The sequence below is a fragment of the Eriocheir sinensis genome, chromosome 2 (genome assembly GCF_024679095.1).
Source record: "Eriocheir sinensis breed Jianghai 21 chromosome 2, ASM2467909v1, whole genome shotgun sequence".
Classification (NCBI taxonomy): domain Eukaryota; kingdom Metazoa; phylum Arthropoda; class Malacostraca; order Decapoda; family Varunidae; genus Eriocheir; species Eriocheir sinensis.
In genome coordinates this window covers 22,755,572-22,827,660 of record NC_066510.1, presented here as the reverse complement: position 1 = coordinate 22,827,660, position 72,089 = coordinate 22,755,572, and the positions used below count along the sequence as shown (strand labels likewise).

The 72,089-nt window shown below is 44.4% G+C and overlaps 1 protein-coding gene and 1 long non-coding RNA gene across 6 annotated transcripts; one reads left to right on the top strand and one right to left on the bottom strand.

Annotated features, from left to right (window-relative positions):
* Positions 1–19,390: 19,390 nt before the first annotated feature.
* Positions 19,391–64,806, top strand: LOC127001464 (spermatogenesis-associated protein 1-like). 2 transcript variants are annotated; one of them, XM_050865999.1, is made up of 8 exons: positions 19,391–19,990; positions 35,846–36,070; positions 37,222–37,498; positions 52,395–52,745; positions 58,373–58,494; positions 62,429–62,602; positions 63,289–63,387; positions 63,898–64,806. In XM_050865999.1, the coding sequence occupies exons 1-8, from the start codon at positions 19,928–19,930 to the stop codon at positions 64,039–64,041; spliced, it is 1,455 nt and encodes a 484-aa protein (XP_050721956.1). In that variant the 5' UTR covers positions 19,391–19,927; the 3' UTR covers positions 64,042–64,806. The 2 variants fall into 2 exon arrangements, with proteins under 2 accessions (XP_050721956.1, XP_050721949.1); XM_050865992.1 differs by lacking the exons at positions 19,391–19,990; positions 35,846–36,070; positions 37,222–37,498 and adding exons at positions 44,019–45,482; positions 46,126–46,298.
* LOC127001473 (uncharacterized) lies at positions 52,739–56,828 on the bottom strand. 4 transcript variants are annotated; one of them, XR_007755302.1, is made up of 4 exons: positions 55,325–56,828; positions 55,185–55,254; positions 54,905–55,114; positions 52,739–54,628 (listed from the first exon to the last, which is right to left on the bottom strand). It is a non-coding gene; the product is annotated as an uncharacterized LOC127001473 (long non-coding RNA). The 4 variants fall into 4 exon arrangements; XR_007755298.1 differs by adding an exon at positions 54,697–54,766 and having other exon boundaries at positions 54,975–56,828; XR_007755301.1 differs by having other exon boundaries at positions 55,185–56,828.
* Positions 64,807–72,089: the final 7,283 nt, after the last annotated feature.

Sequence of the window (72,089 nt, the reverse complement as noted above, 5' to 3'; positions counted from 1 at the left end):
TATGTACAAGATCAAAAACACTGACATTGACATTGACCCACATACATACTTACACAACGCAAACAGATCACACATCCATAAATACCAAACATATCACACTAACACTGACGCATACAAGCACTCATACTTTTCACGCAGCATACGTCACTGGAACAGCCTCCTCATCAGATTTTCTCATTCAAAAAACAAATACACACTCACTTGTCACCCTCCCCGTCCCCAAAAGCCAACACAAATAACCTGTACAGGTGCATGGAGAGAGAGAGATTTTATAGATTTACATAGAAAATCAGACCACAGACCCCATGGTCAGACTAGGTGGTCTGTCCTTAAACCTAAGTGATTTTACATTAATCAGACGGCTCCAAAACGTTGCTTTTCTACTCTAGTTAATATTAAGTTCAAAAGTGACGGTCGAGCTTGTTTTTAAAGGAGTCAATCGTGTTACACTGGACCACTGATGGTGGGAGCTTATTCCATTCTCCTTTTCAACGTTGGTGAAGAAAAATTTGGTGCAGTCTGAATTTACTTGTCTACATTTGAGTTTTGTGCCATTGTTCCTCGTCCGCAAAGTGTCATCGATCATAAACAATTTTGTTCTGCCTACATTCGTGAAACCATTAAGTATTTTAAAACATTCGATCAGTTTTCCTCAGGCGACATTTCTCAGAGAGAACATGTTAAGGGTGGAAAGCCTTTCTTCGTAAGATTTGCGCAAGGAAGGATCATTTTGTTGCTCGACGATGAACACCTTCTAGTTTAGCAATGTCCTTTGCATGGTGGGGAGACCAAACTGTACCGCATATTCCAAGTGGGGTCTGACTAAACTATTGTAGAGCGGAAGTATTACATCTTTATTCTTGAATAAAAGTTTCTTTTAATGAAGCCCAACATTCTGTTCGCTTTATTTGCTGCATCGATGCATTGATGTGAGAATTTGAGGTTTGACGCGATTTTAATCCCCAGGTCCTTAACGCATTGAACGCTTGTGAGTTTAACGCCGCGTATTTCGTAATCGAACTTCTTATTTTTGTTCCAACTTGAAGGACCTGGCACTTGTCTACGTTAAAGGCATCTCCATTTATCCGACCAAGCTGAAATTTTGTGCAAATCCTCTTAGAGGCTTTGCCTGTCTTCGTCAGTGAGAACCGAGTTACCAATTTTGTGTCGTCTGCAAATTTACTAATGCGATTATTGAGTCCAACATCCACGTCGTTGATGTAAATAATGAAAACACTGGGCCAGAACCGAGCCCTGAGGACGCCACTAGTGACCGGCACCCACTCTGAGTTAAATCCGTCAATCACAACTCTTTGTTGTCTGTTGCTCAACCAATTCGCGATCCATTGGTTTACTTGACCGTCAATGCCTATTTGCTTTAATTTATAAAGTAATTCATGATGTGGGACTTTATCAAACGCTTTCTGGAAATCAAGATAGACTACGTAGAGAGAAACTGGCTGTTGTGGCTTAAGTCATCCTCAAGCTTTACTTAGCACTAGTTAGACCTCATCTCGATTATGCAGTTCATTTCTGGTCTCCCTACTATAGAATGGATATAAAGATGATATAATCTGTACAGAGGACGATGATAAAGATGATTTAGGGGGTGAGAAACTTGCCCTATGAAGACAGACTGAAGCATTTAAATCTACACTCTAGAAAGGCGAAGGTTGCGAGGAGACTTGATCGAAGTCTATAAATGGATGAAGGGTTTTAATAAAGGGGATGTCAACAAGATTTTGATAGTTAAAGAACCAGGAAGGACACGTGGCAATGGTTTTAAGTTAGACAAATTCAGATTCAACAAAGACATAGGCAAGAACTGGTTCACCAATAGAGTGGTAGACGAATGGAACAGGCTTGGGAGCCATGTTGTGGATGCCAATACCGTAGATACATTAAAGAAGAGGTTAAATAAAGCCATGGATGGTGAGGTAAGGTGGGGTTGATTGTACAGGAGCTGCCTTGTATAGGCCAACCGGCCTCCTGCAGACTCCTTACGTTCTTATGTTCGATGTTCTTAATTCGGAAACAAGCGGCTCAGACAGACAAATCGATCACATCCTGTCATTCCAGGGCAATCTTGAAGGCTTCGTCTTCACATTCTCTAGGTAAATCAGTCATTCCTTTACTTTCCTTCCGCCTTGCTACGTGCAGGACTGCTGCGGCCAACCAACCTCTTCCCGCTGTTGACATGTCCACAACTTCCGACATGACGAGGACCGATCAAAAAAAAAAAAAAAAAAAAAAATCCGTGGTCTCAATAAAAAGACAGATGCGAAAGATGGTTATAATAGACCTACTATGCGTTTCAGGGGACTTGACCCACCCTCTCCTGTCTTCCCCTTCCTCCCTCTCTCCTCCGTCTCCCCTGCCCTCCCCCTTGCCACCCCCCATCTCTCTCTCTCTCTCTCTCTCTCTCTCTCTCTCTCTCTCTCTCTCTCTCTCTCTCTCTCTCTGGGGGGTGGCAAGGGGGAGGGCAGGGGAGAAGGAGGAGAGAGGGAGGAAGGGAAGACAGGAGAGGGTGGGTATACACGTCACAGCAACGTCACGCTTCCCCTGTTCGAATGTCTAGATGGCCATGCCAGGCTTCGCCAATAAAGTCAGGAGTAAGCGCCTTAATCATTCACATTTTGCAATTCACTATATTGCCAACAATTAGGGCAGGGTGTCAAAAATGCTGTGCCAAAATACCACACTGCTGAAATTGTTTCTTTAGAGGATATTTGCGAAAAACGCTGGGTCGAGGCTCCTGAAACGCATGGTAGAATGATTGAGTAAGATATGCCGTTTCATGCTTTTACATTTATTATTATCAAGTGATGCAACTTCAAATGACAATTAATTGATACTAAAGGTGACATATAGGTAAATATTTTATGCGATATCTACTCGTTATTTATGAGGAAATATCAACGAAAATTAAATGCTTTTTATCAGAATTTTTGTGGCCTCTCTCTCTCTCTCTCTCTCTCTCTCTCTCTCTCTCTCTCTCTCTCTCTCTCTCTCTCTCTCTCTCTCTCTCTCTCTCTCTCTCTCTCTCTCTCTCTCTCTCTCTCTCTCTCTCTCTCTCTCTCTCTCTCTCTCTCTCTCTCTCTCTCTCTCTCTCTCTCTCCTCTCTCTCTCTCTCTCTCTCTCTCTCTCTCTCTCTCTCTCTCTCTCTCTCTCTCTCTCTCTCTCTCTCTCCCTCTCTCTATATAATTACTATCAACCCCTTGTCACCTTTGCTTCATGGAGACTTTTTATTCTTTTAACATGTTCTCCCCCGGATCCCCCTTCCTTCCTCTTACTTCCTCATCTCTCTCTCTCTCTCTCTCTCTCTCTCTCTCTCTCTCTCTCTCTCTCTCTCTCTCTCTCTCTCTCTCTCTCTCTCTCTCTCTCTCTCTCTCTCTCTCTCTCTCTCTCTCTCTCTCTCTCTCTCTCTCTCTCTCTCTCTCTCTCTCTCTCTCTCTCTCTCTCTCTCTCTCTCTCTCTCTCTCTCTCTTTTTTTTTCACCTGCGTTGTCTGGGAGGTAGCTTGGCTTTAGTCAGGCGGAAAATTAACACACAAAGGTAGTGGAGGAGAGGCAGGTGAGGCCCCGCGGGGTGGAGTCTGCCCGGCGAGAGAATTCGGCCCCGTCCTAACTCGGCACCTCGGGGGTAACTGGGCGGCTGGACTGGTTACTCTTCCCTGCGTTCTCCTAACTCCTGATTTTTCGTGTCTGATTTTGGCTTCTTTAATCTAGTTTTCCTTTCATCTTTGTAGAATCAACAGAACGAGACGTCAAACAATGTGTGGAACTTTTTCTTATAAGATTTATATTTTGTCATCTCCTGTCCTTAATTTTAACTTTTTTATTTATTTTAAAAATGTTCTGCAGCTTTGCTTCAGACATGGAAGGTTTGTGGCAAAACGCTGACACATGTGAGGAGTGTCTGTTTCATTACTTTCCCCCCCAAAAGCTGAATGTTTGTATGCGGTAGAGAGAGAGAGAGAGAGAGAGTTATTACATTCTCAGTGGGTTATTATTAATTCAAAACTTTACATATGATTTTTCAAACGCTAACGGACAGATTCATTACTATTCAACTTTGCCCCTAATCAATGTCTTCTTTTATCGAAATGTACTGCTCCTAAGTTGTGGAAACAAGTTTTACTTTAAAGTACACACACACACACACACACACACACACACACACACACACACGTTTATTTATTTACTTTTTATTAATTTGTAGAGCATATCATAATAACGTCGACGTGGAGTTGTTTAATAATTAAGAATTTTGAATTAAGAATATAAAATTAATAATGTATCAGAATAAGAATTAAAAAAAAGAATAAGGAAGTCTTATTTGAGGGATTTGTTTCTCATCTGCAAAACCTGCAATCTCAAAAAATTCAGAATGTAGGCCCATACTCATTTTGTCAACTCCATCTTGATAGTTTACCAGCAACATCCTTGATCTCAGAATTTCTTCGCTCAGGATCTACTTAAATAAATCACTCATACGTGGACAGGATAACCATCTACCTCTAAGTCAACAGTTTATCTGCATGTCGCCATGTAAATGGAAGGGTTTACCTCTCAATGATTCCGACAAAAAACATGAGATGGGCGGCGATGGTTTCCGGATTACGAAAGCCGGTGAGAGAGAGAAAGGACCACTTTGACATGGAACAGTATTTGGGAGACACTCAAGTGATTGCTGAAGGGAAGTTCCGGTGGATTTAAGATAACAAGGCAACGACATCCTCAGGGAAATTATTATGCGCTGCAACATATGGGTCCCGCGCCGGCCGTTCCGCCCCCTGTGTCGCCCCGTGTCACCGTAACTACCGACTGCCAAGAGGACAACTTGATGTGGAAGTGCTCCCGGCGTCGCGTAAGAGGAAGTCTCCCATAAAGGAAACTCCATGAGGTTATTTAGAATTTATACGACAAAATATTCCCCTAATGAGGCCCTAAACAGCCACCCGCTTCCGTATATCTACGACAATAACTGGAACGACGAGCGAGTGCCTGACGGAAAGGGATCAAAGGGCTCTGGTCGGACGCTGTCAACACTAACTAGGGAGGAGACGCCATAAACCCGCCGCCGTGCACACTCATCTTCCTCGCCGAACTGATTCCCAGCGTAGCCAAGAGGGGGAAAGACGCCGGACGGTCATCACGGCGTAATTGTTGATTCACAGTCGTCCTCGTGACGGGCGCTTCCGTCCATGGGCGCGGAAACGAGTTGGCCCCGTGGCGTGACGTGGGCGTGGAAGGGTCTTCCGCGTCTTCACGTTTACCTGCGGTGTTTACCATTGTGGCCAGGAAGTCGCCGCGAAGGGAAGGGCGGTGGTTCTGAGCGTCTGTGGCGCCAAATAATATGTATCACACACACCACCGTTCTTACCGTCCCAATAAGTCAGTTAGGAGAAATTGTTGCTCAGCTGCGAGGAAGGGAGATTTAAAAGCGTCAGTCTCTCATCTTCGTCAGGAAACGTTTTGGAAATTTCATAATACACGGGAGACTATCCAGTTCTTCTTTTTGGATGATAGCCTTGCAGATTTTTTCCTTTGGTGTGTGAATGTTTGTTCGTTTCCCACCTCCTTGTCAGCCAACTCACTTTTTTTATTATGAATTACATAGGTTGTAGTATCGTAGTTTCTGATACATTTGAGTATATTTATTATGAGAAACTGATATATCGTTATTTACAGACTATGTAAAAAATATTTCCAATACATGGAGGTGGGATGAAGCAGAACTATGTCGTTTCTACGTATTGAGTTTCTTGTATTACAACTTCAATAATCCTCCCTTTCTGACGCCTTGTATTGTAGCTGATTGAAGTTTTAATTATCCGATCCATGCAGGTTTTCTGTCGTTCACGATAGCTACTCAAAAATATGGGTAGTTTGTTGCATTCATACTGACAAAGTTTCGTATCTTCCTGTTGTTCTGTTTTAATCTTTAGTCCACTAATAATACTTCCAAACATTCCACGGCTGAGGCTAAACGCAAGATAAACCGGAGCTAACCTTGGCCTGTTTTGTGGTGTCGTAAACAGCGTTGTTAAGAATTTAATTACTATTTAGGTGAGACGCGGAGAAATAAATCTATTTGGGGAAGACTGCTTGACTTCGGGACTGGTTCTCTTTCATGCATGGTCAGTTTGGATGTAAATTTAAGGCCGTACATTTATGCCGGGCACGTTTATTATTGGCGAATTCCTGATGATATACTCAGAGTGGCCGGCTCCGGGGGGAAGGGGTGGGGGTTATGACCGACACTACATGGATAAGATGGAAGGTGTGTCAAGGTGTCCTCCCCTCACCCCCCTCACCCCCGCCTGACCCTCACTAGTGCCGAAATCGCCTTTGTCTCGCGGACGGGATAACGCAATGATGAAGGATTCCAAACCTTGCAGGTAATATTTTGCGGTCCGTTCGATAAATTTGACATGCGATACATTACAAATATATATAAGGAAAGGAAGAAAATTAAACTCAAATTCATGAGTAAAAGTGTGTGTGTGTGTGTGTGTGTGTGTGTGTGTGTGTGTGTGTGTGTGTGTGTGTGTGTGTGTGTGTGTGTGTGTCAGTCCCCGTATCCTGCGATGCTTATATATTGTTAATTGAGAAGTGAATTAGTTATTTTAGACAGTAACATTCAAACTAATCGAGAATGTGGAAGGACGGCAGGCTCAGAAAGTACGGTACAGGGTCATCACCATTGACTTTTATCACTGAACTGTCATATCCCTGTGCTTGTTTAAGAAAATTCGATATATTATGATACTTAGTTTTCACCAAACCTGAAACCCTTGCAATATTCCGTATTTTCAACAAATTTTCTTTCAAAACTTCGAAACTTTTTTTTCCTCTCAAGAACTGGAACAACAAAAGATCGTAAGATAAATACACATCAGACGCAAACTCCAACTTCTGAACTCGCCCAGATAATGTTTGGGAAGCAGCAAATCACGCCGTAATAGTATTCCCTTCAAATGCTGCCTTGGAACCTCGTTTTCTCTAAAGTGGATAATCTTGCTCCATCTGAGGTACTTGGGGCGGGGAAGGAGACGAAATAAGATCACGCGTGCATGTTCTCGTCAGCTTGTTATTACGCCTCGGTTCAGCTTGGCTAATACAAGGGACGGACATGTTTATATGGAAAATTTGCATGCGTCTGCACATTCATTTACCGCCACGCCCTGATTATCCCACACCATCGCGGGAATATTTCAGTCAAGTTATCACAAAACCGAGAGTTACCATCCTGAGAGGCCGCCGCGCAGATCAGATTTGTACGCCCACAGGAAACACCGGACTGGCCAGAACGAATCAGAATGGTGTAAACTTTAAAAATAAGGGTTAGAATAAATAGGTTGTACTACACGGTGCTTCTCCAGCAGATCGTCTACCCTGATTTGGACTCACCCTCCGGAACAAACCAACACGAACGAGCAGAGATATTCGGCGCACGATGTAATCTGTTAAACCTTCTGTCAAAGCGCACGCCAAGCAAAAAATAATAAAAGAATACATGGAGTTAATCAGAAATCAATTTAGCTAAAGCCGAACAGTCAGATAGCTCGATGGTTCACCTGTACAGCAACACCCCAACACAACACACAGGCGGGGTACATAAGAACATAAGAACATAAGAACGTATGAGTCTGCAAGAGGCCGGTAGGCCTGTACGAGGCAGCTCCTTTGAACCTAAGCTCCCGTGTATCTAACCCCACCTAATATCGCTGTCCATGAATTTATCTAATCTATTTTTGAATGTGACAATTGTATTGGCACTCACCACGTGACTGCTAAGCCTATTCCACTCATCCACCACTCTGTTAGTAAACCAATTTTTGCCTATGTCCCTGTTGAGTCTGAATTTATCCAGTTTAAACCCATTACTTCGTGTCCTACCCGGTACCTCATGCTCCTCCGTCTTGCTGGATCGCCAACCCTCGGAGTAACTTCTCAGATTACTAGTAAATCATCAGCTTCCGCCTGGCTTCTGTGGTGTTCCGAGACCGCAGACAGCCAACCAATATAACAGACACATGCGTCCAACTTAACTGCCGGGAGGTGGAGTGAGGGACGCGGTAACTTTGGCTGTTGCGTGTAGTAAAGCACCTCGTGTACTTATGTACCTCACTTTTTATTCTTTCTTTTTAGCAGTCAAGAATATTCGCGGATAAACAGGTAGGGGGGAGAGAGAGAGAGAGAGAGAGAGAGTGTGAGTGAAGAAAGAAGATGTGGGAGCGAACTTATAAAAACCGTTAAAAAGCATCCATGAAAGCAAAGGTGACAAGGGGTTCATAATGATTATAAAGGGGATGATAAATAAGACAGATCACGCACAAAGGCTAATGAGAGAGAGAGAGAGAGAGAGAGCCTCAGCAGCTCACACACCAACAACAATATAAACTGTTTGTGAACCAGTGGCTGAACAATTTGTGAACAGGCTAGGCTTTCAGATAGGGGAGACCAACTCTGTTCCCTTTAGGCTAGAAACTAGTGCCGCCATAAAATGTAATGTTATAGGTACTAGGCCCTGATGTAACCAAGTGTCTGTGTAAATAAAATAAAAATAAAGAAGAGAGAGAGAGAGAGAGAGAGAGAGAGAGAGACACAGACATTGGATGGGCCCCAAATGGTACATGAGTGAATTTAACGGCTGGAAGTTGAGGCGTGTGATGTGCTGGGCTGGGGCATTAAGGTGCATGTGAGGCACGACTGGGTACGATGAGGGAATATCACACTCCTGGCCGGATTATAGGTGAAGTTATTCGAGATTTACTGCAGGAACCGCCCGAAAAAAGCTATACCTACTCCCCTTGCCCCACCTTACACTCGCAATTCATAATGATCTATACGGAAATTGAATGTGTGTGTGCACCAGTAAGAGTTAATCGCCTTTTTCGACAATAAAGTTTTGCAAACTCCACACACGGTTTGACCCTTTGGTTTGCCGATTCACACATCAAACTTTATTTTTTTCAGGCCCATGAAAAAGAGAATATTATTGTACGACACCGAACCACAGAAAAAAGTTTGCCACCCCAGTGTACCCATTGCATTTTATTGTCCATGAAGAGAGAGAGAGAAACACTGTAAAGCCCTTTATTCTTCGTTGAGCAAAACAACAGGTACATCCACTCAGCTGGAGGCCGGCACAAACGTTACCTGTCCATACGAATAAATCGGACCCGGGAACTGTCCCTTTGTTATTGATAGCTTGTGTTTTTATTTCGACCGGCCATTCGTGAGTGCGCCCGAAACACTGCTACAAAAAAAGGATTAATAACTACGACGGTTTTGATCCGTCAGACGGTCACCGGCGGTCGATTCTTTTCATCTTTTTTTTTCCTGGTCCTCTCTTACTCGTGTGTGTACGCTCTTGCTGCAGCTTTTCTCTAACGTTCACAATACTTTTTTTTACATACATATTGCTTTACGGCTTACTCAGTCGGTCTTTAGTCCTTAGATCACATTGTATTACGAAGATATTGTGCAAAGCTTGTATATTCATCGATATCAAATTCTAAGTGAAATCAAGAAAAAACAAACAGATGACATTTTTTTCCCGTCAAACTACATCTTTCCCCCCTGTTCTTTCCTCTGTATCATTCACCCTTCCTTTGTTCCTTTTTCTCTTCCTCCCCTTTTTCTTTCCCAATCAGTTTCTCTATACTCCTTCAGATGACATTTTCTTTCCGTTAAATTGGTAGCATGTTTTCCTCTTTATTTTTCCTCTGTGTCATTCTCCCTTCCTTTGTTCCTTTTTCTCTTCCTCCTATTTTTCTCTCCTAACTAGTTTCTTCTCTATTTTCCTTATTCAGATGACATTTTCTTTCCGTTAAATTGCCAGCATATTTTCCTCCTGTTCTTTCCTCTATCATTCTCCCTGTCTTTCTCCCTTTTCCACTCCCGCCCTTTTTTTCTCCCCTTATCACTTCTCTGCTCCGTCTTCATTAGGGAGCTACGTAACATGTAGGGCGCCGTTACTTCGCCGGATCATAATAACTGCTACGTGTCTTCAGGTAACAAACTCCCTTTCTCGGATGTCGCCTCCCTCCATTAATCGGCTTACTCGAGTGGAAGGACGAAGGGAGCGGGAGCGAGTAAGGGAGAGGCAAGACTAGGAAGGGAAGCAAGTGGCCGTGGGAGGTCCATTTTATTTAATCTTTCTTCAGCTCTTTATTCACACTCTCCAGTCTGTCTCCGGGGCAGGAATTCTAGGATTTAAGTTTCTCTCTCTCTCTCTCTCTCTCTCTCTCTCTCTCTCTCTCTCTCTCTCTCTCTCTCTCTCTCTCTCTCTCTCTCTCTCTCTCTCTCTCTCTCTCTCTCTCTCTCTCTCTCTCTCTCTATCTCTCTCTCTCTCTCTCTCTCTCTCTCTCTCTCTCTCTCTCTCTCCTCTCTCTCTCTCTCTCTCTCTCTATCTCTCTCTCTCTCTCTCTCTCTCTCTCTCTCTCTCTCTCTCTCTCTCTCTCTCTCTCTCTCTCTCTCTCTCTCTCTCTCTCTCTCTCTCTCTCTCTCTCTCTTTCCATCCTTTTAATTCTTCCTCCCTATCTTTCTTCCTACAACTTTTTTCTCCATCTCTACCTCTCTACATATCTCTCCATATTTTCTCCCTCTTAAAATCCGTATCTCTTAGTTCTTCCTCTATCTTTTACACTCCCACCTTCTCTTCTTCTATACCTCTCGACGTATTTATCATCTGTCCCTCTGTATCGCCTAATTCTTCCTCTCTATTTTTTACTCCCACTTTCTCTGCATCTACCTCTCAACGTTCCTCTCTCTTCATACGTATTTTTTCACCCTTACGAGAAGGCGAATGCTGTAGCAATTAGCGTTAAGACCCAGTTAACGCAATCTCCCGCTACCGTGAGCTCTGCCTGGCGTTCTAATTGGTCGTTGTCAGGGGAATTGTGACAGACCACGCATTTTGTCCTGAAAATGAGAAGCTCGACAAGTTTTATCTCATACTGAAGCAAAAAATATCGAGTCTTGTTGGATACGGCAAACTGTTGATAAGATCGTCACTTTAACTGTACTTTTTGACTCGCCTGGTTATCGATGTTGGTTAGAGTTATCTTAAAACAAGGAGGAAAAACATTATAACAGAAAATGAGAGAGAGAGAGAGAGAGAGAGAGAAGGGGCCAGAAGAAAGAGAGTGAACGAAAAATTAATCCTTATCTATTCCGTCCCGGCACATCAGGCCATAAACATCGTGCCCTCGTAAACATGCCTTAAGAACCGCCTGTGTGTGACGGTCCCGGCCAGACGCATGCACGGCCGCGAAGAGGGAGAGAGAGGAAGCCGCGTGAGAAGTGAGAGAGCCGCTAAACACCTTAACACAAGTGGCAGCAGTCGTTTCCTCTTGTCATCTACGTAACACTGTATTCGCTCCCTCTTTCCTTCCCCTCCCCGGCAACCAACACTTCCTGCAACCCACCATCCCTCATCGATAGGCGGGTGGGTCATTGTGGTGATTTATGCGGCGTAACTCAAGACTCCAATCGCGAACGGTGTAACTTTTTGCTCTCTCAGGGGTTGAGCGCGCGAGTGATGGGGAGCGTGAGGACACTTTTGTCGCCGCAAAATTATAGGTGCTGCAGTAGTTTCATCGCTCGGTTAGACGCCTCTTACGTCTTCCCTCGTTGTCTGAAGGGGAGCTGACAGCGGGACGAAGATGGAATACTGCGGGAGTTATAGCTTTCTCTCGTGTGTGTGTGTGTGTGTGTGTGTGTGTGTGTGTGTGTGTGTGTGTGTGTGTGTGTGTGTGTGTGTGTGTGTAAGCGGGCGGGCGTGTTTTCCATTCTCTCCTTTTTTTTAAACCGCTATCTGTAATCTTTCTCCTCATGATTTATAGCAAGTTTCCTTTTTCTTTTTTTTTCCCTTTTTGTTTGTTCTTATGGCGCCACCTGTGCGATATCGTCCACCAACGTCATTTATATCCAAGAAACTTCAGTCTGACATCTTAATAATCTACTTGCGGACACCTTAACGCCCGCCTCTCCTCTGAAAGCAATCATCGTGTGGTTTTATTTTGAGCTTCGGTTTTCTTAAGTAAGCGAATAATTCTATAATACTTTAATTTCTTGTCAAGTAAGCGTTGTTCTTTCAGTTCCGACGCCACAGGAAAATTTATGAGTTTTTTTTTTTTACTCTTGTCTTCCGCTTCTCTCTCTCTCTCTCTCTCTCTCTCTCTCTCTCTCTCTCTCTCTCTCTCTCTCTCTCTCTCTCTCTCTCTCTCTCTCTCTCTCTCTCTCTCTCTCTCTCTCTCTCTCTCTCTCTCTCTCTCTCTCTCTCTCTCTCTCTCTCTCTCTCTCTTTTCCATTCTTTCAGTTTTCCTATCCAAATTACTCGTATAAAATGTATATACCTTCTTTGAGCAAGTTCGTCGTTAGTCTTAGTTCTTTTTCCCTCATCTCTTATCCATCCTTCATGTAGCTCTCATCCTCTTTCATCTACTTATCGTTTTTGTGTAGTTTCTCTTTCAGATTGTAATTTTCTTCTCTTACTTGTTGATTTGTAATCCTCTTACTCCTTTCCTCTGCTTTTCATTCAGCTCATATCTTCTTCCCCTACTATTTTTTGTTTTCTATATCCGGCAATTTATATTTTCACCTCATATTTTTCGTGTTCTATTTTTCTTCAAGTGCCTTCCCTCTCCACACTCCCTTTTGTAAACTACTGCTCTCTTCAACTTCAAGCATTTGTTTCTTTCCCCGCTACGTATTCTTTTATTTAATCTTTTACCTCACTCACCTCTTCCATCTCCCTGTTTCTTTTCCTCTTTCTGTACCTTTCCCTTGTATATGTAATCTCCGCACTCCTCTGTTCTTTTGTCCCTTCTCCTTTTTCTTCCTCCACTCTTCCTTATTACACGATATGGCAGCCTCGCGTCAATTTATTCGCTCATAACTTGGTAGTGATGTTATTAGCCGCACCTCACGTCCTCGGGGTCACCTGTAGGCTAGTGTTTCCCATTGCACCTGGTTGTAGATTAAAGGTTTTCGTCCCTATCACCTTCCCCACCTGTTGGAATGGAATGTGTGTGTGTGTGTGTGTGTGTGTGTGTGTGTGTCTGTGTGTGTCTCTCTCTCTCTCTCTCTCTCTCTCTCTCTCTCTCTCTCTCTCTCTCTCTCTCTCTCTCTCTCTCTCTCTCTCTCTCTCTCTCTCTCTCTCTCTCTCTCTCTCTCTCTCAAACACACACACACACACACACACACACACTATTTTGTTAACAACTGTGATTTTCTTTTATTTTCCTCTTCTGATCGTTTTCTCTGATCTGCATCATATTTATACAGCTGAAGGAAATGTTTGGACCTGACTACATGGCAAAGAATACTTTCCTTGAATTTTCTCGCTCTTTAAGACTAATAGCAGAGGAACCCACGAAATGGAGTGGAATATTATTCGTGACAGAAAACGAAAACACGCATGGCACACCTTACTATAAGATTAAGGCACTCCTGTATGGGCGTTCTGTTCCGTATAAGACTGCGAAGTATTCTGAGTGTTCTATTGTGTGGGCTAATACTGCTCAGGTCCCCTCAGAACATGTCCACAAGCTTACTGTTAGCCGCTGCTGCTGAAAGATACTCCAGCAAGCTGCCGCACACGCAAGGCGTTTCTTGCCTCACACCTCGTTACGTCCCTGGACTTCCTCTACTTATCCACTATTACCCACGCTGCTCAGAGTCTCCTGACACTAAAACGAGCATATCTTAGCCATGATCCTCTCAGTTTTTTTCTTTCTCATAAGAATTCATGATACAAGAAATTAGGAGCTTGTCTTTTATGCTAAATATTACACACACACACACACACACACACACACACACACACACACACACTCACTCACTCTCTCACACACACACACACACACACACACACACACACACACACACACACACACACACACACAGAAAAAGAGAGAGAGAGAGAGAGCACTTTTGGGTTGGTATCTGCTAGATAGTCGGTTCTCTTTAGTTTTTGTTTGTATAAATATATTCGCTTGTGGTTTAGCTTCACCCCCCCCCCCTCCCCATCGCCTCCAAACACCATGCTCCCTGTTGCTCTTGGCTCTAACAGCAAAAACACTTAAGTGTTTCCGGCTTACCAGCATGATAAACGGCCGTCCATCATGCACTGCTGTCTCCTGTTAATGCGTTTAGCAGCTTTTAAATCAATCTGTTACCTGCATATCCTTGGCGGCTAATTGAGAAGGCTGTAGGGAAACCTGTCACGAGTAGGTGTCAGTCCCTATCTGGCTGCTACGGCAGGTGAGGCAGGAGTGCTGCTACTTTTGGAAATGTTCAAAAGCAAGGCGATCAATGTCAGGGTCCTTGACCTCGCCCGCTGCTGGGGGTGAAGGTGAAGGAGCTGCATTGTGTGCTGGCGATGAGTTATTCAAACCCAAAGGAGTTGTTGCCTCTAGTGATGGAGTACAGTGAGCAAAGTAATATTTAATTTGTGGTGCTGAAAGTGTTTGGTAAGGATTTTTTTTTGTCACTATAGTTTATTATAATTTTATTATCATTATAATCATCATTATTATTATTATTATTATTATTATTATTATTATTATTATTATTATTATTATTATTATTATTATTATTATTATTATTATTATTATTATTATTATTATTATTATTATCATTATCATTATCATTATCATTATTATCATTATCATTATCATTATCATTATTATTATTATTATTATTACTGTTATTATTATTTTTCTTAATACTATTATAATTATTACCACTATTGATAACAATATTATTATTCTTATTATCAATATCATCATTACTAGTTTTTTTTTCTTTTGAATGCTGTTTTTATTATTGTTATTATGGTCTTGTTTTAAAGAATGGAAACATGAAATTTTAGCAATCAGGCAATAAAAGACAAATGAAGCTATGCAATCCCTACTAAGACCTTAATGGAGGTTTGGCCTAGAGGTGAGCTGCTTGGCACAGTTCCTCGCCTCGCTTTGGCACTAATACGTAATTTTGTAACGTAATGTTGTCATAATGAGTTTAGTGATATTTTTTTCAGATTTTGTAACACTTATACGACTACAAGAAAGCCATCTTCGATGCCACGCCTTATAATTAACAAGATAATTCCTGGAGTCTGACTTTGTACAGCATTTGACTTTGATAATGAGAAACCGTTATACCACAGGCCTAAATCTCTCAACGTTATATAATTGATGTTCAATTTCAGTGGATACCCTCTTTCTTCACTGTTCACTGACTGAAAGAAAAAAAAAACAGTAATGTCAGCTTTGCCCCCCACACAGTGCTTTCTTACTCACCAGTGGAAGTTGAAGCCAGACATACCTCCTCAAATTTTCATGATTTCCTGAAAGTCCTCAACACACACACACACACACACACACACACACACACACACACACACACACACACACACACACACACACACACACACACACACACACACACACACACACACACACACACACACACACACACACACACACACACACACACACACACACACACACACACACACACACACACACACACACACACCTTGCGTGCACCTGGTCTTGCAACTCTCACATGTCACACGAGAGCTGCTCAGCCTGACTCTAACAGGTATTTGTTTACATTTTGAGTCTCGGAATAGTTTTACCTCTTGTCTGTTGCACGCAAGATCCAGGCGTCTTCTTTCGCTCACCGCCCCCCCCCCCCCACCCCATGGATCCCCTGCCTTTCGCTCACCGGCCCCCCGCTCCTCCCATTCCTTCTATCCCCTTCTATCTCTCCCGTCATTTCCTCTCTCTCCTATCCCCTCCTTTCCCCTCTCCTCCCTCCTCCTCACCGGTAGTTCAAGACGGTCTGTTTCGTGTTTATCGTGAGAGGTAGCAGGATGTCACTCGGATTGTACTCTTTTATTTAGTTTTGTGTCTTATTATCTCTCTCTCTCTCTCTCTCTCTCTCTCTCTCTCTCTCTCTCTCTCTCTCTCTCTCTCTCTCTCTCTCTCTCTCTCTCTCTCTCTCTCTCTCTCTCTCTCTCTCTCTCTCTCTCTCTCTCTCTCTCTCTCTCTCTCTCTCTCTCTCTCTCTCTCTCTCTCTCTCTCTCTCTCTCTCTCTCTCTCTCTCTCTCTCTCTCTCTCTCTCTCTCTCTCTCTCTCTCTCTCTCTCTCTCTCTCTCTCTCTCTCTCTCTCTCTCTCTCTCTCTCTCTCTCTCTCTCTCTCTCTCTCTCTCTCTCTCTCTCTCTCTCTCTCTCTCTCTATATATATATATATATATATATATATATATATATATATATATATAAATTAATCAACGCAGTGATGTCACGATAAATGATTCAATCGTTTGTGATAGTCCGTTTTTCACCTCTATTTTCCCTCATCTAAGTACTAAGCAACAGTCACTTGTAAGAGAGTTGTGAAGGGTTGCATCGGTGGCCGTAGCTAGATTAAACTCGAGCAGTATGATAATATCTGTAATTTTCCTTCGGTTAATCTACGGGAGCCCTGACAATAGAGGGAGCTGCGATCGTAATTCAGACCCACATTTCAAGGCCACAAAACGCAGACGTGCAATTTATCATAAGTTATGGAAGGTTCACGTAATTATTGCCTCCCGTGGCCGCCTCCCGCTCCTTCCTTCCATGGGGTAAAAATGTCTGTGGGCGCCTCTGATGGACGACCCCGTGGCCTCACCTGACCTTGCGGGATACACAGGTAATTTTCCCTCTGCCGTGACCCTCCTAGTTATACCTGTCGTCTGCTTCTTTATAGTTCTTTATTTCTCATCTTGTCCTTGTTTTTTCCTTGCTCTCCTTTCCAGCGATTCACTTGTTTTCTTTATTGCATATCATCCGCGTCCGCTTCATCTTCCTCCTTTCAGTTACGTGACTTATCGTTTTCTTTTTCCTCATTTTTTTTATGCAGGGTCATTTTTCTTCACATTTAATCTTTACCGGCTACATTTTTTCTTCGCAGATTTTCCGTCAAAATTATAATGTTCCACCCTCTTTTGCTTCACCCTTATTGACGTCACTTCCCCTCACCCTCATGACTGCCCTCACCCCTCACCCCTCACACACAACTAAAAATTAAGGAGAATACTGGGTCGACACCTCTCATCATATGCACAAAAATACCCTTCCCTCGCGTGGTTCCTTGACGCATTTTTCTCCTCCAGTGGCCTCACGTAACCTTCTCGGGTACTTTACGACGAGCTGCCTCATCTCTACAGTACATCAATAACAAAAAAGTGACGTTCCTTGAGTTTCAGCATCGACCCCTCCAGCTGAAGAATGATGGCTGTGTAATCCTTCATGCACGTCGTGAAATACTGCAGAATTGGGGCGTTGGGGCCGTATTTAGGAACAAGAAAATAGAACTAGGAAGTGGAGCGAGAAAAAGAAGAAGGAGGAGGAGGAGGACATTACTCGCAGTGGGGCAGCAGAGTGGACGGAGGGTGTAGCAGAGGGTGGAAGGTAAACTCATTTTCGTACGTGATTCATTCCAACATTATCATTACGTCCACCATCGTCCTCCTCCCTCCCCGTCCCTCTCCCACTCACCTGCTCCACCCCAAACATAGTCCTAATTTTAGACAGGGTTCTTATGAGTTCTCCTTTACAAGTTAATCAGCTACTTTCATATATTTTTTTCAAGGAATGTTAGTCAGATTTTATGATTCTTGGCCAAATAACCTAAATTATTTGTTTTCTCTGTGAAAATCAGACAACATCCGACGTTCGCTGCTCCAGGAGAATGTTGGTGCATGTCTGTGCGTGTACCAAGCTCAGAACCAGCAGCAAATAAAAAGTAATGGAACATTGTTGAATATGAACGAGACATAAAGAGAATGAGATAATATAAAAACCTTCGAATTCTTATTATGTAGCAGAATGAAGTCTCCCTCTCTTGCAACACAACCAGAGTCCTTTCGAAGTTAATGGGGTCAAAATCATTTTTCATGGAAAGTTGGCAGGTACTATTCATTATGTAGAGCACCACAAATCATGGCACTTATATTTTAGTCCTTGAAGAATATAAGAGAAAAATATAATATTTTACCAAACGTACCCAGAGCAAGTGCAAATCAAGAACAACAAAAGTAGCAGTTTTGGGGAAGAGGACACCGCGGCTCCTCATCAAAAGTAGTGCACGCTTTCATACTTTCATAAATTTTGATGTTGCCTTTATAGTGTGTTCCCATGGGACCGCAGAGTATAATATTGGACCATAACCGGTTCCACAGATAAGGAATAAAAAATAACTGCATGCTCATGTTCAGCTAAAATTAAGTTCTAAGTTCTAAAGTTAAGGTGTTTCCAATTAAGGTATCTCCAGCACACTCCGTCATTCAGGACGGATGGGGTCCAGGAATTCCCTGTGACAGGAGTGGCGGGGGACGTTTTTGTTGTGCCCGCTGGAGGGGCGTACATTTTAGTTTCTATTTTAATCATGCTTAGTAAAGAGACAATTTTTTTCATGCTTTAGGTACCCACGTCGTTCCTTAGTCAAATTATATATTAGCATTCATAACAGCATCATCAATAGCATGCAGCTGTAGCAGCAACAACAACTGGAACAGCAGTAGCCTCAGCAGTGTTTGGTGCATTGCTGTCCAGATTAAATCAATTTGTTGTGCTTTGCTGACTCATGCCGTCTACCGTCGCCGAGTTCATGTGTTTACTGTTTCCTCACATCCATTCTGAAATTCTTAGGAATCATTTAAATTCATGTTTGATACGCCATTTTTTGTTGTTGTTGTTGTTCACTTGCGTAGTATAGTAATTATTTTCTTATCTTTTAATGCGAATTGTTCTTTTTTGGTCAGCTGGGGTCTAATATGAGAGTGTTTCCTCTAATCTGCCTTCTCATTCGTTTCATGGTAAGCAATTATTTGTTTTGAAGTTCAGTGCATCTAATCTATGTCACACATGAGCAGTATGCGCATCGGTGTCTGGGATCCTTTGCTCGTGGCCGTGGCGTGAGTGAGGCGGCAACACTGGCGGCTTCGTGCAAGGGGGCGGACGTGTGTACTGAGTGTTTTTGTATGACTCTCAAGTGTTGGGAACTACTACATGATCAATACCCCGCCGCACTTTCCACCCTCACCATGCATTCCTCCCCACCCTTTCCCCATCCAGCCAGTACGCTAATCCGCCTGTCATCGCCCTCCTGCATGTGCATTCCCTCGCTAACATCCGTGTCCGTAATGCCCCCCCTCCCCCCATGCAGTAGATGCCGCCACACCGTGCCACAGTAGTGAACCCGTCGTGCTCCCGGGGCCAGGGTATAAGTGGGTTGATGGAGGACCTCTCGCCGTCGCTATGGTAACACTACAAACAAAGCTGCGTCAGCTGGCAAGTTCGCCCTCTCAGTGAAGGGACCACTCAGTGAGCATGGCTCCGCCGCCACCACCCGCTGTGGCGTCCTGTGTGCCCCGTCAGCCGCGTGAGGGCCGGGGTGGGTGAGGCCGCGGGCCGCGGCGGGGCAGTTCTTGTAAAGCCTTCCTGAAGACGGGGTGTCAGGAGGTCTTTGAGAGCATATCACTGAGATACTTTTCCTTTATTTGGTTACCGTGAAAAGTGCCGTGAATTTGTCGCTGTCTGCCACGTGTCGCTCCAGAAATGTGTCAAGTCGCTTGATTCATGATGAAACTTATGGGATGGCGTGCAGAAAGGGAAAGATAACAATTTACTGTAATTTCAAGAGATAAATTATGTGTGTGACCAATAATATAACTGACAATCATCAACAACGTTTCCAAAGAGGTCCAGGAGGATGTAGTGGTATGCAATGAAGCTCATGTTTATCGTTGTGAGTCACATGACGTCATGAGCGAGTGGTGACCCAGCCTGGCGACGCGGTGTGACTGTGACCCTCAGTGGCCGTCTAGCAGTGTGCCCTGAGGGTTTGCACGGCACCATGCATCGCCGTGTGAAGCAAGTCGCGGCCGAGGAGCGCCACACCAACACTCCATCTGACCTTGTGAGTGAAGCTGTTCGGGGAGGCGGCGGGGTAGCAGGAGTAGATTTTTTTCAAACTTTACTTGCCCAATTTTTAGCATTTCCGTCATGGCCTATTTGGAAACCTCTTTATAGTAGTGAGAGCTGTGTGCGTCACGCCGTCTGGTACTCAGTTGTTCACTTGTTAGAAGGTGGCAACCTGTGTAGTCTGTCGCGACTCAATACTCTGGCCCGTACTTAAAGTTCCGTGGACCAGAGGGCAATGCTCCTAGTGACGGGACAGCCCTCTTGGTTACGGGGAAGGGAAGGCCAGCGATCATACATACTGACGGGGTGGTGACAAAGGTATTTCAGACCGAAGTGTTTCTGTGGATTCATAACATAGTGTTATCATATCATAGTTGTATATAGTCAAGAGTCACCCGTTGTTACCATAAAGTTATTAACGGCAGCATATAAAAGTATAATTATTTTTGAATGGTTTGAGCAATGGAAAAATGTCACTGCGTTTTGTTCTTTTTTTCTGCTGTGCAAGAATCACAAAACTTTGTATCATGCGAAAAATCTTGGAGGACAAATTCGAGGGAATTTTTGTTAATCCGTTGTGGAAAAATGTATATTCCAACTCACCGGACGCCCGAATATTTTATTGTCATATTGGTCCAACCGTGACTGTATCGTCCACGCGTGCTGTGTTTTATAGTCCGGCGAGGCGACACGCGGGGACCAACGACAAAAATTCGTGTAATTGGTGCTCCACACACACACACACACACACACACATACACACACATATATATACACACACACACACACACACACACACACCTTTGACCTACTCTCATAAAATAAAATATTTTTCCAATCCAAAATAAGAATTCTTGTTGATGATCGATGTAATATAAATCCATTAGACTTTGTGACGTGTGCGTGTTTCTGTTTGTGTGTGTGTGAGAGAGAGAGAGAGAGAGAGAGAGAGAGAGAGAGAGAGAGAGAGAGATCGAGAGAGAAAATATATTTCATAATCTTTTTCAGTTTTTTTTCAAGACGAAGAATAAGCACAATAAAATGAAGGCAGATCAAACAAACGAAGAGCATGAAACATTTAATCCACAAGGGCGCTTTCATTATTTCACAATTCTAAAATGTTTTGCCTTTGGTTCTGCCCGTCAGCCACACACGTCACAATATCCCTTCACTGGCCCACACGAATATCCTCTTTGTTTCCTTGCTTTCCTCATCCCCTCGCCCTTGCACTTCTCTCCAACTTTCAGTGTTGCATGCCACGGTGACAGAAAACACGTGTATGTGGCCAGTCACCTGCGCCTCTCCGACGTCAAGCCAATGCGTCGTCATGAATATTTGACGAGCATGTCGATCTTGCACTGGCCAGGCCTGTATGGGAGGGAGGGGGAGGAGCAGTAAACAGAAGAGAGCGAGAGAGGAACATTGACGCACAGACTTCTAGTGTTTGTTTGTGTTTGTGCTTGTGTGTGCGTGCCTGCAAACGCGTGCCCGCTATGAACATGTATTCGTAACCGCGTGTAAATGACAATGTTATCAGAGATCGTCCCAAAATATAGCTGCGTGCCGAGTATGTTTGCGTCTTGAGGTTTTATTGGAGAACAATGGGAGTTTCAGAGGGGGAGAGTGTTTCTTTGTTTAGGTGTGTGTGTGTGTGTGTGTGTGTGTGTGTGTGTGTGTGTGTGTGTGTTTATGTGGAGGGAGAGAGAGAGAGAGAGAGAGAGAGAGAGAGAGAGAGAGAGAGAGAGAGAGAGAGAGAGAGAGAGAGAGAGAGAGTAAAATAAATGTAGTGTGTGGGAGACAGGTGGGAAGGGTGGCAGGTGGGGGCTTATTATGTTCATGCGGGTGTTGCAGTAATACGGTGACCCACTCTGTGTGTACGTGTTATTAATGCGATGATCGGGACACCTGGTGGTAGGGAGGAACAGGAAGATAGGGAGGAATCCGTGGGAAGGGGGGGAAGAGGGAGGAAGGGAAGAAGGGTCACTAACCTGAGTAAGTATAAATAAAAAGAAGTGGAACTGTATTGGCAAGGAGTTTTTGTAGGTTGTCTCTCTTGGGATTATCTACACGCAATATATTTTTACGCCAGAAGCAGACATGATACTATTTTAATATATGTAGTACTTTTGTCTCGAAGCTTTATGGCAGTTGTTATCTCTCGCTACTTGCTCAGTACTTTCATAATGATATCCTGCTTACTTACTTGCGGTCATACTATTTTTTTTTTTCCGTGCGTTTCTAGTCTGAAGTAGTCTTACAGATATATCTTTCCTCTTGAAGCTTACTCTGTGGTGAATGTGTTAACTTCTTCCTTAATTCGATACTTTTTTTTTTTTTTACAGCTACCTTCTTTTTCTCCCCTGCTGAATAAATCGCTTCTAGTAGACTGAAAATATAACGTAAAATACATCATTACGCAAAATGTTCAAGGACGTTCGTGTTCGCATGTAACGTCTTGATTTTCACGGCTATTGAAACAGGTTTTTTTATTTTTTTATTAGGAGGACCAGGCAGTTTTCACTATTTTTTTAGCTTGCGATTGCATTTGCACGGTGCATTTCTTTTTCTTTTTCTGTCCATTGCAACTTTTTTGTTTTCATACCGTGAGTTATTCCTGCAGCCTGTGGCGGGAATTTCGTTCCTAAAGGTCACAGGTGCATACAGATGGGCTGAAACAGAATGAATTGTAAGAGCCAAAAATAAATATATAAGTAAATTAAAATATACATCAAAAATGAAAATGGATGTATTAATATACACACACAGGGCAGGGATATTCATCGATGTGTATGGGTGAATAGATATATGGATAGATAGTTAGATAAATAGATAGATTGGGAAATAGATAGATAAATAGATACAGATACATTGATAGATGGATATATAAACACAATTAAGTCGAGAGATAAATAAAGAGATAATTACCAACTGACTTATATATATATATTTTTTTTATCAATTTTTCTGGAGCGGAAGGTATTGTGACGGGCCCTGCTGCTCGATGTAGAGGAGGTCACCGGGTCCAAGCGGAGGCAATGCTCAAGGATTTGTTTATTTCTCCTTATTTTTACGTCAGCCTTGGCCGACTATAACTAACCAACCTTCCATCCCTAGTCACTGCAACTAATGCTCACAAGCGATTCACTACATTCACTAAAGCAAAATAGTTTCCCGCCCGAAGATCAACACCAAATGCATCTTCGTTACTATTCCTAGACTCCGACCTAGAGACTCAGAAGCAGGAAGAAATTAGTTTTGTAAAAGCGACTGCCTGAGATATTCCTGCTGTCGCTATAACTCTCGTGACTATTCCTTGAGACTCAGAAGCAGGAAGAAGTGAATGAAGTAAAAGCGACTGCCTGAAATATTCCTGATGTCGCTATAATTCTCGTGACTATTCCCAGAGATTCAGAAGCAGGAAGAAGGGAATGAAGAAAAAGCGACTGCCTGAAATATTCCTTCTGTTGCTATAATTCTCGTGACTGATCATAGAGATTCAGAAGCAGGAAGAAGTGAATCATGTAAAAGCGACTGCCTGAAATATTCCTGCTGTCGCTATAATTCTCGTGACTGTTCCCAGAGATTCAGAAGCAGGTAGAAGTGAATTATGTAAAAGCGACTGCTTGAGATATTCCTGCTGTCGCTATAATTCTTGTTGCATCTAGCCGTTACTTAGCACATAAGACACATAAGGTGCTATATTTACAGCCTGGGATGACACGTTACTAAAAGGAAATCCATGTCGAAGCATAGAAAAACTCTACTTTAGAAAAAAAAAAAAAACATAAATCACGCTCATTTATAAGAGAAGCGATTGTTTGAACCCGCTACAACCTATGAATGCATCCCAAACTCCAATCGAGGGAATAACATGTATAGGCCAGCTCGACCCCTAAGTTGGGTTACACTAAACACGAAGAAATAAACGGGTCTCTCTGACGGCTTGTGGAGGTAAATCATCAGTGGAATAGCATGCAGGAGTGACTCGCAAGACTGCTAGCTTATGATTTATGGCAGAAATTATAGCAGAAGCAGTTTGTGTGGCAGAAACCCGCGGACACTCGGTGGGCGTCCCGGGTCGGAATGATAACAGAGCGTCGGGAGATTAAAAGATATAGCAACAGTATTATTGTCTTTGCTCGAAGGCTGTGTGTGTGGGGGTGAGAGAGAGAGAGAGAGAGAGAGAGAGAGAGAGAGAGAGAGTCTTATATCACAGACAGATGTAGCAACTATGAAAGACGGGGAGACAACGGAAACGGAAAAGGTCGAAAGGATAAGCAAGAGAGAAGAAGAGGAAGATGAAATGAAGGAAGTGTGGAAGAAGGAAAACAGTTGTTGGAGTTTGAAGACAGAAAAGAATGAAAGCAAGGAAGAAAGAGTAAAGGAGGAGGAAAGATAAATATGGAGTAGAGAGCAGCGAGATGATGTAGTGTTGTCACGGAATCCAGACACGAGGCTCGATTACTGAACTTTTCAAGGGAATGTCCTTTCATTAGAGACTCCAAGTGGAAAATGAGAGAAGAGGACGAAGTGGTGCTTCCACTCGAACTTTGTTCTTGGAAAGAGTAATGAAGGCAAGCGACACACCTTGTTTAGCCTTATTTACACAAAGAAGTTGCTTTCTCATGCTGTTGTTAGGCTTGCTTCTAAACATGGAACGACAAAAAAAGAATGTGAAGGGGAAAGGGCTGAGTACCAGTGACTTAGCATGGGAATAAATAGTTGAAAAGAAAGTAATCGCAAAGAAAATTCATAATGTTGAGAAAAAATCATTAGTTGCCAACAATAACAAAAAAGAAACACACTCCCTTCAAGCAAGAAAAGATTTAAGAAACAAGGAGTAAAATAAACTTGAACAGAGTAAAGAAACACTAAAGAAACACTCAAAAATAATAGACGATACATACCGATCCAGTTGTGTTATGACTTAATTTGACAGAATCAGGTTCTATGAATGACCGATGATGTCAGCCGAAATTCTCCCCCAGACTTTGCTCAGAATTTTCCGATAGTAACATATACTTCGAAAACTGCAATTATTGTCGAAATATGGCAAGAACATGAGGGTAAATAAGGTCAACTTTTAACGTAATCGACCAAGGTAGTGGAGTAAAACGTCGGTCAAGGCTTTCCGCCCCTTCTGTAATTCGCGCCGAATTGGATACTTGCATAGCTAAAATTGCTTGTTACTGCGATGTTTTGAAGAGCTTGAATCCTTTTAAAAGTCAATGCGGGGGGCGTACTACAGTTACCTATTATTAAGTGTTTTAGACAATTTGCGGTCAAAGAACAGGAAGGAAGAAGTCCAGTATCTTGGCTTGGTTTTCTAAATATTATGAAATGCGCAAAGTCTCTGGCCATTTTAATTTAAAGTTGATTAGTCGATTATACGCTTGGCTTCAACAGTAACATGACTTAACGAGGTCCAAATGCTGCAGGAGTCCTTTCATGTCTGTTACATAATTCTTTAGATAATATTTACTCCCAGTGTAATTTTTGTTTCCGCACCAAACTTTTATGTGTTATTACGACGATGAACGGCAAGCGCTTCCTCTTCGTTCAATATCTGTTGATTTTTTTTCTTCCGCAAAGTCGCTCGCTGTGAGTTCTTTTCTCATAGTATATGTAGCTGAGACCTCCGGGAAGACACTACTTTCCGGGTGCCACATCCTTACCATCAACTTCCTTGAACATTTTTTACTCTGCCGTTGTGTCAAGTACAGGAAGGAGAGTTTTTTGTTTTTACTTCTAAATACATCTTTCCCATTTCGCCGCTCGCGACTCTTGAATACGGATTGCAGCAAGATTCCATACCTATGCATTGTGTGCTATTTTTACTTTGTCTTGTTCAAGTAGTTTTGGACCTGTTCCTTTGTTTTATCTCTTACTTTTCCATTGTATTTTCATTAATTTTATGTATCATTGTCATATCAGTTTTCAGGTGTTTTCTTTTTATTACAAGCTACGTTTCTTTTATTATATTTGATATACTAAGGACAGACTGAATTTATTTTTTATTTTTTGAGGAAAACATGCTTCTCTGAGTAATCAATAATTATTATGATTTTATTTAATATGAAATATACTTCAACAAAAAATAAATATATCCCTTCCCTGATTATATCATTTTTTTTCCAAAAGCTTGTACCCCTTCCTGTCTCACTTCTACTTTGCGTCTCTCTCTCTCTCTCTCTCTCTCTCTCTCTCTCTCTCTCTCTCTCTCTCTCTCTCTCTCTCTCTCTCTGTGTGTGTGTGTATATATATATATATATATATATATATATATATATATATATATATATATATATATATATATATATATATATATATATATATATATATGTGTGTGTGTGTGTGTGATAGCATGTGGGTCGTCTTGGGCCACTCAGCGGTGACTGAAAATCCTGCGTGTAGCGTTGGTCAGGACTCGAACCTGACTACTCCTGGACGCCGAGCCCGCACGCTAACCACTTAGCCACCGCCTCCCATTGCGTGTGTGTGTGTGTGTGTGTGTGTGTGTGTGACACAGCCGCTTTGTTTCGGTTGCACCATGCTCTTTAAGGTATGACAGGATAGGAACCCGGGTGTCCAAAATCGTTGCGTCAGCGCGCTGACTGCTCGGCTACAGCTATATATATATATATATATATATATATATATATATATATATATATATATATATATATATATATATATATATATATATATATATATATATATATATATATATATATATATATATATATATATATATATATATATATATATATATATATATATATATATATATATTTGCCGATGCCCACTCAGGGATCAAAGAATCACAAGAAAACTCTGCCGCTCTCGCATATTAATGCAGCGTTAGAATTTTCTCGTGGCGTAATCATGCATGCTAAGCGATGATGGCAATGTACGTACATGCAATATGATCATCGGATGTGTTGAATTTAATGAGCCCAGACTTTGCTTGGCAAATACATGTTAAGCAGAGGAAGTGAAACAGGAAGGGATACAAGATTTAGGAATAATAATCATGTATCAAGGAAGGATGTATTTATTTTTGTACTGGCGAATTTTATATTAATAAGATTAGATATTTGAATACTTAAATTATTTTCTTTCCTTTCAAATCACATCTTGTCTCAGTCTGTCCTTGATATACCAAATTTAATGAAAGAAATATAGCTTGAAATGTAAAAAAAATAAATAAATAAATAAAGTGGTGAGCCATTTATTGTCATCGTCATCTTCAGTTAGTTTTCCCTCGTTTAAGAAGTTTAGCAAGCCTGTATAGGGAATAATAAAGTGGAGGAAATGATGAACAAGGAATGAAGTACTTCATGAATAGAGAAAAAAATGGAAAGTATTATCCCTGAAATTTTGAAAGCAGGACACAAAAGGTAACAAGGTAGCACCTCTCCTGGCATAGCATCCCGCCAAACCGGAAAATGGAATTTATACTAAGATCAAATTAGAGGAAGCAGGTTAAGAGTGGCAGGAAGTTCGTAGATACTTCTACCACTACTAATGGGAATGCTTTAGTGCTGCTGCCAGTACTGCTGCTGCCCCCGCTAATACTAATGCTACGAACTAAGTAGCTTCCACTTCTCCCACCCCTGCCATTACTGTTGTGGCCACTGCTGATGCTGCTATTACTCTTACCGCCATTCCTTTTACTAACTTTTTGATCACACTAATGGAGAACAATTTGGAGATGTACAAAACAACTATCTAGCATCAGTGAACTTTAAAATTTGAAATCCTTTGGAGTGATACGAAACACTGTCGTCTGGCCAAGTATAAAAATAGCTGGAAAATCAAAATACCGCTTCTTTTTTTTTCTTTTTTGCGACTAACAGAAATAAATATGAAACCGGTCTTATAAAGTTTAATGTCTTTTTAATATATTTGGCCTTGACCTTGCTCTGTCGCCCCTTGCCTTCCACCCTCTTCCTTTTACTTTCCTTCCTCCTTCCCCTCGTATATAATCTTTTCGCTTGTTACAAGAGTTGTGCTGCGAGCTCCCCCTGTCTTGATGATACACCGGCTCCAAAAAAAATGCGAAAATTGTATTAATGACAAGCTGACGTCTTCCTGTCGAGCGCTGTGGTCACCCCCACGGAGAGAGAGAGAGAGAGAGAGAGAGAGAGAGAGAGAGAGAGAGAGAGAGAGAGAGAGAGAGAGAGAGAGAGAGAGAGAGAGAGAGAGAGAGAGAGAGAGAGAGAGAGAGAGAGAGAGAGAGAGAGAGAGAGAGAGAGAGAGAGAGAGAGAGAGAGAGAGAGAGAGAGAGAGAGAGAGAGAGAGAGAGAGAGAGAGAGAGAGAGAGAGAGAGAGAATTACCTTGTCAGATAATGGTACGAAGTTGAATAATCTAACCCCGTGTAAGCTGTATATAATATTCTAAATTTCTTACTTCTATATATTTTTCTGGTACGGTAATATAGTAAAAGCGGTAATTTCATCCATGTCTGCTGTATTATTTTGCCAATTTTGTCTGTTTATTACGTGTATCCACATCCTATTTTCTTTTAGTCAAGTTGATGCCGTTCACATTATTTTCCCACATCAGGATTTAGAGCAGAACAAAGCATCGACTTGGCCACCTTTTCCATTCCCCTTCCTCCCTTCATTACCACGTCCATCCTCTCCTTCCCTTTTCTCTTCTGGCTTCCCCTCCTCCTCCTCTTCCTCCTCCTCATCAGGGAAGGAACTGACGACAACAAAGGGACTGAGGGAGTTGCTAATCGATTCTATTTTTTGCCTTATGGGAAGCAATTATCGCATATTTATGAGACATTTTCTTTATTTTGCCTCCCTTCCCTACATCGCACTCTTCCTCCCCTCTACCTCACCTCAGACACGCCACTCACCTTCGTCACGCCCCTCATCTTCCCTCCTTCCACTCTCACCACGCCCCTCACCTTCCCTCCTTCCACTCTCACCACGCCCCTCACCTTCCCTCCTTCCACTCTCACCACGCCCTTCACCTTCCCTCCTTCCACTCTCACCACGCCCCTCACCTTCCCTCCTTCCACTCTCACCACGCCCTTCACCTTCCCTCCTTCCACTCTCACCACGCCCCTCACCGTCCCTCCTCCCACACCCACCACGCCCTCACCTTCCCTCCTCCCACCTCACCACGCCCCTCACCTTCCCTCCTCGCACTCTCACCACGCCCCTCACCTTCCCTCCTTCCACTCTCACCACGCCCCTCACCTTCCCTCCTTCCACTCTCACCACGCCCCTCACCTTCCCTCCTCCCACTCTCACCACGCCCCTCACCTTCCCTCCTTCCACTCTTACCACGCCCCTCCCCTTCCCTCCTCCCACTCCCACCACGCCCGTCACCTTCCCTCCTTCCACTCTCACCACGCCCTTCACCTTCCCTCCTTCCACTCTCACCACGCCCTCACCTTCCCTCCTTCCACTCTCACCACGCCCTCACCTTCCCTCCTCCACTCTCACCACGCCCTCACCTTCCCTCCTCCACTCTCACCACGCCCATCACCTTCCCTCCTACCACTCTCACCACGCCCCTCACCTTACCTCAATCCACTCTCACCACGCCCTACACCTTCCCTCCTTCCACCTCACCACGCCCTCACCTTCCCTCCTTCCACTCTCACCACGCCCTCACCTTCCCTCCTCCACTCTCACCACGCCCTCACCTTCCCTCCTCCCACTCTCACCACGCCCCTCACCTCCTCCCACCTCACCACGCCCATCACCTACCCTCCTACCACACTCACCACGCCCATCACCATCCCTCCACCCACTCTCACCACGCCCTCACCTTCCCTCCTCCCACTCTCACCACGCCCTCACCTTCCCTCCTTCCACTCTCACCACGCCCCTCACCTTCCTCCTCCCACTCTCACCACGCCCCTCACCTTCCCTCCTTCCACCTCACCACGCCCCTCACCTTCCCTCCTACCACTCTCACCACGCCCCTCACCTTCCCTCCTCCCACTCTCACCACGCCCCTCACCTACCCACCTCCCCCTATCACCACGCCCCTCACCTTCCCTCCTCCCACTCTCACCACGCCCTTCACCTTCCCTCCTCCCACTCTCACCACGCCCCTCACCTTCCCTCCTCCCACTATCACCACGCCCCTCACCTTCCCTCCTCCCACCTCACCACGCCCTTCACCTTCCCTCCTGCCACTCTCACCACGCCCCTCAACTTCCCTCCTCCCAATATCACCTCGCCCCTCACCTTCCCTCCTCCCACTATCACCACGCCCTTCACCTTCCCTCCTTCCACTCTCACCACGCCCTCACCTTCCCTCCTTCCACCTCACCACGCCCCTCACCTTTCCTCCTCCCACTATCACCACGCCCCTCACCTTCCCTCCTTCCACTCTCACCACGCCCCTCACCTTCCCTCCTCCCACTCTCACCACGCCCCTCACCTTCCCTCCTTCCACCTCACCACGCCCCTCACCTTCCCTCCTTCCACTCTCACCACGCCCCTCACCTTCCCTCCTCCCACTCACCACGCCCTCACCTTCCCTCCTTCCACTCTCACCACGCCCTCACCTTCCTCCTTCCACTCTCACCACGCCCTCACCTTCCCTCCTCCACTCTCACCACGCCCTCACCTTCCCTCCTTCCACTCTCACCACGCCCTCACCTTCCCTCCTTCCACTCTCACCACGCCCTCACCTTCCCTCCTACCACTCTCACCACGCCCCTCACCTTCCCTCCTCCCACTCTCACCACCCCCCTCACCTGCCGTCCTCCCACTCTCACCACGCCCTCACCTTCCCTCCTCCCACTCTCACCACGCCCTCACCTTCCCTCCTCCCACTCACCACGCCCTCACCTTCCCTCCTCCCACCTCACCACGCCTTCACCTTCCCTCCTCCCACTCTCACCACGCCCTTCACCTTCCCTCCTCCCACTCTCACCACGCCCCTCACCTTCCCTTCTTCCACTCTCACCACGCCCCTCACCTTCCCTCCTCCCACAAGCACCACGCCCCTCACCTTCCCTCCTCCCTCACCACGCCCCTCACCTTCCCTCCTCCCACTCTCACCACGCCCCTCACCTTCCCTCCTTCCACTCTCACCACGCCCCTCACCTTCCCTCCTTCCACTCTCACCACGCCCCTCACCTTCCCTCCTCCCACTCTCACCACGCCCCTCACCTTCCCTCCTCCCACTCTCACCACGCCCCTCACCTTCCCTCCTCCCACTCTCACCACGCCCCTCACCTTCCCTCCTCCACTCTCACCACCCCCTCACCTTACATCCTCCCACTCTCACCACGCCCTCACCTTCCCTCCTCCCACTCTCACCACGCCCATCACCTTCCCTCCTCCCACTCTCACCACGCCCCTCACCTTCCCTCCTCCCACTCTCACCACGCCCCTCACCTTCCCTCCTCCCACTCTCACCACGCCCCTCACCTTCCCTCCTCCCACTCTCACCACGCCCCTCACCTTCCTCATAATGTTTCTGCAACTCCCTCATGACACTGACTTATGAGTTGGCATTAGTTACGTAATTATACCTCTTTCCGTATGAGAATGAGACAATCACGTTAATATTACTGGTGGTATGGCAGGTAGATATAATAGGTACTGGTGGATGTTAAAGATTCTACCAAGATAAGTGTACATTTTCATTAATTTGCATTTTGATTGCTTCCTGATAAGATGCAGGTCATTCTTCACGCATGTGAAAAAAAGATGAATTGATGGCCTAAATAGATAAATGGATATTGATACATTGTTAAACCGGCAGTGTCGAAGACAGATAGTTTGGTAAATAGACAAGCATATGGATAGATAATTATAGATTGCTAAATAAGTAGACATAAATAAATAGCTTTGAATATATAGATACAGATATGTTTATGTAATTATGGTGTGTGTGTGTGTGTGTGTGTGTGTGTGTGTGTGTGTGTGTGTGTGTGTGTGTGTGTGTGTGTGTGCGTGTGTCTGTCTGTCTGTGTGCCCCTAACTAGACAAGCCATAGTGTTGCACTAATATCTCTATTTTTTCTTATAAAAACTATATTACTGTTCCTTGGACGTTGTCTTAAAGAGAGAGAGAGAGAGAGAGAGAGAGAGAGAGAGAGAATCAGTATTTTTGTATGTTACGTAAGACTCTCTCTCTCTCTCTCTCCACTACCTTCCTTTCTTCCACCCATCCCTTCCTACCTCCCATCCACCCTCATCCACCATCCACCCATCCCTTCATTTTCTCTTTTCAGGGGCCTCTAGGACATAATCTATACATTATATACAAAATGGGGCTGTAAATTCGTCTAGGCGGTGTGATTACGAAGAATTGCGAGGCAGCTCCAGAACTTGCTGCGTAAAAATTAATCTGAAACACATTGTTGCTTTTATACGAGTGAAAATTAGGCAAAGCTCGTCCTATTATTTATTACGACTGATATTACTGCGCACGGCCGAGGCTCTATACGATGATTTATACGCACGAGGCGCTTTCAGGGGCCGCTTTGTTAGGGATTAGTGTTTTTCCGGTTCATCTTATTGTTTTCTTGCGTTTTCCCGCCGCTTCAGAGAGAGAGAGAGAGAGAGAGAGAGAGAGAGAGAGAGAGAGAGAGAGAGAGAGAGAAACATACAGCCAGATAGATACACAAGCAGAGAAGCAAAAACAGACGAACAGACAAAGATAGACAAACATGGAGAAAATTTGACATATAGACGTATAGAAAGGCACATATAAATGGACTAACATATTAACACATACGGATAGATAAATAGATAGATAGGTAGATAGACATTGATAGATTTATAAATATTGATAGAAGGACAGACAAACAGACAGAAATAGAAAGTTATCGTATTTACCGCAGCAGCTTAATCCGAACATCGACTTGTGTATACCATTCCGCATGACAAACAGTTCAATATCTTCCGGGAGGCGTTTCTTTGGCTCGTAAACACTTCCTCCTCCCCGCCTAAGGTTCTCCTGCGCGGGGCGATTGGAGGGCTCTTCGTGTCACAAACTGGCCCTTGTTGAATATTTTATTTTCATATATGGTTTATTGGTTTGGCACACGCTCTGCCTCACATTCCTTCTCTTCGCTGTATGATACTCCCTTGCGCCTCTACTCCCACATGTTGCTGTAATCACATGGTAAAGATGATATCGCCAACACCACCACAATCAATACTGAAATCTATCCTCAACATTCCACCACCACCAGTATAAGACTCGCAAGCCACCATTACTAATACCGCAACCGCTTTGCCACTACCCCCACCACTTCCATCACGGCCGTCAGTTCACTATGAACCCATCAATACCTCGTCCCACGTGAGAGAGAGAGAGAGAGAGAGAGAGAGAGAGAGAGAGAGAGAGAGAGAGAGAGAGAGTCATTGGTGTCATTATCAGTAACACTCTTTAAATGAGTGATCAATGTTCTGCGGCGAGTAAAAAAGTCAATATGATGTTAGGATTAATCTCAAGAAACTTTGATTATAAATCACCCGAACTTATGAAGAGATTATATTTAGCATTTGTAAGACCACACCTAGAATACGCCGTTCAGTTTTGGTCACCGAACTATATCAAAGATCAAGTTTTGCTAGAAAAGATACAGCGACGAGCAACCAAACAAATTCCAGCGCTCCGAAACTTGTCATATGACGAACGTTTAAAGCGTTTAGATATGTTTTCCTTAGAAAAGCGAAGGGTAAGAGGGGACTTTATTGAAATGTTCAAAATCCTTATTACATTCGAAAACATTAAGCCAGATAGTCTATTTCAGAGAGACACCAACACAATAACACGCAGCAACGGTATGATGTTAAAGGGAAACCGACGTAACGCACTGGCGCGCATAAGTTTTTTCAGTAATAGAGTCGTCGATCACTGGAATAGACTCCCACCGTCAGTAGTTAGCGCACAGAGTATTAATAGCTTCAAGTTTTCATTGGATAAGTACTTCAGGGATATAAGATTATACAGACCATTTTTCGTATGTTTCAGGCAGACTGCAGCACAACTTCAACCTGAAGCCATATTGTTTTCCCCCACAGCTTAGATTACAAGTAGCGTAAGTTATCAACAGAGTAAAGAAAAAAAACTTAATGTTCGCAACATACATCTGCTGAGTGAGGTGTGGAAACAGTAAGGTTAACATGATACTGGAGCGTACACCCGTACCGAAGTAAACGAGGATCGAGCCTCTACCTGTAACCCCTGAAACTACATCTCACTACATCGTGAGGAGTCCAGTTAAATACTAGCTTTTATAATGTTTTGAGAATCAACGACATACACTGTTTACTGACCCTTTTTCGTATGTGTCAGGCAGATTGCAGCACGACTACAACCTAATGGCATGTTATTTTCCCCCATAGCCTAGGTCCCCAGTAGCGTAAGTTAAGGGTAGTAATTTCCTCTTATTTCTCTCTTTACTGTAAAAATGTCCATGTCCCTTTCTTCCTTAAAGGCACATGGTGTTCTCTTCTAACTGTTTCATGCCGGCATGTTGCCGGAGGGAGAGGTGGGTGGGGAGGAGCCTTCATCTGTTCTGTCCTGTACTACCACACGTAGATTACTAGTAGTAGCGGTAGTAAACAGACACCCTCGCCATAGACCGACAGGTCTTCTGGTGTCTGTTCTTCCTATGTATTCCTATGTATTGCTGTACCCTTGTCCTCCACCTTCAGCCCAACCAACTACTTCGTGATCATCTTAATATTCACAACACGCAGTTTGGCTTCTACGCAATTCCTGCTGCACTTATGCCACAGCTAACGTGGATAAAAACACACCACTCGTCCAGTCTTATGACAGCCGGGCAGAACTATAATTCCTCGACATATTTAGGTCACAGGCCCAGCTTCCTAGAATATCCTACCCGTCGGAGTTAAAAATACTTAGGTTGTGTGCGTCTCGGAGTGTTGGCAAACAGATTACAAGCTTATCCCACTCCGTCTTGTGCTGGGCCGAGAGCTGGTGTTGCATGATCCCCGGCACTTAATTTTAACTCCGCTTCCTGCGCCCAGAAACTCACTTGCCTTCCCACGTTAAACCTCTTTCCACAGGGCACATCTTATTTGTATTTTCCCTCGGCTACCTCATGATATTGGGCCTTTTACATCTTTCTTTATATCATTGACCGTTCATTTCCTTCACATTCTCTTCACCTACGTGGATTTGCACTAAACTATTTCAATACCTAGTAATATATTATCAGCTTGGGCCTCACTAGGTCAGTGGTACGATTCCCATTCCAGACCTTTATCTGCTAATGTTCCCCCTCCTCTCCCCCCTTGCACTCCTTGTCCCTTTCCTTCACGTGATACTAGATTTAGATCTATTCCCCCCTTCCTTCTCATAGGTCTTCCTCACGCCCCGCCATCTCTCCCTTCCCTCCCTCCACTCGCACACCCTCCCTCCCCGTAGCGTGTTAGGACAAATGAGCAACGTGACGCCGGACGCGATCAATATGAAAGAATTACAAGGCGGTCGAGGGATCTTATCATAGCACTCAAGAGATGATGAGTCTTTATCCTGTTCAGACGGATTTTCTTATATTGCTCTTGCCCTCTCCTTCCAGCTATCCTGTTATAGGGCCCCCCCCCCTCTCCTCCTTTTTTCTAATTGATCTCGTGTCAACAATGATATGATCAGTCTCTTCAGTACAGATTGGTCTTATCAAGTCACCATTGATAGGTTGGTCTCCTTTTAAGTCAGGTCTTATCATGTCTCCCGTGTTTTTACTTTTTTTCATCAGTTCAGATCTAAGCATGTCACCCTTACTATAATAAAACTCTCTCGTACAGTTGGATCTTATCATGTTAACTTTGCCATGAAGAGTCTCCCTTCAGCTCGGGTTACCCCCTCCCTCTCCTTCCAGTTATCGGAGCTCCACGTCTACATCCTGCCGCAAAGCAAATGGATCCCCTTCAGGAGGCTGGCCAGAAACACGGTGGTCGAGGAAACCGTGTCGGCGGGCTTCATCAGGGTCCCCCACGACATGACCCTGACTGACCTGAGGCAAGAACTCCGCGGTCAGCTGATAGACGATGACCTGCCCGAGCACTTCGTTTACATCAAGTGTGTCGGCAGGAACTTTACACAGGTAAGACGTTAGATATCTGAGTGAGAGGGCTGAGAATTTATTTTAAAGTTTAATTTGTGGCATGAGCACTTCTTTACGTCTGTTTACTGCTATCACTTAGTTGTAGTAATGTTAGCTGCAGCAGTAATATTAGCAGCAGCAGCAACATTATTATTATTATTATTATTATTATTATTATTATTATTATTATTATTTGTAGTAGTAGTAGTAGTAGTAGTGGTAGTAGTAATAGTAGTAGTAATAGTAATAGTAGTAGTAATAGTAATAGTAGTAGTAATAGTAGTAGTAGTAGTAGTAGCAGTAATAGCAGCAGTAGTAGTAGTAGTAGTAGTAGTAGTAGTAGTAACATCATTTTCGTTAACATCATTACGATTCATTATCATTAGTATCTTTATCAGCGTCATCACTATCGTCATCATAAATCTCCCTCTATTACTCTGGTTTATGTAATAATAATGTCGAAGATACCCCCTACAAGCAGAGCAAGACACAAACGATAGAAAACGGTAAAGAAAAGGGAGACTGACAAAACATTGAAAGTTGTTGTAGAAAACCGCTCACAAGAGGGAAACTTTGGAAAACTACAGCCAATATAGATGTCACTATAGTTTTTTTCTTTGTTTTCCCATTTATATGAAGTGTCAAAACACATGAAAAATCAAGCTATCCAATTTTATGTAATTCACATTATAAAGTAACAATATGGAATATTTTTGAGTTTACTACTATTCAAAATCTTAGTTTTTTTTTTTTCTACTTTTAAACCTGATTTACATTTGATAATCTGTAAGTGATGGAAGCCGTTGAAATCCTTATTTATCTTGGCTTATGCAAAATACTGGAACTTAATTAATAATCAGCAATTTTTGCTTATTTTTCAATTAAATAATCCTATGAGTGTGTTTTACAGTGTACCTGTTCAATGCAGATTGAGTTTCGTGTTCCATGCCTTTCAGTGTCTCACCTCACTTGCCTCTGTCCCTACACTTACTTCCTCCCTACCCTCCTGTAACTTCCCGTCTCGCTTTCCCTCTCCTCTCTACCTTATTTTCCCTTTCCGTCCTTCCCTGCTTGTCATCAATGGTCACTATCCGCCTTCCCCTCCCACCCCGTCCTCCCCCGACTGTCACCACCGCCTCGCCGCCCCACAGGTCAAGCCCCGCCAGGAGTATGTGGTCAAAGTCAAGAACTTTCTTCCGCCTCAAGCCGATGAGCCTGAGATCCACATCCTGGAGATCAGTGAAGAGCTGCTGAGGTACGCGCCGAGCCTCTCCAACCTGATAGCCTCCGACAATGAGATGTCAGACTCGCACGGCGCCAACTCAAGGCTCTCCTCAAGACTCCAACACTTCGAGCTGTTCCAGAGACACGGGAACAACCTGAAGCCCGAAGATGCCGAGAGGAGTCAGGGCGGGGAGAGTGATGGAGGTAGGTTCGCTTAGTGAGTGGGTTTTGTGTTTGACTTGGATTGTTTGTTGTCCTCGTGGTTGTGAAAGCGTGCATGCGAACTGAGGCACAGAAGGAGCGATAAAGGAATGAAGAACTGTAGTTTGGTTGAAAGCTGACAGCGCCATTACTACATACCCCAATAAATCAATCAGTCAATAATTGAAAGGTGACATAAAATAAAATAATCGGGAAAGTTGCAGCAATGGTAAAATTATACCAAACATATACAAAAGACAAAGTAAACGTAGAGCTAAAAAACAGGGACACAAAATAATCACTAATTATTGATATAAAAATACTAATACAAACACTAATATCTAATCATTGAGCTAAATACAACGTGCGCCATGATTGTCTGCATGGCGGGATTAATTAAACTGTTTCAAGTGGCGGTCGCGGGGCGGCGTAAGGCCAGATCGCAGGTTGGGGAGAGGGTGGAGTTTTATTTTACCTGAAGGAGTAATTATCTTGAAGGCTCTTGCTCCTACCTGTAATTAAGTTATTACTACCAGGAGGTAAGCTGTTAGGCTTGAGCAAGTTCATGTTTGTGTGTGTGTGTGTGTGTGTGTGTGTGTGTGTGTGTGTGCAAAAGTTCATGTTGTCCTAGTGTTTTTCATTCATTTTCCTCAAATTGGCCAAACATTTACTCAATATTACACTTTACTCTCTACAAAACTAAATTACTCCCCATTAGTGCATTTTAACAATACCAGCAAAGGCTTTTTTTTCCGTAGTGCTTGCATGTCGAAGTATTCAAAGTATGTAGCAGTATTCGTACACATCTAAATACATTTTTTCCATCTGCATTTTTTTTTACAGGTGGAAAAAAAAATTCACGCCAAAATGTAAACCCTTGGCAAAGAGGCTTTTCTGCTGTAAGTCATTAATCGAATACCTTTCCCTTCACAGGCTACGATGGGGGACAAGGGGGTAGAGGGTGGGGACAAAGCCATGGGGGGAGGAGGTGGTTGGTGCCGGAGGACAGGTGGGGGGACGCTAGGATGGAGGAGGAGCCACCGTGGAGTGGTAACGGCGAGGTGCTGCTGCGAGTGGACAGGAGAGGAGACGGACAGAGCGACGGGGGGACAACAGACAAGGACGGGACTGCTGACGGGGAGTTAGAGACGGAGAGTGACCGAGGGGAGGTAATCGTGATAGACGGGACGGAGGTGCTTATAATAGACAGGGGAACCGGCGAGGGACGGAAGGAAAGGATGCACATGGCTAAGTTGGCAGAGGAGAGAAGAGCAAGCGGTGAGAGGAGCTTGTTGATTCGTGAACATGGCATGGATATGACAAGTGACGACCTGGAGGAAGCAGAGGCGTTGAGCAACCGAAGGAAAACTGGCCACAAAAGAAAGGGGAGGACTCTGGTAAACGACAGAGATATCCCGAGTAGTGACAGTCTCAGTGACGGGAACACCGAGGCAAACAGGCAGGTCAGGAGCAAAGGGAGGAGTAGGGTGAAGGAAGATGAAGGAAAAAGCAAAACGAAGGAAGAACAAAGCAGTATGTCAAGGGAAGATACAGGAAGGTCAAAAACGAAGGATGAGGAAAGAAAAAATATAGTAAAGAAGAAAGAAGGAGTGGTTAGAAAGGATAAACCAGGAACGGAAGTAAAAGATGCACAAAGGAAAGGAGACAGCCGTGTAAATAAAGCCAGAGAGACTGATAAAGGCGAGAGAGAAGGAACGAGCACAGGAGCTTCAGGTTCAGAAGAGAGAACAACTTTATCGAGAGAAAGTGGAGGAAAGAGACCTGAAGGACGACAGAGAGGTAAACTGGCCAGGAAGGAAGCACTGCAAGGTCACGACGAGGCAGATGTAGGAGAAAAAGACAAAGAAGGAGAGCAAGTACGAGGTGATAACGTTAACAACAAAAATGAGACCACTACTAATGAAGCTTTACATTCCAGTGGTGCACCTGATAAAAGTCACAACGAACAGGATAAATCCCACGCCAACGAAGATCACGGAAGGGAAGGCGGAGAGGACGAGAGAGACAGTGGTACAAGAAACGGGAAGCCACACGCCGCTAGAGATGGAGAAACTGGCGAGGCAGGAAACGGAACACATGTCAGACAGTCTCGAGGCGGTTCAAACAGACGCAGGGAAGGTTATAGAAGTGGAGATGATGCTAATGGAGATAGTTCTAAATATCCTGATGGAGAAAGGGGCGGACGAGATCTTATCAGACAAGATAGCGCCTTGACGGACCAAGAAGGGACACTGACGGATGGAAGTGACTCAAGAGAAGGAAGAGATTTGCAATACACTGCAGACGATGAGAGAACCGACAGGAATACTGGAACTGGAGGAAGAAGCCGAGGAGAAGAAAAGGGAAGAGGTAAAAGTAGAGGCGGAAAGCAAGCACGAAGGCAAGGAAGAGACGTTAGAAAAAGAAGTAAAGAAGGAGAGGAGGATATCGCGGAAGGAGACGAGGCAAACGAGAAAGAAAGTCTCCAGAAAAATACAGGAGAGGAAGGAGTGGCAGGAGAAGGAATAGATGGAGACAGAAAAGCAGAAAATGAAGGGAACGATGGAGACACAGGAAGAAATGCAGGAGGAGAGCTTGAAGATAACGAAGAAGAAATGGAAGGAGGAGAAGCAGGGACAGGAAGAAAAAAAGAAATCGTGGGAGGACAAGGAGAAGGAGGAGGTCGAGGAAGAGGAAAAGGACTTCGAGGACGAGGAAGAGGGCAAGGGGGAGGACGAAGAGGAGGAGGAGGAACAATAAAAAATGAAGGAAGAAGAGGAGAAGGAGGAGGAGAAGGAGCTGCAGGAGAAACTGAAGGCAAGGAAGAAAGTGAAGAAAAAGCAGGATCAGCCGGAAGAGATGTGGATTGGGGAGAAGAAAATGAAGGAGAGGAAGGAGGACAAGAAGGACAAGACCAAGGAGAAGGAATAGATGGAAACTTGGGAGAAGAAAATGAAGAAGGTGGAGGAGGAGGAGGAGGAGGAGGAGGTGGAGATGAAAGACAAAAAGGAAGAGGAGGAAGAGGAAGAGGCAGAGGACTTGGCCGAGGACGAGGACGAAGAGGAAGAGGAAGCAATAGAAATGGAGGAGAAAGAGGAGAAGAAGAAGCTGGAGAAGAAAATGAATACGGTGAAGAAGGTGAAGGAGCAGCAGGATCAGACGGAGGAGGAAAAGCAGGGGATGAAGAAGGTGAGTGGGGAGGAGAAGATGAAGGAGAGGAAGGAGGGACAGAAGAAGGACGAGGAGGAGAAATAGGTGGCGAATGGGGAGAAGAAAATGAAGAAGGGGGAGTAGAAGGAGGAAGAAGTGGAAGGCAAGAAGGAGGAGGTAGGGGAAGAGGAAGAGGAAGAGGAGGAAGAGGACAACGACGAGGAGACGGAAAAGGGCAAGGGAATGGAGAAGAAAGAAATATAAATGAAGGAGAAGACGAAGAAGAAGATGCAAGAGGAAACGAAGACTGGGAAGAAGGTGAAGGGAGAGGAAAACCACGTGAGGAAGATGAGGATTGGGGAGGAGAAAATGAAGGAGAGGAAGGAGGAACAGGAGGAGAAGGACAAGGAAAAGCAAAGGATGGCAGCTGGGGAGAAGAAAATGAAGGAGGAGGAGGAAGTGGAAGACGAAGAGGAAGAGGAGTAAAGGAAAGAGGACGAGGGGGAAGAGGACGAGGCCGAGGACAAGTACAAGGACGAGGAAGAAGAGGGAAAGAAGATGCTGCAGGAGACATTGAATTCCAGGATGAAGAAGGAGATGAAGTAGAATTGTCAGGAGGAGGAAAAGTCGGTGAAGAAGATGAATATTGGGGAGGAGAAAATGAAGGAGAGGAAGAAGGGACAGGAGGAGAAGGAAGAGGAGAAATAGATGGAGACTGGGGAGAAGTAAATGAAGAAGGTGGAGGAGGTGATGGTGGAGGAGAAGAAGGAGGAAGTGGAAGAGGAAGAGAAGGTGGGAGAGGAAGAGGAGTAAGAAGCAGAGGAGGAAGAGGAACAGAAAGAAGAGGACGAGGACGAGGAGAAGGAAACAGAAATGGAGGAGGAAGAGGAGAAGGAGAAGAAACTGCAGAAGAAACTGAATACTGGGAAGGAGAAGGCGAAGGAATATTAGGGTCAGAAGGAAGAGCTCATGAGGATTGGGAAGGAGAGGAAGGAGGAAAAGGACGAGGAGGAGGAGGAGTGGATGGCAACTGGAAAGAAAACGAAGGAGGTGGAGGAAGAGGAAGAGATGAAAGGACCAGAGAAGGGAGAGGAAGAGGACGAGGCCGAGGACGGGGGAAAGGACGAGGACGAAGAGGAGGAAGAATAAATGGAAATGGAGAAGGAGAAGGAGGAGGAGGAGGAGAAGGAGGAGGAGGAGAGGAGGAAGAAGCTGCAGGAGAAGATGAGGATTGGGAAGGAGAATATGAAGGAGAGGAAGAAGGAGAGGGACGAGGAGGAGTAGATGGAGCTTGGGAAGAAGAAAACGAAGGAGGAGGAGGAACAGGAGAAAGAAAAAGAGAGGGAAGAGGAAGAGGAGGAAGAGGACGAGGCAGAGGTCGGAGACAAGGACGAGGACGAAGAGAAGAAAGAATAAATGGAAATGGAGGAGGAGGAGGAGGAGAAGAAACAGCTGAAGGAGAAGATGAGGACTGGGAAGGAGATTATGAAGGAGAGGAAGGAGGCGAAGGACAACGAGGAGTGGATGACAAATGGGGAGAAGGAAACGAAGAGGGTGGAGGAGGAGGAACAGGAGAAAGAAGAAGAGGAGGACGAGGACGAGGACGAGGACGAGGACGAAGAGGAGGAAGAATAAATGGAAACGGAGGAGGAGGAAGAGGAGGAGGAGAGAAAGAAGAAGCTGCAGGAGAAGATGAGGATTGGGAAGGAGATTATGAAGGAGAGGAAGGAGGAGAAGGACAAGGAGGAGTAGGTGGAGATTTGGAAGAAGAAAACGAAGGAGGAGGAGGAACAGGAGAAAGAAAAAGAGAGGGAAGAGGAAGAGGAGGAAGAGGACGAGGCCGAGGTCGGAGACAAGGACGAGGACGAAGAGGAGGAAGAATAAATGGAAATGGAGGAGGAGGAGAAGGAGGAGGAGGAGGAGAAGAAGCAGCTGCAGGAGAAGTTGAGGACTGGGAAGGAGAATATGAAGGAGAGGAAGGAGGAGAAGGACAAGGAGGAGGAGTGGATGGCAACTGGGGAGAAGAAAACGAAGAAGGTGGAGGAGGAGGAACAGGAGAAGGAAGAAGAGGAGGACGAGGACGAGGACGAGGACGAAGAGGAGAAAGAATAAATGGAAATGAAGGAGGAACAGGCGGAGGAGGAGGAGAAGAGGAAGAAGAAGCTGCAAAAGAAGATGAGGATTGGGAAGGAGAATATGAAGAAGAGGAAGAGGGAGAGGGACGAGGAGAAGTAGACGGAGAAGAGAATAAAGAAGGGGAAGGAGGAGGAAGAGATAAGGGGAGCAGAGAAGGAAGAGGAAGAGGACGAGGCCGAGGACGGGGACGAGGACGAAGAGGAGGAGGAATGCATAGAAATGGGGCAGGAGGAGGAGGAGGAGAAGGGGAAGATGAAGCTGCAGGCGAAACTGAATACTGGGAAGAAGAAGGTGAAGGAGAATATGGAGGAGAAGAGTATGGAGTGATAGGAGGAATAGATGGAGACTGGAGAGAAGGGAACGAAGGAGGTGGAGGAGCAGGAAAAGGTGAAGGAAGCAGAGAAGGAAGAGGACGAGGACGAGGACGAGGACGAGGACGAAGAGGAGGAAGAATACACATAAATAGAGGAGGAGGAGGAGGAGGAGGAGGAGGAGGAGGAGAAGCTGCAGAAGAAGTTGAGGATTGGGAAGGAGAATATGAAGGAGAGGAAGTAGAAGATGGACAAGGAGTGGGTAGAGGTTTGGGAGAAGAATACGAAGGAGGTGGAATAAGAGGAAGAGATGAAGGAAGCAGAGAAGGAAAAGGAAGAAGAGGAAGAGGACGAGGACGAGGACGAAGAGGAGGAAGAATAAATAGAGATGGAGGAGGAGAAGAAGCTGCAGGAGATAAGGATTGGGAAGGAGAGGAAGGAGGAGTAGATGGAGACTGGGGAGAAGAAAACGAAGGAGGAGGAGGAGGAGGAGCAGGAAGAATTGAAGGAAGAGAAAGAGGAGGAAGAGGACGAGGGCGAAGAGGAGGAAGAATAAATAGAAATGCAGGAGGAGAAGAAACTGCAGGAGATGAGGATTGGGAAGGAGAGGAAGGAGAAGTAGGAAGAGGAGGAGATAGGCATGGCGACTGGTTAGAAGAAAACGAAGGAGGGGAAGGAGCAGGAGGGGATGAAGGAAGCAGAGAAGGAAGAGGAAGAGGACGAGGCCGAAGACGGGGACAAGGACGAGGACGAAGAGGAGGAAGAATAGATGGAAATGGAGGAGGAAGAGGACGAAGAGGAGAAAAGGCTGCAGGAGAAACTGAAGGAATAGCAGGGTCAGAAGGACGAGGAAAAGCAGGAAGAGAATATGAGGACTGGGGAGGAGAAAATGAAGGAGAGGAAGGAGTGACAGGAGAAGAAAATGGATATTGGGGACAAAGAAATGAAGGAGGGGGAGAAGATGGAGGAGCAGGAAGGGGAGAAGGATGGAGGAGAGGAAATAGAGGAAGAGGAAGGGGAGGAAGAAGAGGCGGAGGAGGAGGAGGAGGAGGAAGCCCTCGTGGCAGTCTTGAAAATGTTATGGGAAGACGAGGAAAGAGAAGCACTGAAGCAGCTCATGAAGGGAACATTAAAGCTGGCCTCGAGGGTTACACTGAAGCGGAAGGAGCAGAAAGAGGAGGAAGAAGAAGAAGAGGAAAAGGTCCTAAAGAAGTTGGAAAAGGATATGAGAAAAGAAATGGAGATGTATCAGGCGACGAAGGAGGAGGAGGAGGAGAGAGAAAATTCAGGGGAGGAGGGAAAATCTATCGATCAGGATACACTGAAAGCCAAGGAAGAACTGGTGAGTTAACTGAAGAAAGTCAAGGAGAGGAAGAATTCGATGCAAGAAGACAAGAGGGAAGTGATCAAGGAGTAAGAACAAACGGAGGTGATGGAAATGGTGGAAAAAGAGGCGGAAAATATGGATATGAAGAATATGAACGAAAACTCAAGAGGAGAGAGCCCATGAAACCGAAAATGGTCAGAGGAGCTGGAGGAATAGGAGGAAACGGACGGAGGAGAGAGGGAGGACAAGAGGAGGATGCACTTGGAGGGGAAAACATGAAGAAAAAATATCGGAAATCAAACGTTCCAATAAAGAGAAGAATATCAGATGAACAAGGAGGACAAATTGATAAAGGAAACAGTGGAGATGAAAAATACATCATAAAAAGAAGACATAGTGAAAAATGGATAAATGAAGAAATAAGAAACGGAAGTCGAATACCCGTAAGAAGTAAAAGCGGAAGTTGGGAGCCAGTGAATCCTTCGACGAGCAGCAGCGGGACAGGAGGATGGGAAGGTGAGAGGTACGTGGTGAGTGACGGCGAGAGGAGGCGATCTAACGGAGACGCCTACAGAAGATACAGTAACGGACAGACTGCAGGAAGGTCGGGAAGAGACAGAAGCAAAGGTAGAGCGAACAATAAGAACTTGGTAAATGGTGACCTCCGATTGATGAGGCGAGGCAGCTACGACCCAACGAGCGAAAGAAACAAATACAGGAAGCAAAAATTAATGAGGAGTCGAAGTATGGGCAGGAACTCTAAGAGGAGATATGAAGACAGCACTGAACGTTGGTCAAGGGACGGTATCAACAATAAAAACAACAAAAATAACTATAAAAGGTTAGGGAACTCTGGGAGACTGAGAGGGGGACGAAGCGAAGACGATGCCAGGCGATTTAGCGACAGACGAAGAAGTTACTTGGAGTTTAGCCGAGGGAGGCGAGGGAGGGATCTGCTGGTGAGTGGGCGGGGCGACACGAGTCTGGGAACAGGACCATACGATGCGGGGGAGACTGACTACGACGCGGTCCTCCTGCTCAGTTATCAACAAGCGCTCAAGAGGTGAGGTCCTGCACCACAGCAGCTTCGACAATGGTTGTAGTGGTGGTGGTAGTGGTGATGGTGGGGGTTGTGAGGTGTGAGTGATATGGGGCCACAAAGAACAGTAATCAAAATTGTAGATGGCTTGGCAACTCATTCGGTTCAGTGTTCGTGTAGATTTTGCCTTCATTAAAATGATTTTCTCTTGCTTCAAATCACGCTGTGTGTGTGTATGTGTGTGTGTGTGTGTGTGTGTGTGTGTGTGCAGATTTGCACACAAGTACTATGTGAACACGTGTGCATGTATACATGCATATGTTCACTAATTGTGCACGTGTGTGTGTGTGTGTGTGTGTGTGTGTGTGTGTGTGTGTGTGTGTCGTGAAGCTTCGCTTTACTCCTGAACGTTCGTCACCAAGAGCGTTGGTGATGCAGTCAGTGGAGTGTCGTGTGTATTCATGTGATATAAAAATAAAAAATCTCGTTGTAGACATAACAAGTGAGCATGAAAATGATCATTCATAAGACCTTGAGTAGAAACTTTTTTTTTCATATTTAAGTCATGGTTACCTAGTTTTCGCCAAGGCCAAGTCTGTTATTACTAATATTGCTTCCGTGGCCGCGGCTGTTTCGTGCTTGCTGGCCTGTGCGTGCGTGGCGGCAGCACTAGGTACGGGTCGCCTCGGCAGCTGACCCGCAGCCTGAGTGAGGGCAGTGTGTACAGGAGGATCGCGACCCTGGAGAAGAGACGTCAGTATGGCCTCATCAAGCGGTCCAAGAGTGCTGACCGCCTCCTCTACGCCCCGCACAAATGGTACTACGACAGGATCGCTCGACGTGAGTACTCGGGGGACCGTCTCCCTCCTATGTCTCGGCAACCCTCGTCCCTGTCCTGCAGGGGCCTCTCTCGCTCAGAAGCTGCATTGTGCTTTCCTTACTCCTTTTTCAGCTGTGCTTTTGGCCTCTTTGTCGTTATGTTGTTGCGACCAGTGATTTGGAACATATATATACCACTCCAAGGAGACATGATACAGCCAAAGTAACTGTGTGCACACATGAGAAACCTTGAATCCTTGGGTGCGTGATGGCCTCCATGACTGTAAGGGTCAGCAGACTAGGCCAAATATTGAACCAGTTTCAGTATGTCTGTGTTTGAATTTGGCTTGGTCTGCATTTTTTTTTTTTTTACTGCTTAACCTCCCCTCCTGTCTTTCCTTCCGTCTTTATTTGCCCCTTTTAAAGTCCATGGCTTTTCTGTTTTTTATTCATCCAGTACAGGAACAGTCGTTTTTGCTTGAACAGTTTCAGCTCATATACTCCCAGGAAATTTGTACCTTAAACTTTTCTCACGTCTGTTTACGTCAGGCACTTGACCCTTCACACTTCCCTCCCGTTCCACTTTTAGTTTGCCCCTGATTTTCTTATAAACATATCTTCTGCGTCTCGTGTTGCTTCTTCAGAAAGGCAGGCACGGGATGCAACATGGATTAGGGTCACTGAAAAAAAGACGCCGCTTCTGCCTCATAGTCATTTAGGTTACTTGGTATTCCAATGGTAGTTAGCTCTATATTGAGCCTGAGTACGCTCTATATTGTGCCTGAGTACGCATGCTTGCCCTGTGCTGCCTGTTGTTGACCTGCTTATCCTTACCAATACTACATGGCACACATTACATTTCGCCGTCACTCGCAGTTTTCAAAGTTTTCATCCATTCTGTCAGGTTTAAACACGTTAATTTTGTTCTTGCAAATCATGTTATCCAGCACTTGCACAACTACAGCCACGTAACACTCTTATTTAGTTTTGTCTCACAGAAGTGTTTTTTTATTATGTGTTTTAGTGTGATCCTACCTACCTGTGTGTGTGTGTGTGTGTGTGTGTGTGTGTGTGTGTGTGTGTGTGTGTGTGTGTTGCCTTCTGTGTTGCATTCAGCTCGTCTTGGTATTGCTTATGCTCTGTTTATTTGCAATGTGTCATTGTTGTGTTTTCTTCAATCTGTGCGCCCCTTCCTGGGAGCTCTAATGATACTAAGTGTATATGCTACGCAAAGGAAGTCATTGTAAATTATATGTTTTCTCCGCAGATAATTTGACACACACACACACACACACACACACACACACACACACACACACACACACACACACACACACGGAAGTAAATAAACAGATGCATGCAACATTATCTTATCAACCGTAAAGAAAAAGATGGAAAAGGAATGGGATGTGAAATATGCGAAGAGGCTAAGAACGTCTGCCAAAATGTATCATACCTCTAGTAGTAGTAGCAGTAGTAGTAGTAGTAGTAGTAGTATAGTAGTAGTAGTAGTAGTATAGTGGTAGTAGTAGTAGTACAGTGGTGGTAGTAGTAGTAGCAGCAGCAGGAGGAGGAGGAAGAGGAGGAAGAGTTATGGATATTTTGTCGGTTCATGGTGGTGATGTTTTCGCGTTGGTGTTGTAGCTGTTACGGTGGCGTCCCAATTATCCTTCTGCACCATACTAATCCTTCCTTCATCCCGTCACCGTCCCTCTCCTCTCGTCCCTTCCCTTCCATTTTCTCCTGTTTACTTTCCTCATCCCTCGTCTTCCATCCCCGACTCTTTATTCCACACCTTTTCCCCCCTCCGCCGCCACCTTCCTCTCACATTTAACCCTCTCCTTCCCTCCCCTCCGTCCCCTCCCTCACCTTCCCTCCTTTCAGGCTCAGCGTCAGGCCATAAAGAGTCAAGGCAGCGAGGAAACACAGAGAGATTACGCGGTCGATTTGACAGTCAGTTCTTTAATATTAATCTTCCGCCATAAACACCCGGCGCCTCTGAAAACATGCCTCCGTGTGTGTGTGTGTGTGTGTGTGTGTGTGTGTGTGTGTGTGTAGAGGTGTTATTAGGCATAAGGCGGATGAACACCTGCTTGAGTGACCCGCTGTGCTCCTTACCTTTGCCGCTTACCTGCATGTGTGCGTGGCGGGGTAACAGCGCCTTCAGCACCCCGACATGTGCGGGGCGTCAAGGTGCGTATGTGTGGGTGCGTGTGCGTGCTGAGGCGTATGTTTTGTTTGCGTGACTGACCTGTCTTCACCCCTTCCCTCCTCCCCCCCTACACACACATACACATTTTTTCAGTATTGCGAATTCGCAAGAGTACAAAGACAATACTGAGAAAAGTGAAGTGGGAAAGTTTGTATTTTCGTTATTTATAGTGCAGTCATGTGTCATAATTATAAACAATTCCCTGAGAACACCAGAGAAAGGATCGTGGAGAAAATGCATAGCAGAAATAAGACCCTGAGAACTTAATAATGCCATGGACGTGAGGTGCTTGTCAGTGTTCTAATTCACATTGCGCCATCCTTCTTATCTCTCACTGTGCGCGTAATATATTAGTGAGTATAATTTCATAACAACTAACCCGAGAAAATAAGGTTTAACTCAGCGCGTGCACAGAATATGATGGATTTTTTTTACAGTACTCCCTTTGTATGAGAGGAATAAAAAATTGTGATAATGGGTCTCTTCTAAGATATTCGGCCATGGGGAACACGGTGTATAGGGAAAGGGTGAAGAGTGGACCGCTGGAGGGAGGAAGCGAGGGTGAGGTGTCGGGGTAAGGGTGAAAGGTCACGCGAGGTGGTCAGGGGCGTCACGGTGAAGGGGCAGCAGGGCCACTTCGGGGGTCCCTCCTTCGTCCTCCCCCCTCCTTTCTTTCATCGTCGTCGTAGCTTTTCACCGAATTTTCATCAGTAAAATAGCTATGTAGGGGCAGCTTCTCGTGACGCCGCCCCAATATCTCTCTCTCTCTCTCTCTCTCTCTCTCTCTCTCTCTCTCTCTCTCTCTCTCTCTCTCTCTCTCCTCTCTCTCTCTCTCTCTCTCTCTCTCTCTCTCTCTCTCTCTCTCTCTCTCTCTCTCTCTCTCTCTCTCTCTCTCTCTCTCTCTCTCTCTCTCTCTCTCTCTCTCTCTCTCTCTCTCTCTCTCTCTCTCTCTCTCTCTCTCTCTCTCTCTCTCTCTTTTCCAAGTCCACCATAGGAAGAAAGAAATGAGATTTTGTTTATTTTCCTTTAAGTTTGCGATAAGAAAATCACAAGGTGCAAGTCTCTGATATATATGTTTCTTGGTTCTTTGTTTCCTTTATTTATCTCTGAGTTTTATCTGCGGTATTGTATTTATGTATTTATTTTTGTAATCTCCGGCTTCTTTCTCTGTCATGAGCCGTGCATGTTTCTGATTACGTGGCGGGGCATCACGCGGCAATAACGGGTAATGCCGCGGGACGAGGAGCGACACGCCAGCCGAAGATTCGCCGCCAGACCCAAAACCCCGCGGCGGCTTCTTCCCCATCGCCTGACATAGAGATATTTAGGCCACCGTGTAAAAAAAAATGTAAATAGATAAATAAATATCAAGGAAAGGTAAAGAAATAATAATAATAATAATAATAATAATAATAATAATAATAATAATATGCGACTTACCGTTCCTGCTCATGCGCGGTGTTATTAAAAGACTGATATGCAGACATGAACAACATCTACAATAGCAGGAGCTACGACTATAGCAGCAGCAACAATAATAGCAACAGTAACAATAAAGATAATATCACTAATAGGTTGTTACCACACTGTTCTTCCTTGCTTATGAATCGTGGCATCCTTGAAAGCCGGCCCAAAAAAAGATAAAAGTTCAAATACTTGAAAATACAGTGGATGGGCGAGTGGGTTACGCCTCATCTGTTTTCTTTGTTTCGCGGAATTGTGGCTGTTCTTGTAATCAATAACAGAATGAACCAAATAAATAAAAAGAACATTAACCTTAGCAATCATAAAGAAAGCAAACCACGTCTCCCACACTACATCCCGCCAATCCACCACTGGCATGGTCGCAGAATGAAGAACGCCGCGAGTATTTAGAGAATAACAGTCAGGCTTGGAGGTGCTGCTCCATCTCTCAACGTGTTCTCCCATGCCTCCCTACCGCGGGATACAAAGCCGAGCCCGCCACCGACTTCAGTACTCCCACGATGATAAAAAAAATCTAAAGATATGGTCGAAGTTTATCCCCCTGTCATTATAGAAGCGAGCGTTTGTTCAGTAACGTGACTAACCTACATTAGCGGCAAACGGAGGGGGACAGCTGAGGGAGAAGAGAGTGAAAACGATAATGCCGGAAGGAGGAGGAACTAGATAAAATGAGAGATGCAGAGAGAATAATAATAACCTTTGTGGGGAAGGAAGAAATGAGAATTACTTTAATGTAGGAAAAATAATATATATGAAAAAATAGAGAGAAAAGGAAGTATCGCAATTAAGAAAGGTGGGAAGCAATAAATATATAACGTTTGGAAGATATAAAGGAGATAAAAGGAGGAGGACATCAGGAGGAAATTATTAGAAAAGTTCCCGTGAATTTCATGTGAATCATAAATTTTATACATGAGAGAAGAGAGAATTGCGTGGATAACGAAAAAAAAGATGAAATGATGGAGTATAGGTATAAAGGAAGTGGACGAAGAGATAAAGAAATGAAAAGACGAATCCTGTGTGTGTGTGTGTGTGTGTGTGTGTGTGTGTGTGTGTGTGTGTGTGTGTCATTTTGGTGTTGGAGGTGTGTGCGTAAATGGGTGTCCGATAATGGCATGTGAAAATTGTTTAATATTTTTTTTCGGAAGGTCTTAATTTACAAATCCACGTGCATAATCGGTTTGGCGCTGTTAACGGTTAAGTCAGTATGGCAGAGCATTTGCAATGAAATAACGAGACAATATAGAAGACAGTTTGAAGCTCCTTAATAGTATATATAACGTATTATCCATGAAGAAAACATATTAGCTGTTTTAGCTCAATATTTGCTACATTATAATGAAGTCAAGCATTGTTACGGCAAGTCGCGTCATGATCCCTTTTGTCTTGCAAGATAAATACATGTACGCCGAACAAAAGTTTGATATATTGCCTGTCCCGCGCCAGGATGAGCTGATATTCCATCCACACCCGCCTCCCTTCTGGTATTATTTCCCTTCCCTCCTTTATTCCTCCGTTATCCTTTACACCTATCTATCTTCCTTCCTTCCATCTCTTCTTCGTTGGGCTGCTCACCTGCCTAGCGGACGGATCGCTAATTGAGCCTGACGTTCCTGGTCGGTAAAGTTGATGGTGAGTGAAGCAGGCACACGCACACACGCAAGCAGACTTTTTTGCCTGCTAGAGCATGGGATGACGTAATCATACGTTCGTAAAGAAAGTTATTAGAATGTCCCTTCAGTCCTTTCCTTTACAAAAGTTGAGATGGACCAAATGGAAGTATAGTGCTATTATTTTCAGAGCACAAGGATATACATACAAACACATTAGACGGATGAGTGTCATTTATGAGGCTTAGAGTACTGTTTGCTGTGTGTGTATGTCCTGGGGAGTCATGGATCGCCCACCCGTCTTGCTGTCCACAGTAATTACGCTCCCGCCCAATGTCGCCCTGGCCCCCCTCGCTTTTGTGATGCCTCGCTCGTTAATCAGACCTCCCCTGACAGCGGGCGGCGGCCGTGAGCCATTATCGGTGTTGTCATAAAAAGGAGGCGATGGGGCAAATACGCCGTACGCTAAGCCTTTTCCCTTCTTTTCTTGTAACTAGTCCAGGTACAAAATTGCTCACATTATTTCATCTTGGAAGGAACAAACAAGGAAAACTGATGGTATATGACAGTAGGTTCATTAACATGTACTGTGTTTATACTAGAATATTATGTTTACTTAGAAATACTCCAGTTTAAGCATTTGATACAAGTCATGTAAGGTGATTTAAGGTCACAATGTATTTTTGGAGTATTCAGTTATGATTCTGGTCAACGTACCGTTACTGATGCGCAGGACAACGTGTATTGAAATCATACATTTGGATTAGTGTCCATTGGTTCAGAAGCAGACTCACGGTTCTCATCCCCCAGGCGAGGCGAAACAGAAGGCGCGCCAGGCCGAAGAAGAAGCCCGACTAGCAGCAGAGGAGGCCGGTGAGTCTCCGCCCGAGCTGCCCAACATGGAGATCCTGTCCCTGGACGCCTCCCTCTCGGGGCCCATCGCGTCGCTCAAGGAAGGAGTCATTTCAGGTATGGAGATCCAGAACACAAACGGCGCCCTCCTGGCTTCCAGACCCGACCGTCTCCAGTTCACCTACGAAGTAGAGGTGGATGGTGAGGCCCTCGGGAGGAAGGTCGGGAAGCGGGGCGCGTGGGCGTCAGACACGGAGGGCGAGGGCGAGGGCGTAGCACGGCAGGCGGCCTCCCAGAACAAGAGTCCAGGTAAGTCGATGCCCCTGGCGTGACGGTGGTCCTGTTTGTCTGCCTGCCTGTCTGTATGTATGTTTGTTTTGTTTAGCGTAATCGGTCTAGTTTTTTGTTGTTACAGATTCTCTCTCTCTCTCTCTCTCTCTCTCTCTCTCTCTCTCTCTCTCTCTCTCTCACGCTCGTTTATTTGCTTTGTTGGTGCCCCAAGAGAAATAAGAGATCAGTGCAGGGAATCATACAAGGGATGATAGAACCCCCTATAGAACATAAATATTTAGACGACACAATAAAGGCAATTAATATCAAGAGATGGCAATGGGCGGACACACAGGATGAAGGAAACATATGGAAGAAAAGAGTACCTACGTGACACACTGACGAATAACTAAGATAAAGAGACCCCAAGGCATGTTTTGCAAGCATTACGCATGACTACAATATTATCTTATTCCTGGCAACAAGACTAAAGTTAAGCACAGTTATTTTTTCTTACTTCTTAAGATATGAGAATAGCTACCACTCGAAAAAAAATTAAGAATATTTTCCCTATTCCTTTAGTTTAGCAAAATGGCATGTGTTTGACAAGGTTGAAAAAATATCTAAATTTTATACGTAGTACTTGTGTAGTAGTAGCAGCAGTGTAGTAGTAGCAGTAGTATAGTAGTAGCAGTAGTATATTAGTAGTAGTAGTAGTAGTAGTAGTAGTAGTAGTAGTAGTAGTAGCGGGTGCCGAACATATTCCCTCAAGGACTTTACTTCTCCGAACGTTTTCCCCCTTGACAAAGTCCCCCATCAACATATTCCCTTCTGAACATTTCCCCCTCCGGACATTATCTACTCTCTCAATTATCTAAGAGAGAAATAATAAATAAATGAATAATAAAACAGACAAATAAAGATAAGGAACATGTAATAAAAAAGAAATATTGGAAGAAAGAAAAAAAAGAGGGAAACGGAGGAAGATTTTGGATATTCTGTGCGCGTTCCCGAGGCCCTTCGGCCTTCCATCCCAAAAATGATAAACGCAGTGAGCAGCGCATTCACAGTATTAATAATAAATTTCATAATCCAGTCTGGTAGTTTTAAGAAGCGAGTTCTAGCATCTGCCCTCCTCGCCTCGGCAGGGCTAAGGAGCGCCAGCGAGCCCAAGGTCTCCCTGGCGAGCGTGGCAGTACTGGAGAGCTCCCCGAAGGGCAACTTGGTGTCCTCTGGGGCGTTCGCGGAGGTGCCGGAGATATGCCCGGGTAGGTGGGGCTCGTTAGCCCTGGTAGGCAGTTCACCTAGGAGAGCAAACTCCGAACAACAAACCCGGGCTGGTGGAGCTCGTAAGCGTAAGGCAGTTCACCTAGGAGAGCAAACTCTGATTACAAACCCGGGCTGGTGGAGGTCGTTAGCGTAAGGCAGTTCACCTAGGAGAAGGACAACTCTGACCACAAACCCGGGAAGGTGGAGATCGTCAGCCGTGGTAGGCAGTTCACCTAGGAGAGGGACAACTTCGAACAACAAACCCGGGCAGGTGGAGATCGTCAGCCGTGGTAGGCAGTTCACCTAGGAGAGGGACAACTTCGAACAACAAACCCGGACAGGTGGAGATCGTCAGCCGTGGTAGGCAGTTCACCTAGGAGAGGGACAACTTCGAACAACAAACCCGGGCAGGTGGAGATCGTCAGCCGTGGTAGGCAGTTCACCTAGGAGAGGGACAACTCCGAACAACAAACCCGGACAGGTGGAGATCGTCAGCCGTGGTAGGCAGTTCACCTAGGAGAGGGACAACTTCGAACAACAAACCCGGGCAGGTGGAGATCGTCAGCCGTGGTAGGCAGTTCACCTAGGAGAGGGACAACTCCGAACAACAAACCCGGGAAGGTGGAGATCGTCAGCCGTGGTAGGCAGTTCACCTAGGAGAGCCAAATCCGAACAACAAACCCGGGCAGGTGGAGATCGTCAGCCGTGGTAGGCAGTTCACCTAGGAGAGGGACAACTCCGAACAACAAACCCGGGAAGGTGGAGATCGTCAGCCGTGGTAGGCAGTTCACCTAGGAGAGGGACAACTCCGAACAACAAACCCGGGCAGGTGGAGATCGTCAGCCGTGGTAGGCAGTTCACCTGGAGAGGGACAACTCGAACAACAAACCCGGGCAGGTGGAGATCGTAAGCCGTGGTAGGCAGTTCACCTAGGAGAGGGACAACTCCGAACAACAAACCCGGGCAGGTGGAGATCGTCAGCCGTGGTAGGCAGTTCACCTAGGAGAGGGACAACTCCGAACAACAAACCCGGGAAGGTGGAGATCGTCAGCCGTGGTAGGCAGTTCACCTAGGAGAGGGACAACTCCGAACAACAAACCCGGGAAGGTGGAGATCGTCAGCCGTGGTAGGCAGTTCACCTAGGAGAGGGACAACTCCGAACAACAAACCCGGGCAGGTGGAGATCGTTAGCCGTGGTAGGCAGTTCACCTAGGAGAGGGACAACTCCGAACAACAAACCCGGGAAGGTGGAGATCGTCAGCCGTGGTAGGCAGTTCACCTAGGAGAGGGACAACTCCGAACAACAAACACGGGCAGGTGGAGATCGTCAGCCGTGGTAGGCAGTTCACCTAGGAGAGGGACAACTCCGAACAACAAACCCGGGCAGGTGGAGATCGTCAGCCGTGGTAGGCAGTTCACCTAGGAGAGGGACAACTTCGAACAACAAACCCGGGCAGGTGGAGATCGTCAGCCGTGGTAGGCAGTTCACCTAGGAGAGGGACAACTCCGAACAACAAACCCGGGCAGGTGGAGATCGTCAGCCGTGGTAGGCAGTTCACCTAGGAGAGGGACAACTCCGAACAACAAACACGGGCTGGTGGAGTTCGTTAGCGTAAGGCAGTTCACCTAGGAGAGCAAACTCTGATTACAAACCCGGGCTGGTGGAGGTCGTAAGCGTAAGGCAGTTCACCTAGGAGAGCAAACTCCGAACAACAAACCCGGGCTGGTGGAGCTCGTTAGCGTAAGGCAGTTCACCTAGGAGAGCAAACTCCGATTACAAACCCGGGCTGGTGGAGGTCGTTAGCGTAAGGCAGTTCACCTAGGAGAAGGACAACTCTGACCACAAACCCGGGCAGGAGGGGGTCGTTAGCCGTGGTAGGCAGTCCTCCTAGGAGAAGGAAAACTCCGAACAACAAACCCGGACAGGTGGAGATCGTTAGCCGTGGTAGGCAGTTCACCTAGGAGAGGGACAACTCCGAACAACAAACCCGGGCTGGTGGAGCTCGTTAGCGCAAGGCAGTTCACCTAGGAGAGCAAACTCCGAACAACAAACCCGGGCTGGTGGAGCTCGTTAGCGCAAGGCAGTTCACCTAGGAGAGCAAACTCCGAACAACAAACCCGGGCTGGTGGAGGTCGTTAGCGTAAGGCAGTTCACCTAGGAGAGCAAACTCCGATTACAAACCCGGGCTGGTGGAACTCGTTAGCGTAAGGCAGTTCACCTAGGAGAAGGACAACTCTGACCACAAACCCGGGCAGGAGGAGGTCGTTAGCCGTGGTAGGCAGTCCTCCTAGGAGAAGGAAAACTCCGAATTCAAACCAACCAACCAAATAAATAAATAAATAAAATAAAATAAAATAAACAAATTAAACAATTAAATAAATAAATAACATATAGTATAATCAAATATAAATATACTACAATACAAACACACATCATCCACTTTTTTCCTCTAACATCAACATCAACCAAATTACTTGTGAGTCTTTTATGGGGACAAAGAGGCTCATCCAGACCAACACAGAATTCCATATAATGAATGATATAAAAAATAAACAGCAAAAAGGGGAATAAGATATAAATAAGACACCAAAAAAGGATGATATAAAAAAACAGGACATTAAGAATTACAATATACAAACAGAACACCAAGATCAACACACAGCAGCAAAAAAATGTAAAAACACAAAATACTGAAAAAAGAATGATCCACTATCTAACTATCAACCTAACCAGCTAACTCTCTACTAGCTGTTTGACTATCATTAAACTAATTACTTAACTATCTGCCTTCCTACCTAACTGACTAACTTTTAGTAATTAACCATCTAACGACCTAGCTAACTAATTAACTATAACCGTTTGACTATCTTTTAAACTAACTATTTAACTACATAATTAAGTAAATATACTCGCCGCACACTTAAGTGCCCCTCACCCTCCCCTTAGAAACCATGGGATTGGCTGTGTGTGTGTGTGTGTGTGTGTGTGTGTGTGTGTGTGTGTGTGTGTGTGTGTGTGTGTGTGTGTGTGTGTGTGATCCCTATTCCCACTGGTAGTACTGTAGTTCAATTGCTTTTCTTTATTACTGTGGTTCCCCACCTCTCTCTCTCTCTCTTATTGGAGGTGTTTAATCTTATTTTTTTCTTATACTTTGAAGTACAATTTTTTTTCTCAGCATTATCGAAAACTTTTAATACAAATATAGATTAATTGTTCTTTTTTCGTAATAAATGTAGACAACCCTTTTCTTGACTAGTTGTATGACTAGACTGACTAGTTGACTAGATGACTATATGTATAAGACTAGTTTTATAATCGTAGTGTCCTTGCTCTTTTCTACATCTTATTACTTCATTCTTCTTCTGTGTCACAGTTTTCATTCGTGTTCGCCAACCTCGCCATGAACAAACATAACACAGGTGTGCTCGATCACGTCCCAAGCAGGTAAGGAAACGGCGATGTCTAGCTTCAATACCCCGGCAGGACACTCGCCTTGGTTGGCCTTACGCCCTAAGTGCTGTGAAGGCCTCAAAAACGGCCCCCTTGCAGCCCCTAAACTAATGTCACATTAACTACCTATCAATATCGCCTTCGCCAGCCTGTATTCAAGACGCCAATCTATGTCACGTTTGTCCCCTATTCACCTGGAACTTCTCATGTGATTGGTGACCTCAGCCCGAGTTTAAATGCATGTGATCTAGTCTAGACACCGGGTCGATGGACAAAAATTACTCTCATTCATTGATCGGTGTATAATGGACAGCGGGTATGACATAACGCTGAACTATTAATTTTTCTAATGGCATTTTCCGTAGAAGGCATTCCTTAGTGCGCTAGTGCGTAGTTCGTGGGGCTTTGTTGTTTGCTATCACGAATGACCTGCATCAAGTTCAGCCAGTGAGATCACGCGGCAGAGTAAACAAAAGTAAGTCCAGCGAGACACGAACTGGGATCCGCCATACTAGCTGTTTACTTGTGTGTGTGTGTGTGTGTGTGTGTGTGTGAGTGGGTGGGGGTAATTTTCTGCTATTACTTTTACATCCTCATAACTTACTAATGACTAGCTGTTTTTCTCTTTGCAGGTTTATATATTAAGAATATAATGAAAAATTCGCAATACCAAATAGTTACACATCATGAAATGTGATGGCGCATTTGTGGAATTATATGTTTATAAAAAATACATGAACTGGTGTAATGAGTTACAAATAATTATTCTATTATTCTTTGAAATTCGTACTTCATTTATACTTGTTAATATCATAGTAACAGTTTTGACAATAGATTCCTTGAACTTTATTTTGTCTACTAGTTTACTGTAACATTTTGCCCTTATTGTTTTTTTTCAGTTTATCAGTTCCTTTCAACGTTTCGTAAGACATTGTTCTCTCCGCAGACAACCTCTCCAACCGGCTAGATAACGTCCTGAAGGAGAAGGCGAAAGCAGAGGACCTGAGGCAGAAGCTCTTCAGCCAGGCCAGGGAACTGCACGAGAAGATCCAAAGAAAACGAGAGAAGGTAAAGCCAGACAGAACAGAAGCGAAAGAGAGTGAGTGAGCCAGCGAGAGAGAGAGAGAGAGAGAGAAATGCACACGCTTAAGATTAGCAACAGACACGGAGCATTACGAGGCACTAATTACCCGCCATTGTTGCTTCACACGCGAGAAAGTGAAAACCGTCAACATTATTTTCACACGGCGTCGCGATCTTCCCGTCTCGTAATCGTTTTGCAGCCGGACTATATATAAACGCAATGTGTCTCGTTACCGTAAATTCCAGTCGTTTTTCATTTGTCGCAGCTTTCATGCCGTGTTCTGAGATGCCATTGATTGCCAGCCTCGTTATATGGTTATGTATGGGTGTTTAATTATTTTCCCGCGTGTTTGAACTGTATTTTTTTTCTTATTTTTTCCTTTTGATACTTGTCAGTGGTTCTTTTATATTAATTTTAGTTTTCGTCTGAGTTATTTCTACTTCATGAAGCATATGATAAATAGATTTATTCGAGAACATACGTCTTTTCCCAATACAACAACTACTACTACTACTAATATCCTAATGCGGGTCTCGGGTCACAAAACCTCACACCTGGAATCTCATCGCCTTTACATTATTTTTACGATTAAGGAAACAGATCAAAGATTGACTTAATATTCATGTTCTTTTTAATACAATGAATCAACCTTATCCTAGAATTTATCGTTCATTTCCATAATATCTAATGTCATTACTATTAATTTAGGATTTTCAGGTGAAAACTTATTGACTTTTCTCCATGCATCACAAATGGATGCATGTATTTTTTTTTTTTTTAAATGAATGTTTTATCACTTTTTTTTTCTCGACAGAAATTAGAGGTTACAACTTTCCCACTTTATGTTAATATTATCTTAAAAGGATGATGATTACTCTGCCCTGTTTGTGACACTCCTATCATCCCATCATCATTATTCCCCTCCACGGCTTTCCTCCATCCTTTACTTTTTTTTCCCCATTCCTATCCCTCAGGTAACAAGTTGACTTCTCCTAACAGACGAGCCTGGACACAATGTTTATCACAATCTGACATTGACTTAAGTCTTGAGCGCCCTCATAGTTTCTTCTTATTTCTATTTATAATCCCCGTTAACTCATCTTGGCGTGCAGTACACCTCGCAACTGTTGTGTTCTAAAAGGGGAAGGAAATAAAAATGGAGCCTAGATAACATAATCCCTATATTAACGCCTCTCTTCCTGCTCCTCCTCCTTAATCCCTTCCTCCTCTTCCATGCCCTTCTTTACTCTGCCTTTCTCTCGCATTCCTTTCCAACTCGTCATCTTTTTCATCTTCTCTTCCCATCCCTCCCTCCCTCCGCCTTTCCCTTCCTTCCTTCCTTCCTTTCCTTTCTCTCTTCTCATCTTCATTTTCATCCTTCTTTTCCATCCCTCCCGCCGCTCTTCCCTTCCCTTCCAATTCTTTTTCACTCCCCACTGTTCTTTTGATCCTTTCTTTCCATCCCTACTTCCGATCTTCCCTTCCCTTCCTTTCATTTCTCTCTTTCCATCTTCCTTTCATCCTTCCTTTCCATCCCTCTTTCCGCTCTTCCCTCCCCTTCCTTCTTTAATCCTTTCATATCGTCCTTTTCATCCTTCTTTTCCAGCTTTTCCGATACTTTACGCCCCAGTCCACCCAGCAGTGAATGGGTACCAGGTATTAATCGGGGGTGTCCTGGGATCTGTTCCTTTCTCCTATAATTCCTTCCCCTTCTGTCTCTCCAGCATATGACCACAGATGTTGCGCCGACTAAACGAAACTTTCCAACTTTTTTTCTTCTTTTCCATCCCTTCTGTTCCTTCCTCTCCCGTCCCTTTCCCCGGCCGTCTCTCCCCTCCCGTCCCTTTGATGCAGTGCCCCGGAAGACGTGACATCGTCGTTCACACGCAAGCCACGCCAAGGCATAGTCTGCATGGGTCATCCCGAATAATTCACTCCGGCCTAGATTGAGCTGTGTATTGTTGTCATGTGTACCGCCGAGAGAGAGAGAGAGAGAGAGAGAGAGAGAGAGAGAGAGAGAGAGAGAGAGAGAGAGAGAGAGAGAGAGAGAGAGAGAGAGAGAGAGAGAGATCCCTAGCTAATAAAACAACATAGAGTTATAACACAATTCCCAGTCACTCCATTTTTCATCACCAACTTACCTTTGGCCATTGTCGTATCACCTTTCCGTTTCCTTTCCCATGCCGTGACCAGCAACGCCATATCCACGTCTTGTTACCTATTTTTTCTCTCTTCTTGCGTGTTCCCTAGGAGCATCATTATATTCTAGTTTGGACAAATGATAGCAGAGAGGGGGAAAAATTAAGGGTTACTATGATCTCACTTTTATGCCAGCTCTTTTTTGCCAAGGTTATATTATTCGAGTTCCTGAGCCTCTCATCGGCCTAATACTGATTTTTTCCCTTTACATATTTTTTTTTAATCTCTTGCAGTGTTGTGGCAGTTAGCGTGCGACATTTTATTATTAATATTATAAGATGAATGATGATGATGATGATAATAATAATAATAATAATAATAATAATAATAATAATAATAATAATAATAATAATAATAATAATAATAATAATAATAATAATAATAATAATAATAATAATAATAATAATAATAATAATAATAGTGGTAATAATAATATACTATGCTACTATAACACCAACAAAAGCTACTACTACTACTACTCCTTTTCCTCCTCCTCCTACTACTACTAATATTAATAATGATAATGATAATACTAATACTAATACTACTACCACCACCGCTCCTACTTCTACCTCATCTACCACCCACCTCCACTCTCTTCCCAACCACCACCAGTACCACCATTATAATTCCATCCTTTACTCGCCTTCCACTTAATCGCGCCCTTCATTACCCCGTCATGCTCGGCGCGAGGAGCCCCCCGGGCGGCGGCCCTCACGCAGCGCCCGTCGCCTGACCCGCTATGATGACGGCATGGCGTGTGGATCTCAGCTCAGGGGGTTCGATCCCTTTATATTTATTATCAACTCGCTACGCCGCCAGCACACCCATACTCGCCTCCTGTATTTAATTTCTCCTTCTCCGGTGCCTGTTCCTCTTCGCTCTTCTCTGTGTGGGATAAGATTATTGGACTTACTTTTACGTCTACTGTTTCTTCTTCGTCTCTTCCTCCTTCTCTTCCTCTTCCTCCTCTTGCTCCTCATTCTACTCTGATAAAATGATAGTACTTATTTCCACTTCCTTCTCAATTTCATGATTTTTCCGCAATAATTTTCCACCTTTCCTTCTCCTGCTAGGTATCATATGCTTCTTTTCATAATTATTTTTCCCCTCACTTCTCCGCGCTAGTTCCGGTGGTCATTATCTCCCCAGAGAGAGAGAGAGAGAGAGAGAGAGAGAGAGAGAGAGAGAGAGAGAGAGAGAGACCCCTCCATTGCGACGCTCCATGACGCAGTAAGGTCGGTAGGGAGTCTTTGTGGAGGTCCATTACGCCTAGGTCACGTGATGGGGCGAAGGGAGGGGAGAGGAGGGAAGGGGTGATGGAAGGGACAGGTATTAAGGGTGCTGTACAGTGTATACCTTAGGCTGTATACATAATTGGGGGTTGGTAATAGTGGTAGTGGCAACTCTGCCGAACAAGGGGAACCGTGAAGTGATGGTGGTGGTAGTAGTGGTAGTAGTAGTAGCTGACGTGAATGTATTTGTCTATGTTTATAATAATGTCGTAGTTTTTTTGGGGGGGTAGTAGAATACTCTCTCTCTCTCTCTCTCCTGTTGTACCATCATTATTACTTTTTTACCATCTCTATTGGGGCACTGTATAATAAATAATAACGGAAAAAAGGCCATATGGGTCATAAACTTACATCCATTAATAATCTACAGCTATCCATTCCTTTTTTCTCGTGCCTCACATTCACCATCTCACCTCCGCCACAGCGGCGTCAGGAGTGGTGGACGGCGTGGACGGATGCGCGGCGGGAGGGCACGCAGCTGGAGGAGCGGCAGGCGTCCCTCCGGCGTGAACTGGACGCCATGCACAGACGCATCATCGGCTCCATCATCAAGCGACAGCCGCTGGTCACGGGGGTGCGAGACGAGCCGTCCAGGAGGGTAAGGCGCCAGACTCACACACCTCAATATTGACCTGCATCACGAAATGGAATGGAGAGGAAACTGCGTTGTAAAAGAGACAATCCGGGGAAGCGCGGATGAGAACAGATACATATATGTGTTCATAAAATGAGATAAAAACTTTCTGAAACTATTTATAAAGTAGAAGATAATTCGTTGTAAACTGAAATCGATTATAATACTTATCACTGTGTAGGAAAAGATGGTTTGGATGAATCGAAAATAAGAGAAAAAAATATATTAGTAATGGCAGGGATCTGGTTTGAAACATTTGGTGTAGTGAATGAATCTGCTTGGGCCCGCTAATGTGCAAGGAAAGAGGCAAGTCGTGTGTGTGGGGGGGAGCTGAGGCAACTCATGACGTACGCTGGCCATGAGGAGCTCTCCGTTGTGAGGGATTAGCAGGCGGCGGACATAATTAGGTTAGGATTACCTTGGCTTTTTAACAAATTAACGTTGATTTTTTGACGCTGTTTCTTTGCAGCCGAGGTCAGGTCGTCAAAACATTATGGGACCCATGCTCGTGGGGATTCATTTTATCATTTATTTTATTAATTTCTTAATTACTTACCTTGCAAATTCACTGTAAGGTATAGTTCATCATAATCAGAAACATGAACAATGATTATATTTTTCTCTAGCAAACAATAATCGTTTTTCATCAGGCAAATTACAAGATCTCCATCATCCGCCTGAGGCACGAGATTGAGGACCTGAAGCGGCGCGTGGAGGCCATGCACATCAAGGTGGAGGCCGAGAAGAAGGTGGGTGGAGGAGGTCACGGCTCTCGTTATGTTGGATTAGTCACCGTTATGGATTCTGTATCATAAACGTGTTTTTTTTCATGTTTTGTCATTGAAAAAAAGAGCCTAATATTAAATGTCACATCTATATGTTTAGAAACTTAGTTGACTTCCAGGTTTTTTATTTTTATTTTTTCCTTTCTCTTTATGGCTAAATGTTCCCCTTCTGGAATCCAATTGCGCTGACATTCATGGCCCATAATAATAATAATAATAATAATAATAATAATAATAATAATAATAATAATAATAATAATAATAATAATAATAATAATAATAATAACAGTAATAATAATTTTGACGTCAGAGAAACGAAAGGCATTCTGTTCCTTATGGTCAGTGTATAGGTACCATGATATTCTGAAAAGTAATTTGTTGAAATTTATTTTTTCGAAGCATAACAAAGCTATGCTACTTAAATGTATCTTTATATATACTGCCCAGAAGTATTATTACTTGTTTAACCGACAGCTGAGGAGCCACGCTGAGCAGGAGGTCAAGACGTTGAGATCAGAGGTTAGTCGGAAGAAGGCCAACATGGCACTGACACAGGCCCGGAGCAACAGTCTGCGACACCTCCCGTTGTTGCCGCACGACTTGGTGGTCCGCATGTAGGGCCGCCGCCACCTTCTCTTCTCTTGACTCATCAGATGGACTCTCAGGTCATCTCGATGCCTCAAGTGCCTCTGCTCGCCTTGTGCTTCGAGAAAGTGGTGGTGCATGGGGCTCTGTTGTGGTGCAGAGCAGAACAGTATCCATTCACTCCCCACGCTCGGAAAACTTTACGAAGTGTATTTTTGCCTCATGGTGGTGTGTTATGTGGCGATGGAGGAAGCTAAAGACGGCTCGTTGTTGACGAGGCTTCCCTCGAACTCAAGTAACACAGATGAAAAAATAAATTGTGCCTCATCCTCATGCAGTGCCTGTGTTATGGTTTGAACAGAAGTAACGAAATGATCACTCTCGCAGGTTCACATCAATGGTCTGAAGAATATGTCTTAAGACTTAAGTATTCAATAGACAAAGTGAACTTGTGAGACGTGGTCTGATGAACGGACCCCTGACGCCTACAACCTCCCTTTACATGATTGAATGATTGGGGGCCACAGTGACCTTTTGTCTTTGGCCTGTTCAATATTCAGAAGGGGTGAACTTGTACAGAGTAACTATTTTTACAGTCTCGGAGCTGGTCAAACTCTCCTGCAGGCGGGCTTGCAGTATCTCGTGTGTTTGGCCTCGTCCTTGCAGTTCGCACAAGCCAGGTGGCCGCCCCTAGAATGTAGCCAGTTTATTACAGTGAGTCTACTCTGAATCTATTTTGTGAAACAGAGATGGTTATTTAAGTGTATTATACTTTAAAATAAAGATGGATGTCTCTAGGAGTTTAAGATTCTTTATACCGGAAAAAGGAAAAAAGAAAACTAGCTCAGGAAACCAGGACAACTAGCAGGTGTAGGTTCTGTCGTTATACTGGACCACGAGTAAGTCATCCTTCTTGCCAGGTGTGTTCCTTAGTCTCACGGCACGCTAATCATTATACCTGTACTGCTCACTACAGGTCTGCCAGCATCCAAACTCTGATATCATTTATAAAATCCCAGGATCCAAGAAATTTATCACCCGCAAACTTTGACATGCCGTACGAGAATATTTAACACTATAGGTATGTGTAAAGCTTTGTATTAAACAATTATTTTATGGTTTGCAGTATATAGATTTTATAATTTGTTTGCGAACCTTCAGAGTTGTCACACTGTAGATATTCAAGAACAGGTAACACAGTCCATAGTGACAACCCGCCGAATGCTTGAAATTGGCGCGGCATCGTGAGTCACGTGACCAAAAGACAGCTCGGTCAGTGTCATCATGGTGGCGGTGAGTGGTGGGTGTTTGTTGGGACGCCTACGGTGGTACTTTAGACTTCTGGACAGTCTTTATTACAGTGTCTTGTTGGTACCAGGACAAAAGGTCAGGATCATGACGTTTACTAATCGTGGCAGGGACTCGTGTACACGCCTCTTAGAGTCGTACGTTTATATAAAGCTGTGAGTGTCCGTTGGAATGAAAAAAAAAGTCGGCTGTTGGCCTTACTTGTTACTCTAAACTAATATGGACGCCGTGCTGAGTGCAAAATGTACTCAGAACCACAAGCAGCGTCAGTGTCTACATAACCCGGAGAGAAGGAAAAGGGTACCTGCAGAAGGACCAGACCCCCCGCTTACCCATCTCCCCTTGCCTGGCACTTCCATCTTGAGGCTGTTGGTATGTACTGAATACGATCTTACGCCTTCCTTTTAATATATATGTGTTACGAACTTGTTTTCTCTCTTATGAACTTGTTTGCATTTACTTGAAAGAAAACGAGTTCGAATGAAGCTTCGTTTGGTGGTTTTGTTGACTTTCAAATTCCTGTTTTTAAATGTGGCAGTTCGTGGCTTAGACTTTAATTGTTCGCCTATTACATGCTGTGTATTTTTATGTAAATGTATGGCGTGGTGTATTAATGGAAGAAGGGAAACAATAACAAACACAGACTATGGAGCACGGCAACCAAACCTCAGTAACATGATTAGGACAGTGATGCCAGAAACTACCGGCTATTATGAATCATACGTAACTACGCGCTAAACAACCTGAATGCTGTAAACTATCGTAGAGTTTGTGTGTGCGTGCGCGCAAGTATTCGTTAGCTCAATTGCTAAATGTGCGATAACTACCACTTCTGTGCTTACGCTTAGCTCTTCCATCCTTCTCCCTCCTTCCCTCCCATCTCCCCGCCCACCCTCCCACTCCCTCTACCTACCTACCCTCTCTTCCAGTCCCCCTACCAACCCTCCCAGTCCTCCTACCCACCCCCCTTCCCACTCCTCTTACCCCACCCTCCCTCCCTCTCCCCCAACTTATCCTCCCACCTTCACTCTCACCCTGCTTACCCTTCCCCTCCCCCTTCCTTCCCCCCCTCCCATCCCCCCTTACTACCTACCCTCCTTCTCCTCCCTCTCCCTCCACCTAACCATCACAACCCCACCCTTTAATTCTTTACAGCTAAATCTACTTCGATGGTTCCAGTTTACTTCCATTAGTCTCTTATTTCAATCCTTCTCCCTCTGTATTTGATTAACTCTCTCTCTCTCTCTCTCTCTCTCTCTCTCTCTCTCTCTCTCTCTCTCTCTCTTTTTCCCGTGCGGGTGTGTGTGTGTGTGTTTATGTGTGTGTGTGTGTGTGTGTATATATATATATATATATATATATATATATATATATATAGAGAGAGAGAGAGAGAGAGAGAGAGAGAGAGAGAGAGAGAGAGAGAGACTATAGGGCAGTTATCTGAGCAAATGCACTTTTCATCCTCTCTCTCAGGAACCTTTCGGGAACCCTTTGGTTACTCAAGAAACTTTGATACCAAGCTGGAAATGTATGTGTTGCTCATGGGTGGACCAGAGCCTTTGTTAGATTGCTGTGTTAGTATTTTTTTCATAATGAAGGACAAATAGTTAAAGCCTCAGTCCAATACATGAGTTTGAAAGGAAACCAATTAACCTAACCTCAAAGCCAGGCTACACTACCCAACCCACTCGCCTTCCCTTGAGCCTCACTTTTTTTTGTTGCTGTAATATTACTCCTAATAATAGAGGATTTTGGGGCGAACTGTTAGGAAGTAAGAAAAATATGATTATAATTTATAAATGTTACGCAACTTATACATTTCAAAGACTTTTTATGTAAATGAGAAGTATTTCTGCAGATTAAATCCTCCAAAATGCAAGCGAACTCGAGTGCTTGTGACAATTAGATGGCAAGCAAATACCTGAGCATCATGTTTCGTTTACCGTGTTGCTGTTCTGTTTCCAGTGAAGACCCCTCCCTCAGCCCGTCGGTTACAGATTGGAAATGATTATTCTAGAGATTTGTCCCTTCCGGAGGAGTGAAAGGGTCAAGTCTGTGAAAATAAAACGTATACTGGATAGCCTACTGGTAGGGAACCTATTAGAAATCGGTACTTCTTAATCGTGGATTTTCCTACTTAAGTTCGTGTTCTCGAAATTCCATTTACAGGGCATAAAGAAAAGAGGTAATAAAGTTACGTTTTCCCTTAGAGGAATATGTTATCTCACTATGGGGCCATAACTATGCCCCATGGCTTCACCGCTCCGATCAGTCCGTCACTGGTCTCGCTGAGTTAGTCATGCTGTTTTCATATATAACTGGCGTTATGCTTTCCTAAACATGGCTTCCACACCAGGTCAGCGCCTGCTCTTACAGCTAGATTCTCTAAACCCCTTTCCAAGGGAAGAAAGTGTAGTGTGCAGTTTAGGAGATAATTGAATAGCACAATTATCGAAGCTAAATGTAAGGCTTAGGAAATTGTATATTATACTGTGAAAAGATCAGGGAGGGGGGAAAACGCCCCCTTTCCTTCGTGTAAACCCCTTCATTTCCTCATCTTCCTTTCCCTAAGTTCGGTATACTCAACTGATAACAGGTGAGTTACAGCGCAAGAGTAGTGCTTTATTTATGTATGCCTCAAAAATACCATTTTCTTTGACGAACATACGTATAAAAATTGTGGCATTAACGTAGATATTTTAAGGTAAACTCTTTTAATTTTGTGAGGCGGTTACCTCTTTATAACACACACACACACACACACACACACACACACACACACACACATGTAAACCATTCTCAAGAATAGAATTTGTAAATATTTAGATTATTATTTCTTTTTTCCATTTTTTTTTTACTAATGATGTAATTATTATTATTATTATTATTATTATTATTATTATTATTATTATTATTATTATTATTATTATTATTATTATTATTATTATCCACCTATATCCATTTATCTGAAAATAACTTTGGGGAGACTGCCGGGAAAAAAGAGGGATAGGTGGGGCGCGCTTATTAATAGTATGGATAGTGATGGTCGAAGAAGGAAAGGCAGGTGACATTAATGATGTGATTGGTGCGTATCAGAATAAAGGTTGATGGGACGTGTCTGACTTCACTAAAGTAGACGTGAATGCTTTGATGGCTTTGTTCTAAAAATAAGCCAAAAAGTACAGCCCTCGCAACAGTAGTCTCCCCTTTCTCACGGGCCATAAGATCATAGCTGGGCCTCAGGCAAGGGAAGGGCAACAGAGTGACCTCAAACCTCCCGGCTGACCTGGCAGTGTTGTTTCGTAGTTACAGGAAACGGCACGCATTCCACACTCCCAAAATAGGAATGAACTCGGGTGTCTGTGGGCGTGGAATTGAGGGAAGGTGGCCGGGTGGGAGGGATTTTCACGTAATATTTGTTTCAGTAGGTGTGTTTCCTCTAAAATGTTTAAGTATGTATCTATTTAAAGAATTTTTCAATGAATTATTTCCATTCATTTCGTTTGATAGACAACCTTTTTAATTAATTATTCTAATCTTTTCGTTCGGCCTATTAAATATAGTTGGAGAACTATTTCGCTCCCTTTACGTATGTACCTTACTGTTATAATAGTTGTGTTCGTTACGGCACAGTAGATGTCTGACTGCCCACTCCCTGCATATACAAGTACAATGTGTGTGTGTGTGTGTGTGTGTGTGTGTGTGTGTGTGTGTGTGTGTGTGTGTGTGTGTGTGTTTACTAAATTCTAGGACAGTTTCTTAAATAAGGAGAAAACTGAGAGAAAGAAAGGCAAGGAAGCAGAAGGAGGAGAGACTGGCATAGGAGACAGCAGTCTTTGCCCCGGTATTGCACTGTTCGTGTAGTCTTTAGAGTTTGCGAAATGCTCCAGTGCTTAAGCTCTCAAGTGTAACACGATACCATTTTTATGGGTTTCGTGGTTTTGAGGTCAGACCATTAAGTCTGCAGCCACCCCGCCCACTCTTTCACACCCTCATTTTCCAGAAAACCTTCCACCTTCACCCTCACGCCCCTCATCACCAAATCTGCCCTCCACTCCCTCTGTTTCCCTTCCTCTACACCCATCAACACCACACCTACACCATTTCGGCACACGCCCTTTCACCGTCACCCCCTCACCCACACGCTTCTCGATGCACACTCCTCTCCCTCTCTCACACCCGCGCCCACACCCCTACTTCTTCAACCACGTACTCTTGAAGAAGTGTCTTAATAGGTGTTGGTTCTCTTATGGTCATATCAATATTGGAATTCAATCTTACACTATCGCATTTACAGTTGCTACTCTTAATATTCAAGCATTAGTCTTCAATTTCCGTTTTCCACAGGTTCATACTTGCATGCTCTTTTTTGCTGCTATGAGTGATGATAGCGTTTTTTAGTCGCTGTTGTTGGGTCGAGGATGCTGCTGATGCTGATCCTGTTGCTCTGTTTTTCGGCCTTGTATACCAGACGTGGTCAGACTCTCTCCATAACCCCTTTTAACCACTCAACCCGCCCGTCACGACCAAACCTTTACCCCACCCCTTCGTTTATAGCACTTCCTGACACCCTCTCTCCCCCTCCTCGCCCTTTGCATCCCCTAACCTTCCTACAGCCCTTCCCCTTTCCCTCCTCCTCCCTCATACGCCTCCCTTTTCCTCCCGTCCCGGCTAGCACCAGCACCACATATCAGTTGAAAGGGCGGATGTGTGCACGACCAGGAGGGGAAAAACTTTATAACAGAAGGTAACAAGGTGGGGACGAGTTTTTTGTGGCAGCAAAGAAATGTACGAGTGGTGAGAATCAGAGAGAAGAGTATTGAGGACTTGCAAGAAAGGAAAACGAGGAAAAATTTGAATGTAGAGCAAGGAGAGGGTAAGAGAGATGCCAAGCAACTGTTCCCGTGACTTAATTTGCTCGTCTCTTCTTGTCTCGACCGCTACCCTGATAATGTTTTTTGTTTTTTGTTTTTTCTTGTTTTCCGTTGATTATTTGTACCCTCCTAGGTATTGGGCGTGTCTTTCCTGCTCATCACACACTTTTAAAGAACAGAGAAACTTAGAAAGCTTTTTCTGATAAAGGAGAAATCGAAATCGATAGATGAGAAACTAAGACTGTTAGAGGCCACCTTGTTTTGACGTGAGGGAAAAAAGCTACACATCGTGTCAAGTTCACTTGTAACACCAGAATTTTCCTCTTCACTACACTCCCACACGGCCACTGCGTGTAACGAAACACACAAGAAATTAATCCAGACAAGGAAAGGTTTTGCCGGCGCCGGGGATCGAACCCGCGACCAGGGAGACGGGAGAGCCACTCCTTTTAACCAGTCGGCCAAAGAGGTATCCCCCTAGCTGAGGGAGTTATGGGAGGCTCACCGATCAGGCTAGTTGCCGCACTACATACTTGCTTGTATCGTCCTTGAATTGGTACGTTGTGGGTTTGCTTGTCTTTTCAACGGGATTTTTAACGGTTGGCCTCCAAAGAGGGTGTGTTAAGTGCATCACAAAGTCAAGTTTACTTTTACTTCCTTTTTTTGCGAGGAGGAATTGATATCATCCCTTGTTTTCCTGCATTGGATAGTTTCAGGAAAATGATTAATATTTGTTTGCAATACGGGTAGCTTTCGTGCTCGTTGTAAAGAATTAAATTTGTTGGAAGTTGACTTAATAGTTGAATAAACTATACTGTAGCGTGTAATTGTTTAATGATTCTGTAGTGTGAAGGCGTGCTCTTGGCGGAACAGACCCCTGGGTTGTGGACGTCGCTAGGCAAGGACGGATTAGATTAAAGAAAATAATCGAATACTGTATAGTATACGACAGAAAAAGAATAATTGAATACAATATACGACAGAAGAGTGGAGAGAATTGCTGAAGTTCTCTCTTATAAGAGTAATAATATCAGCGGTGGAGAGTAAAGGATGAGCAGTATAAGATATCGGTTTCGTTCACAAGAAATAAATAGTACATGAAAACACTTCTATACAAACTAGCTTTCAATTATATTATTTTCTTTACTGGCAGTGCGTATTCATGGGCGACCTATATCTGTACTGCCAGTGTGAAGTCCATAATGAGGACTCCAAACTCTAACAATTTACAATGACGTTCAATTTTCTTCCTGGCCACTTCCCTTTTATTGCGTGTGCCCCGTGGCGACGCATCTGTGGGGTTCTTTTGTGTGTCTCAAGGTTGTCTCGCTAAGATTAATGGGCTGAGGAACGGCGGGAGGAACGGAAGAAAGTCACTAAGAAGCTTTTCCGTGACCTTCGCGTGGAAATAGCAAATAATACGCCCGCCGCTCCTCATCGCTGACCCCTAAACACTGGGTCATGTTGGCTTTTCCACGCACTGGCAATCAAGTAGCAGACGTAACAAGAAGCTGTTCCCCGCGCGATCAACAGCGAAATACCGTAACGTGTGAAAGTGTTACAGTACTATGGCCTCGAGGATTCCTGATGATGGTGTTGGGGAAGGTAATGACGCGAATAAGTGTGTACAAGTTATCGTTATCGTTATTCTGATTGTTTGTATTATTACTATTATTATTACTTCTATTATTTTACTCTAATACACACCAGCTTCGAGTCTAGCGGCAATATCCTCCAGAAGAAAGACAGCGAACATGAAGGCAAATATTGTAATAAAAGGAAAACAATCCACACAGACACGGCCATAAATTTCAGTGGAAAAACACGAGAGCAAGGGCGGGTTTGGTGAGGCCTCTGGATGAGAATATTGATGGTGGCGGCGGCCCGTGTCACCCTCTG

Bases quoted from the DNA above. Each gene is read 5' to 3' on its own strand.
- LOC127001464 (XM_050865992.1), top strand. From the start codon at position 44,173: ATGGGAAGACGAGGAAAGAGAAGCACTGAAGCAGCTCATGAAGGGAAC. The intron at 62,603-63,288 runs GTAAGGCGCCAG...GTTTTTCATCAG, and splicing joins GAGACGAGCCGTCCAGGAGG to GCAAATTACAAGATCTCCAT. The intron at 63,388-63,897 runs GTGGGTGGAGGA...TTTAACCGACAG, and splicing joins AGGTGGAGGCCGAGAAGAAG to CTGAGGAGCCACGCTGAGCA.